Source organism: Heptranchias perlo, chromosome 14, assembly GCF_035084215.1.
Source record: "Heptranchias perlo isolate sHepPer1 chromosome 14, sHepPer1.hap1, whole genome shotgun sequence".
NCBI lineage: Eukaryota > Metazoa > Chordata > Chondrichthyes > Hexanchiformes > Hexanchidae > Heptranchias > Heptranchias perlo.
The window spans coordinates 60,809,601-60,881,689 of NC_090338.1; the positions used below are offsets into that span (position 1 = coordinate 60,809,601).

The 72,089-nt window shown below is 43.0% G+C and overlaps 2 protein-coding genes across 2 annotated transcripts; one reads left to right on the top strand and one right to left on the bottom strand.

Moving 5' to 3' along the window:
- Positions 1-3,855: 3,855 nt before the first annotated feature.
- LOC137332569 (M-phase inducer phosphatase 1-B-like) lies at positions 3,856-40,940 on the bottom strand. Its single transcript, XM_067996491.1, has 16 exons — positions 39,376-40,940; positions 36,910-37,121; positions 34,264-34,346; positions 32,911-32,959; positions 30,726-30,759; positions 28,731-28,832; positions 26,494-26,601; positions 24,485-24,607; positions 23,449-23,532; positions 21,578-21,745; positions 20,173-20,262; positions 18,520-18,582; positions 13,050-13,148; positions 12,382-12,515; positions 10,946-11,057; positions 3,856-7,716 (listed from the first exon to the last, which is right to left on the bottom strand). Exons 2-16 carry the CDS (start codon positions 37,098-37,100, stop codon positions 7,576-7,578), a joined length of 1,581 nt encoding a protein of 526 aa, XP_067852592.1. The 5' UTR covers positions 37,101-37,121; positions 39,376-40,940; the 3' UTR covers positions 3,856-7,575.
- An 8,915-nt stretch (positions 40,941-49,855) lies between these two features.
- Positions 49,856-61,296, top strand: LOC137332171 (oocyte-specific histone RNA stem-loop-binding protein 2-like). Its single transcript, XM_067995876.1, has 7 exons — positions 49,856-49,926; positions 51,463-51,576; positions 53,471-53,554; positions 54,805-54,972; positions 55,782-55,931; positions 57,333-57,450; positions 59,350-61,296. The coding sequence occupies exons 1-7, from the start codon at positions 49,886-49,888 to the stop codon at positions 59,473-59,475; spliced, it is 801 nt and encodes a 266-aa protein (XP_067851977.1). The 5' UTR covers positions 49,856-49,885; the 3' UTR covers positions 59,476-61,296.
- The last annotated feature ends 10,793 nt before the right edge of the window (positions 61,297-72,089 follow it).

Consider the following 72,089-nt stretch of genomic DNA (forward strand, 5'->3'; position numbering starts at 1 on the left):
ATAGAAAAAACCAAACTACTTTAATTAAATTATCTGTGATTAAATAGACATAAAATTCAGATAAAAGTTCTCAGGAACACATGTCAGGAGAGAAGCTTCAGTTGTATAAGGCCACAAAGTGGATCCTTTCTGTCATATATATGGAGTAGGGTGAAGTCACATCCCAAATTTTTTTTTTTAACACCAGGCATCAAGACAGGAGTGGTAACTGTGGCAATTTGGCTAAAGGGAATGCAGTGATGAACTGTGTGTACACTGGTTATTAGGAAGGGGATACACCGATGGAGAGAGTGTACTGGTTATTAGGGAGGGAATCCAAGATCCTATGTTGACCTCTGAAGATAATGTAGTTAAACTCCACATCAAACTAACATTAGCATCCACATTATTCAGTCTTGACAATTGTATTCCAGAGAAATTTCTATGGTTCCCCCTAGCACAGGATTCATCCCTCTCTCCTACAACACAGATGAGGTTGAGAATGCAGCTACGCATATCCCAGCCTTTCAAGGCACAGCATGTTAGACCTCAGCCATCAACCACACTCCAGACATCTACCTCTGTCTCTATGCAAACTACAAGCTGGTGGGACACTGCTATCCCCATCTTTTCAATTCTATTGTTCAGACAATTTCCTTAAGGTGAGGGCAAACAGGGCTAGAAGGATGATGGTTTCCCTTTGCACTCTAAAAACGTGGAACAGCACAAGGTCTCAAACTCAAACTCAGCCCATTTGCACTTCCAGCTCCAATAGTGGGTCTCTGTGAAGAAACGTTTTGAGCAGTAATGGAATCTTTCCCACAGGAGGCATTCAGCATTCTGTACAATTACACTGTTCGCCAAGCATAGTAGTGGCAAATCAATAATGCAACTCTATTATGGTAACAGACTATCTAATTTCAACAGTTAGGGTACCTTCTCTGGTGTTGAATTAGAATACCAATTGCCCATTAGGAGATCTAGGTCAAATACCATGAACTCACACTCCCCCTGGGTCAGGAGGTAGTGACTCTTATGCAAAGCAAGCAGACCTTAAAGTTGCAATGACATTGTGCCTGAACCTCTGCCAGAGGTTCATTCCTACAACATTACTCTGACATTCGTGCTCTTTCTGGTGAATTTTTGTGCTCACCAAAATAGTGGATGCTAGTGCTGGGAGATGGAATACTTTCAGCTATTGCCATCCAATGTCAGCACCATACACTCTTGGGTCAGGCACAGGTTAAAGAGCAAAGCTTTTATTCTGGCCAACAAATGTGACTTAGTTGCAACTTAAAACCTTTACCTCCTGCACCTGGTGATCCTTCCACTTCCCACACCAGGCACTTTGTGGCTTTAGTTCAGTTCCCAACTTAGTGCCAAATTTCAGGTGGTTTTGTAAAGTGTTTATGTGCTAACCAAAAAAAACTGGACAGTGTCTCATACTTGCATCTGGGGCAGAATGGAGACACATTCCACCCCGCCCCACCAGTCTTGAAGCATCGTGATTAGACATTTCCTACCCCTTCCCCGCAGCCATGTAATCTCCTGGGAGAGGCAAAAAAAACCCAGGGCCAATGAGGGAAAATAAAAACTTTGGAAATTTCCTCTCCAGCACCTTCAGACGATCGAAACCAGACCACCCTCTTCCCCTGTCATTACCCCTGCTCCATCACTGTCACCGTCCCCAATTAAGTGAACTCAACAGCAAGAATCAGGAAGAGTGGAGAAGTGGAAACAAATAGACACAGAGTTCTTGAAGTAATTTTCTATAATAACGCACATTAAAACTCACTATCAAAACGAAAACAGGCTCACTGTTGAACTCTCAGATTTTATTAAAACGTATTACTGTCCTAAGGCTGCAAGTTACATTGTTGAAATTACAATGGTTTGGACACAGATATTGAATTGAATTGCTGGCAGGCATCTGGTGGTTCGAATAGGCTCAGTATCACACCAAACAGAAACAATATTGGGGATTATTAGTTCCTTGTTATTTTAAAGGCAGTGAAAGTTAAAATGAGGGCAAAATTACTTTAAACACAAATAAAAATACACAGATCTGTAGAACAGTCTTAAAATTTAGAAGCTGGAGTACCAAAAATAAAAAAATAACTCTGCACTGGCAACAAACTCAAGAGTCAGCAACAGCGAGAAGTCAATTATAAAGGTTTAGTACGTTTGGAATATGTCCACTCCAATTTCAGATACAGGTGTCCTTTTTAAAAATGTTAAAGTGACATTGTCAGGACAGTAGAAATCACCCAAACACATAAATTAAAAGACTACAAGATAGAAGTCTCAATTTTCAGTAGGAAGAAGTTTGATCTTCACAGAGCCACATCTGGTGATGATTGTATTTTGAGAGGAGGGGGGGGGGGGTGTTATGAAGGAAAGGAGGACGAGTATCTCCGTTCAATAGTTTTTAATCTCTTGGTGGCCCACCAGCACAATCTGGAGACCCCAACCCCATTCATCAAGGGTGGCAGTGCAGACAGGCCCAATTTTTCCACAATTTCTGCTCTTGCTTTGAAATGGATACTCAAAAAACAAAACATACACACTCTGTATACTGACCAAATCGCACAGAATCAATCAGTGAGGAGGATGCAAGGGAAGGGAACCCAACACTATGTAATCTTAAAGCATCCACTTAATCTTGGGACTATCTGAGGTTACTCGAGACTGTACAGGGGAGTTCTGCAAATGGGAATTTTTAAGACTCATCCCAGAGGCTTCAGCCATATTATTACTACGTTCATGCACACATACAATGGTGCTCCTTGGCTGGATTATGTCCAGGAGCCACACGGAGCCTGGTAATCATCTTCAACCTAGAGTTCATTTGACGACAACCCATTAAAGTTAAAGCAATGCTGCAATCCTCACAGTGGCAGTAACTGCACCATTATTTGGCACATCACCTTGCTGGAGCAAGTTTATTCACTCTGGCAAGAGGCACACCTCAACTGGTTGAGTGGCTCAAAATGAGAGCTGGTGACTAAGCGATAGTTGGTTTCCAGTAAATCACTCTTAGCTGAGATTATTGGTGTTCATCTAGTGGAAGGGTAGGTAGGCATGGCATTGTTGTTTGGAGCACTGTCAGATCAACATTCATGGTCCCTTCAAAGTGGAGAAAATGGTAAACAAAGATCCCAAACTAGGTCGTGTCAGCTTCAGCCAGTATCGTTAGGGGCCCCAAGAGCAGCTTATCTTGATATGGTATGGGGTGGAAAGAGGGATAAAAATAGCTGGTAAGATTTAAACTGGAAGATTGTCCCAAATTCCTCTTATAATGGAGTCATTCCAGATAAATTGGATCTCGGTCAGGTGATCGAATACCCCCTCACATGGCAATGATTTGATTTCCATTGAAAAGGCCAAGATCTTCCTTGGCCCTGAAATCCAAGATGCACTGGATCAAGTCCCTGTTGTGTACCACCTGCTGGCACCGTGGGGCATTAATCACTCAATGATGCATTGCCCACTTTCCCGATTGCACGAAGGACACAACCAGAGTCCAGTGTTCTGATTTGCTCATACAACCAGTATCTAATTCCATGACGTCTTACTGCATCAAAACTTTATATGCTTCATAGTTATTGAGGAGGCAGTTAAACAAACTTGATTGCTAAAATACACACTAGAGTAAAAAAACCCAGTAAGGAGGGGAACTATACATTTTATATCTTCATGTAACAGGTTACAAGTAAATGAAAGATTTAGGGCTGTATCCTAAGTTGGTAAGGACTTAAAATATATACAGATAATGTGCATTACACATCACATTCGGTTTACAACAAAATCTTAGCCCAAACATGGGTATAAACCTCACCCTATGCTGCCCTCCACCCCCGCCCCCACCACCCCCAACACTGTTGCCGTACTGGTTAATACTACTCCAGGGCCTCATGACTTATTTTTTAAAAGCACCTTTCTATTAAAAGTGTTACTTTAGGCCCAGCTTTCTCTTCCCTCAGCCTGGCACGTCAACGTGCTTTGCCACAGAACTACAGAGCACAGATTAGGACAGTTCTACATCCAACACATTCTTATCTGCGACCACTATCGCAAGTGGGAGGGGTCAGAATGGCGGCTTTCCGGTTCCCTTTCCGACAGGTGGCGTGGGAGAGGGTCGAAAGGACTGTGGGAAATTTTTTTTTTAAAATGAAGGACCTTTATAGGAAGAGCCATTAAGACCATCAGCCTACAGAATGAGTTCCCAATAGAGAGGGTACAGAGGAGATTTACAAGGACATTGCCAGGACTGGAGAATTTTAGCTCTGAGGAAAGATGGGATAAGGCTGAGGTGTTTTCCTTGGAACAGAGGAGGCTGAGGGGAGATTTAATTGAGGTGTTTAAATTTACGAGGGGCCAAGATAGAGTGGATAGGAAGGACCTATTTCCCTTAGCAGAGAGGTCAATAACTAGGGGCATAGATTTAAAGTAATTGGTAGAAGGATTAGAGGGAAGTTGAGGAGAAATTTTTTCACCCAGATGGTGGTTGGGATCTGGAACTCATTGCCTGAAAGAGTGGTAGAGGCAGAAACCCTCACTGCATTTAAAAAGTACTTGTAGGTTACGGCACTTCAAGTGCACATCCAAGGCAACGGTCCAAGAGCTGGAAAGTGGGATTAGGCTGGATAGCTCTTTTACGGCCGGCACAGACACAATGGGGCGAATGGCCTCCTTCTGTGCCGCAAATTTCTATGATTCTAGTTCTGGTGCGCTGGCAGCTCACCTTATGTTTATTTGCAAACATCTAATTTGGTTTTCTTGGGAGTGAAAACCAATATAGAGAAAAGAAATTACAGCACCTAACCACAAATTTCAACATTTCACCACAGCCCGGGTGAAGACACCACACTGCAATCTAATCTACTCTAGATGTGCTTTTTCTGACTGGTTACTCATAAATAACATCCTCTTTCATCAACTTCCTTCTTGTCATTTGAACCCATTTTACAACAACATTCCTCTTATTCAGTGTCTTCTCTTCTCACTGTACTTCTGCAAATCTCCATTATGCAGTTATATATATCCGTTAAAAATGGAGATAACAAATAGCTTAATACATTTAAAAAGGTTTATATTAAGTCAACTTTTTTTCTTTAATTAAAAACCCTTTCAGGGCAACGTGTCCCTTTAATTCCTTATTTGCGCCCAGTTTCAGCAAAAAACAAAAACAAATTGCCAGTCACCAAACTGGAAGCAAAGGTCAAGTACAATATTTAAAGCCTGACCCTCCCAAAAGTCCTGAACGATGTAGCGAGAAGGGTTCCCGACATACCCAGCTCTTCCTGATTTAAAAAAAAATTACATTCTGTCTGCCCCCGTTAGCTGATCTCAGGTGGGGCAGCAGTTGGAGCTCTACGATCAGCTTGAACCCCAGAGCTTTGTTGGTGGGGGTGGCTTATAAAGCCAGCCAGGGGTTCTACCCGTCATCACCATCCAGTGACTCTGCTGGAAGATGCAAGTATGGACAACTGATAAAGGCAAGATCAGTCATAACGAGAGTTTTGACAATAATTGTAGTCAGGCTATTCAACGGTGGAGGACGCAATGCCATCCATAGTTCAATAGTTAACAGCACTTGCCCTCAAAAATCTCAAAGGGAGAACAGGTACTTGGGTTAGATGATGGGAGGAATAATGGCACCATAGAACCTTTTCCAAGCAAGAGAAGGGGCAGGAAGAAAATAAAACTTGTTTTAAAAATAATTTAAGCCTAGTTACTGATTTTTACTGTAATTAATCACATCTTTGAAGGTTGGCAATGGTTAGTACTCTGGACCTGAAAGCAAGCCCACTTCAGGAGTCTCTAGCAAAAATCCACAAGCATTACAGTTACACAGGTATTGGAATCAGGATTTCATTCATATTAAAACAGCTGAAGCACCATGTACCAGGTGTCACATTCACCCCTCATACAGATACTGATGCAGTATTTCAGACAGAGGATCTACAGTATGCTAATACGTGAAAATAGATCATCTTAAATGATCCAGTGAGTAAAGACATCACCTGGTGCAGCACCAGAAGGTCTCTGATTCCATTCCTGGCCTGTGTTACGTTAGCTGATCTCAGCCAAGGCAGCAGTACAGAGGGAGTGCTACATTTGGGAGGTGAATAAAAACAAACACTGCACAGAATTCACTGCTCATCACTATCCAGTAAGTCCTGCTGGAACGTGCACGTCTGTGGGTGTCAGGCAAGACCACAATCAGGCCAGGCAGTGGTGCCGTTCATGGTCAATCAGCTCGCTGATACTCGTTGCGTAAAGCCATCACAGCACATGCTGTTTGTCCATGAATGGCACCACAGCCTAGCCTGATCCTGGTCTTGCTTGGCATCCACAACATAGCAGAGGGAACTCTAGCTGTCTTCCTCAGAACGATCCTTTGCTGCAACAGGGGTCAAACACCGACATTTGGCAATGTTGTGCTACAGTGGGAGTGGAGCTGACCGAGGGACTGGGGAAAGCACTCTGATGCTGGTCGATGCTCACTGTATTGCAGTCACGTGTTCACACCTGCCTCGGATATCCACCTGCACATCTGTGCAGAGCAAAACTGTGCCCTCTGCTGTGGTGTGGATCCTAAAGGGGGACCTTATGGCTTTCGCTAGCTGCCCATCCTTCTGTCTGATGGCCCTGTCGCTATCCACTGACCAGCACCAGCTCTGATGAATAACCACAAGGTTCATAGGCTAAACCATCAGCTGGCAGTTGCCCCATCTTCAATGCTCCTTAGCCAGTGAGGTCTCTGCTTCATCCTTAACCTCAATCTAATTTATATTTTGCATCAACATTTCTAAATACCGCCCTGGTTAGGACAAAGGGCAGGTTGAGTCTGGGTTACTGCATGGAATTGGAAGTGACAAGACCACTTGATAGGCATAGTTTGCAATTCTAGGGGGCAACAAAAATAGATTATTTCACAGTATCTGTTCGTAATAGACTGTAGAGAAAGGAGTTTTCTTTGTTTTGTAAAGATTCTCAAGTTAATCCCCCCACCCGCTCAAGAAATGTGGGAGCGAAAGCACAAGAGGTGGATAAACAGACGACAGATATGCTCCCCGACTTCCAACAATTGACCACAAGTTTGGGAATTCACAGTATGGGGAAATTACAGGAGCAAAGTGCCAGTTATTATTCAGTAGGGCAGCAGATTGCAATTTGTACTGCCCATCTTGGCATTTGTTTGGGTGGGGTGGGGGTGAGGGAGGAAAGAGGATGTCAGGAGGTCAAATCACTTCTCAAAAAACAGACAAGGGAGCTTCTATTAAATTCAGACGGTTATCCTTAAAACAAATTCTTCAAAAAGCATAGCAGTTAAAAACCTCTTTACATTCTAAATCCATTTTGTTTCAGTTCTTCATGTGGCAGCTAGTCTTCATGCTTTCTGACATTGTAACATTCCAAGATTTGGATGGAAGGAGAAAGGACAATGCACTTTGCTATAATTATGGGTAATGGTGGAGTTGGAACATTCTGGAAAAGCTCATTACCATGGTGGAAGTAAGCAGTGAAAAGAGAATTCCTATTAAATCTTGAAAAGGAGAGAGTGTCCCATTGCCCTTTTCTCGCATCCAATCACATCTTCCCCAATCGTGAGATTAGGTCCCGCCTCCGACGCTCTCCCGCCCAGGATTTGCTCTTCTTTCGCAACTTCAACATCTCCTCCTGGAAGTCTTCATGATCCATGGGACAGTACTCGGGAGGGTCACAGTGATTCTGCAGTACAGCAAACAGGAGTAAAATCAGCCAGACAATAGTTTTATAACTTTGGAAGAGTCAGTTCATATTGAGGTCAGTCACAAAGACGTTATAGGTATTTCTCATCAAATCCCTGCCCCATCGCCTGGGAAACCCTAACATAAAAGCAATGGTCTCTCAACAGATGATACATACCATACCATCACCTTTAGCAATGAGCATCTCTGGAGAAGAGCACTAATCCAAACCATATTATTTCCAATTAGCAAACCTGTGATCAAGCACGAAAGCAACATTAGTTGCCTAGACTTTTAGTGTCTGTAAGCATGTTGAAAATGTCACAAGAGTAGCAAAGCTACTGTAAGAATGTAATTGCTTCTCTCATTCAGAAACATATGCAGTGTTTAGTTACTGATGGATATATATTTTTTTAAATCTCTCTCAAATTAAGTAGCCATTATTTAAGTGGATATTTCCTCCACATAACTGGTTGATGTCAAGAAACTTCAACATGGAATGTTTGTGCACCTGCCTTTAAAAGGTGCTCGACATCCATGCAACTTACCAAGTTCTGAGACAGGAGTCATGCTGGCCATGGGGTGGGAGTGGGGAAAGGATGAAGGCTGGACTACTGTACAGACTGGTTTCCTGGCAATTGTGTATGGAGAAGTCGAAAGATTAAAAAAAAATTTGGTTTGCTAGTGCAATCTCACCATTACACCTGTTCCTGATTCCATAGCTAAAGATTTCATCAGCAGGTTGGAGTGTGCCAAGAACCAAAGTCAACAAGGGCTCTTGGTGGTAGTCAAGATTAACCTGGCTCGTTTCATTTATACTTTGTGGCTAACTACTGGGGTGGGGGGTGGGGGGGGGAGGAAATCAGCATTGACCTCATACTGAATGGTGGTTGAATGAAATACGTTGGCCAAGATACTGGGAGAACTCCCTGCTCTTTTTCGAATAGTGCACAGGATCTTTTAGTTTCCACTTTAACCAGCAAAGACGGATCTTCGGAGTCACATTCAAAGGATGGTACTTCCACAGTGCAGCACTACCTCAGTATTGGATTGAAATTTCAGCATAGATTATGTGTTCATGTCTGAAATGGGGCTTGAATCCATAGTCTTCTAACTCACACAACAGGGCAAGCAACTGAGTCAGGCTGAAAGGGGAGAAGATGAAGCACTTAAATTCATATCCCCCACAAACATACGAACAATGACGGACAGGAAAAGAACCTCTGGTCCATCCAGCCTGTTCTACACAATTGTGATAACCTTGTGTATCACAATATACACACTCTCCATCCCACCCAAAACCTGCGAGAGGTGAAAAACCAGATGAAAACCCAGGCCAATTTGGGAGAGAAGTCTAAGAAATTCCTCTCTGACCCAACTAGGCAATCGAAACTAGGCCAGGAGATCACTCTGGCCCTGATAATTCAATGCATTACATGACCTACCTTTTGTAAGAGATGATCTCCACCCCATCCAGAAAGGTTCAGTGAATCGGTGTCCACCACACGAGCCGGCAGCCTGTTCCAGAGGTCCACTATTCTCTGGGAAAAGAACCACCTCCTGACATCTAACCTAGATCTGGCCTTGTACAACTTAACATTGTGACCCCTGGTCCTCCCTAACCTATTTAATTGGAACAAACTCTCAACTCGAACACAATCTATTCCCTTCATCATCTTATAAACCTCGATCAGATCACCCCCTAAGTCTACGCATCTCAAAAGTGTAGAGTTCCAGCTCTTTTAGCCTATCTTAATAACCAAGAAGCTTTAAACTTGGAATTAGTCTAGTGGTCCTCCACTGCACCCTTTCCAAAGCCTCAATATTCCCCACCATGTGATGAGACCAAAACCGGACACAGTATTCTAACTGAGGCCTGACCAAGACCTTGTACAAGGACGAAGTAGTATGCTTTGTCTTAGAGTCAATTGTCCTGTAAATGCACCCCAACACCCTATTTGCTCTCGCTATTGCTTCACGGCATTGCTCATGAACCTTTAGAGATCTGTGCATTAGAACGTCCCAATCCATTTCTTTCTCCACTTTAATAGTTTTCCCTGAAAGGTGCATGAATGTTAACCATTCACTCTGCCCACATGCATAACACTGCACTTTTCCAAATTAAACATCATTTGGCAGTCACGAGCCCAAACCCCAAAATATCAAGATCCGCTTGAAGCAATCAAACATAGTCTACAGTCCTGACACTCGCACAAATCTTATCATCTGCAAATTTGCAGATCGTGCCCCGAACGCCTGCATCGAGATCATTACTAAAAATAAAAAGCAACAGTCCCAACATTGATTCCTGCAGGAAACCACTGCTGACCGGTCTCCAAATAGATCCAAATCTATCTATAACTACTTTCTGCCTTCCAGCCAGTCCTCAGTTAGGCTCAATTAGATTACCACTAATACCAGAGAGGCTTCGATCGTGTAGAGAAGCCTCTTGTGCGGTACCTTGTCAAAAGCTTTTTGGAAGTCTAAGCAGACAATGTCAACTGGGCTTCCCTCATCCACCATCTTGGTGACTTTGTCAAAAACTATAATCAAATTTGTAAGACATGACATCCTTTTTTTGAAGCCATGTTGGGTGTCCCTGATACTTCCCTCTCTATCCAATTAGTCATGTATTACATCCCTAATGATTCCCTCAAGCATCTTTCCTATTACTGATGTCAAACTAATGGGCCTATAGTTACCTGGGTCCATCTTAACTCCTTTTTTAAAGATGGGGACTCCTTCCAGTCTATAGGAACCGTCCCAGAGGGGAGTGAGCTATTAAAAATATAGCCAAGGGGCTCGCACAGCAAGTGTCCCATCTCCCTGTGGACCCTCGGGTGGATATCATCTGGCCTGGCTGCTCTATCTATTTTCAGGTTCTTAATTGTATCTAAAACAATATGTTCATCTATGCTAATATTACTAGTTTTATCATTAAATTCTAACAGTCAAGTATCATCTTCAAGAGTGAAGACCGATGCAAATAAACACATTTAATGTGTCCGCCATACCCTGTGAGTCCTTCGTAACCAGTCCTTGAGCATCCTTCATTGGCCTAATACACTAACAGTTCTCTGACTCTTCACATCACTGACAAAGCTTTTCCCATTACTTTGAGTTAATTTACTGCATAATCAGCTGCCTGACAATCTGTTGAAACAGGTCAGCCATTGCATTACAGAAATGGTCCCTCCACCTTCTAAGGGAAATGACAAGCTATTTCTTACCAGGAACGGAGGAAAGAAAGCCTTGTACCCTCCTTTCAGGATGTAGAGCTCTGGATAGTACAGATTTGGGTACACATTCATACTTCGATCCTCCTCCCGCAGCAAGCGACACCTTTGAGGAAAAGGAGACCAGACAGATCTGTACAGTGCACATGCAAAGCCTCTCAACTTGTGAATGAAGTTCATTTACTATTCTGTGGTAATGTGCTTCTTCCCCATCCCTCCCTTCCCATACTCACACTATGGTACAGTTCTATGTCAGCCGTGGCTCAGTTGGTAGCACTGTCGCCTGGATCAGAAAGTTGTGGGTTCAAGTCCCAATCCAAGGACTCGAGCACAAAATCTAGACTGACACTCCAATGGAGTACTGAGGGAGTGCTGCACTGTCAGGGGTGCCGTCTTTCAGATGAGACATTAAACCGAGGCCTTGTCTGCCCTCTCAGGTGGACGTGGACGATCCCACGGCACTATTTCGAAGAGGAGCAGTGGAGTTCGCCCAAGTGCCCTGGCCAATATTTATACCTCAACCAACACCTAAGAACAGATTATCTGGTCATTATCTCATTGTTTGTGGGACCTTGCTGTGTGCAAATTGGCTGTTGTGTTTCCTACATTACAACTTTAAAAAAGTACTTCATTGGCTGTAAAGTTCTTTTGGGACGTCCTGAGGTTGTGAAAGACACTATATAAATGCAAATCTTTCTTTTCTTTTATAGGTGCTGGCAAACTTCCTGTATCTTCCTGGACAGCGAGTTTCATGTACATTTTGGCCTCTGGACCCACCATATCCAAGCCTGGTTCAATCCTCACCCCAAATTCACATACACCTACTTTCCCTTAGATGCCACTGAATAGCAATCAGGAGCAAAACCATGGCTAGTTTTCCCTCTCCTTGATCCACAGAATAAGAGGGTTGAACCTAGGTTGTTACTGGTCTGTGTGTCTAACTACCACATTAGGCAGTACATTTACCCACTAAGCAATCAGGGAATCCCTACAGTATTTTTTAAAGGTGATTCTGTAAAATTTTCTTCTGAATTGTTAAACACAAAATATTTACTTCACAACCCCTTGTTCTGAACTGTGCTCATTTAAATTTATTTGATCATTTATCTTGTCCTGTCCCTCTTACAATGCCTAGTAAAGCATGAGGAAAATCATACCTGGTTCTAGCCACATTAAACAAACCAATCTTTCTTGAGTGCTGGGACAGAGAACAAGGCTCAGCAGATTGTGCCAACCAGCCCCTCGTCAATGAGGATAGCTCACCTGGTTCTAGCCGTGCTACACGAGTCAGTTATCTGTTGAAGTTTCACTTCACCCCAAGGTCCCAGAAGGATGAGACTATTCGCCACGGTGTCAAGTCCCTTCCCAACCTTCAGTCTAAGATTAATACCAATTCAATGGAGATTAAGAAAACAATTCATACAACTCACATCTTTGGTCCTCGCTCTGATGAAAATTCACAGTGGAAGATTATAATCAATCTCTTGTCTTTGGATTTGGGAACAATGGGCTTCTTTAAGAAATGGTTGACGGCGTCATCTGCTTTGTGAAGGTTCAGCGCACCCTAAGAAAGCAGGAGAATCAGCAAAAATCTCAGCTCTGACAGATTGAGCAGAAATAGTTACGACGAGAAGAGTGACTCCTAAATTGGGACTTCCCCTCTACAACTTGCAAACACCCGAACACGCAACTTAAAAATACACAACTGCTGAAACACACCCAGGTTAATAACTACACATCTGCAATTGATTCTGATCCTCACACGATCGGGTATATCAATTCAAAGTCCTGCTCACATCAGGAGTTTAAAATCAAATACTTGGGGAAGTAGACTCACAAGCTGCCTTGTCAGAAGGAGGAACAAATCTCACATTCGATAATTTAACATTTGCTTCACGTAGCAGAGAGGGGCAAGTTTGGAATAAAAAAGAGGAAGCGTTGATTTACAATTGGTGGGAGAAGTGTTGGCAAAGACCTGGCAGCAGGTTACCCAAGTACCCTTTCTTCTCTAGAGAATGGTGCAAGTGCAAGTAGGGAGGAAGAAAGAAAGGAAAATACTACAAATACTTGCAGATGATTTAGTGTCCATCTAACTTACCTTGATATGTCCTCCTTCAAACTCGTATGGGTAGCGGCAGTCAACGATATAGGCTCCTTCTAGAAGGTGGTCATATTCTCCATGTAGTACCTTGGCCATCTGTGCAAAAGCAGTCAGCAGATTTACAGGGTGCACCTTTAATGGTCACTTTCTGCTCTTGCAACTAAATACCCGCATATCCTTGCATGGTTTGCCAGCTGGAAGATCCCAGGGCCAAGTGTGTAGCATTCAAAGATGATAAGGCTAGTCGTGCTCTATATCTGATGGATCATTTTTGCTTTGCCCAAAACACAGGCTCACATTCGCTGAAGGACGGGAAAGGCAAATCCTGACCTTCGGATGTGGGGTGGAAAAATGCAATGTTCTACTGTGTTGGCAATTCCATCTCTGTGCCCATAGTTAGTGCCAGTGAATCAGAGATTAAAATACAATGGTGCTGGACAAAAGGCACATGGCAAAAATAAACAGCAAAGGGGAATCAGCAACACAAATAAATTTGTGCATGATAGCACCAATAAATTCTTCTAAAATTCAGTACAGGGCCTTGCGTTGACCAAGAACTTGAGCAAACTGTTTTGATGGTGAAGCGGATTGATGGCCTATACTAAAGGAATAGAGCTATGCCAAAGTTTTATACTAAGCCATCACTTCTCCAGTAATAAAGGGATGCCAACATCATGGAACTTGGCCAGGACACCTGCCCTGCTAGGACCTGGTAAGCGCTAGCAGCACTCTAGGTCAGCGAGTAGGTCATTTATATGGACTTACCTCAAGGAGCAGGACCAGCAACCAAGAGCAGAGCGGGAATAAAAGGAGCGGGAGGGGAGGCCTGAGAGCAGAGCGGGGATAAAAAGGAGCAAGAGCGGGAGCGGGAGGCCCCCCCCCGCCGAGAGCGGAACCAATGACATAGGTAGAAGTAGGAATGAGGTTCGGCTGAGGGAGTTTGAGCAGCTCGGGTCCAAATTAAAAAGCGGAACATCAAAAAGGTAAGAATCTCTGGATTACTACCTGAGCTACGTGCAAATTGGCCTTGGGTCAAACAGATTAGATGGTTAAATGCGTGGCTGAAATAGTGATGTGGGAAACAGGGGTTTCAATTCATGGGGCACTGGCACCAGTACTGAGGGAAGAGGGAGCTGTTCCATTGGGACGGGCTCCACTTAAAGCGAGCTGGGACCAGTGTCCTGGCGAATCAAATAACTATGGCAGTAAATAGGGCTTTAAACTAATAAGAGGTGGTGGGGGGTGGGGGGGAAAAGAGTGGTGAGGGTTCAGGTAAGGGTAAATTTATAAGTCTAAAAGAGAAAAGTCAAGGCTATAGAGTAGCAATTTGAGTAAAAACAAGCAGAGTGTGACAGGAAGGGATACAGAGTTTAAACAAAGGTAATTTGTTACTAAGGGTACATCAGGGAAAAGTAGTAAAAAGTTAAAATTAAAGATGCTATATCTGAATGCACAAAGCATTCATAACAAGATAGATTAATTAATGGCACAGAGATAAATAGGTTTGATCTAGTAGCCTTTACTGAGACGTGGCTGTAGGGTGACCAAGGTTGGGAACTAAATATTCCAGGGTACTTGACTTTTAGAAAAGACAGACAAAATGGAAAAGGAGGGGGAGTAGACCTGATAATGAAGGATGGCATAAAGACAGTAGTGAGAAAAGATCTTAGCTCAGAAAATCAGGATGTAGAATCAGTATGAGTGGAACCAAGAAATAATAAGGGGCAGAAAACACTCGTGGGAGTAGTTTATAGGCCGCCTAACAGTAGTTATAGTATTGAACAGAGTATAAATCAGGAAATTAGAGGAGCATGTAACAAGGGTAATGCCATAAACACAGGGGGCTTTAATCCTCATATAGACTGGGCAAACCAAATTGGCAAAAGTAATTTGGAGGATGAGTTCATGCATTCAAGACTATTTTCTAGAACGATATGTAGAGGAATCAACTAGAGAACAGGCCATTTTAGGTCTAGTACTGTGTAATGACAGGGTTAATTAGTAATCTTATAATAAAGGATCCTCTGGGGCAAAGTAATCATAATATGATGAATTTCACATTAAGTTTGAGAGTGATGTAGTTAAGTCCAAAACTAGGGTCTTAAATTTAAACAAGGCCAATTATGTTGGTATGAGGGGCAAATTGGCTAAGGTCGATTGGGAAATTAGATTAAAAGATATGACTGTAGATAAGCAATGGTGAACATTTAAAGAAATAATTTATAATTCTCAACGAATATACATTCCCTTGAGGAATAAAAACTCCATGGGAAAAGTGATCCAACCGTAGCTAACTAGAGAAGTTAGGGATAGTATTAGATTAAAAGAAGAGGCTTACAATGTTGTCAAAAAGTGTAGCAAGCCTGAGGATTGGGAGGGTTTTTTCGAAATCAGCAAAGGATGACCAAGAAATTGATAAAGAGGGAGAAGATAGAATATGAGCGTAAACTAGCAAGAAATATAAAAACAGATTGTAAGAGCTTCTACAAGTATGTAAAAAGGAAGAGATTAGCTAAGTAAATGTGGGTCCCTTAAAGGCAGAGATAGGAGAAATTATAATGGGGAATAAGGAAATGGCAGAGACGTCAAACAAATATTTTGTATCTGTCTTCACAGTAGAAGACACAAAAAACATACCGGAAACAGCAGGGAACCAAGGGTCTAATGATAGTGAGGAACTTAAAGTAATTAAGATTAGTAAAGGAAAAGTTCTGGAGAAATTAATGGGACTAAAAGCTGACAAATCCCCTGGACCTGATGACCTACATCCTAGGGTTTTAAAAGAGGTGACTGTAGAGATAGTGGATGCATTGGTTTTGATCTTCCAGAATTCCTTAGATTCTAGAAAGGTCCCTGTGGATTGGAAGGTAGCAAATGTAACCCCACTATTCAAGAAGGAGGGAGAGAGAAAACAGGGAACTACAGGCCAGTTAGCTTGACATCAGTAGTAGGAAAAATACTAGAATCTATTATTAAGGAGTTAGTAACAGGTCACTCAGAAAATCATAATATGATTAGACAAAGTCAACATGGTTTTACGAAAGGGAAATTAAAAGTTTTTTTTGAGGGTGTAACTAGCAGGGTAGATAAGGGGGAACCAGTGGATGTAGTATATTTGGATTTTTGAAAGGTATTCGATAAGGTGCCACACAAGAGACTGCTACACAAGATTAGGGCTCATGGGATTGGGGGTAATATATTAGCATGAATTGAGGATTGGTTAACAGACAGAAAACAGAAAGTAAGAATAATTGGGTCATTTTCGGGTTGGCAGGTTGTAACTAGTGGGGTGCTGTAAGGAACAGTGCTTGGGCCTCAGCTGTTTACAACATATATCAATGACTTAGATGAGTGGACCGAGTGTAATGTATCCAAGTTTGCTGACGATACAAAGCTAGGCGGGAAAGTAAGCTACGCGGGGGACACAATCAGGCTGCAAAGGGATTAGACAGGTTAAGTGTGTGGGTGAGAATGTGGCAGATGGAGTATAATGTGGAGAAATGTGAAATTATCTTTGGTAGGAATAGAAAAGCAGAATATTTTTTTTTAAAAGGTGGGAGACTAAGAAATGGTATTCAGAGGGATCTGGGTGTCCTTGTACAAATCGCAAAGTTAACATGCAGGTACAGCAAGCAATTAGGAAGGCAAATGGTTGGTTAGCCTTTATTGCAAGGGGTTGGAATATAAGATTAAGGAGGTCTTGCTGCAATTATATAGGGTTCTGGTGAGACCACACCTGGAGTACTGTGTACAGTTTTGTTCTCCTTACCTAAGGAAGGATATACTTGTCTTAGAGGGGGTGCAACAATGGTTCACTAGATTGATTCCTGGGATGAGAGGGTTGTCCTATGAGGAGGGCTTAAGTAAATGGGCCTATTCTCTGGAGTTTAGAAGAATGAGAGGTGATCTCATTGAAATGTATAAAATTCTTAGAGGGCTCTCAGGGTAGATGCTGTGAGGCTGTTTCCCCTGGCTGGAGTCTAGAACTAGGGCATAGTCAGGATAAGGGACCATTTAGGACCGAGATGAGGAGAAATTTCTTCACTCAGAGGGTTGTGAATCTTTGGAATTCTCTACCTTAGGGGGCTGTGGATGCTCAGTCATTGAGTATATTCAAGAATGAGGTTGATAGGTTTTTGAACAAAGGGAATCCAGGGATATGGGGATAGGCGGGAAAGTAGAGTTGAGGTCAAAGATCAGCCATTATCTTATTGAATGGCAGAGCAGGCTCCAGGGGCCGTATGGCCTACTCCTGAACCTATTTCTTATGTTCTTAAAGATCCATGGCCCTAACCCCACCAAGGCATTTGAGCAATGTTATTCAGAGTCAGAGTCAATGCCATTGAAGAGTAAGTAAGGTATATTATCTGCTCCCAGACCTCCAACAACTCCATTCTATAGCTGGAGCTGAAAAAGAATCCTGGTATCAGCCAGGCTACGTAGGGGAGATCTCATTATTGTTCCTCCCCTCAGAGAGTACGAGCACCACAGGCAGCAGGAAACACTTATACAACAGTTTGAACATGATAAAATGTCCATGGACTTCACCAAAGGTTGTCAATAGACACTAATTAGGAATTGGGAGAAAGCTGGGGGGGGAGGTGACCAAAGGAATGGTCAAAAGTGTAGCATGGGGTGACTCCTTTCAATTTTCCTTCTCGTGGGTGGGAATGGAAGCCCTTGGCAACCACTCACAACAGCGTTACAGAGATTAGCAACTCACCATCTGTGAATCCTCCCAGCCTTTCCATTCTGTGCTGCAGCACTGTGGACTGCAACTAGTGACTTCAATAAATCTCATTAAAAGAAGCATGCTAGTCAGCTGTTGTCCTTTTTTTAAAAAAAAAAGGTGAATCCTTTAACATTGGACAAAAGTTGGACAGCCCAGTTTTCTGAGTATCAGACTCATGGGCAGAAGGTGCCAGGTTCAAATCTGGGCAAGGGTCACTTAGTCTTTCAACTCAGGATGTGGGGAGAAAGTAAGAGACTGTGCACAGCACATTACTGCAGTACTCGTGCACGGATATTCCTGGCTGTTCTAACTGGTAATGGGGATTAGTGCCACACCCAATAGGCAGACATGTTTATTAACAGGGAAGGACCTACCTGGAGGCAGTCCTCCAACCGAGGCCCCGTCTGCCTGTTCAGGTGGATACAAATGATCCCATGACACTAGTCAAAAAGCAAAGGAATTCTACCGATGACCTGGCCAATATCAATCATTTAACCAACACCAGCAAAACAGATCACAGCTGTTTGTGGGATCTTGCTGTGCCCAAATTGTCTGCCATGTTTGCCTACATAGCAACAGTGACTTCTCTTCCAAGTTAATTCTTTGGTTGTGAAGCGCTTTGGGATGTCCCGAGGATGTGGAAAGTGCTATATAAATACAGGTCCCTTTCTCTCTCTGTAAGCAGTTCATTTCCTTAATAAACATAAGCAGCACCAGGTAAACAGTGGAACTCACCGTTTCAGGGGTGATGTATTTCAGATCCTCATGCTTTCCTAGTACCGTGGGCAGTGCATACACCTGCCAATAAAACAGATAATTAGCATAGGAGCAAGCACCTCAAAGAAACAGGTCAGGCTTGTGATGTCACATTAGCCAACACCCTGATCTCAGCCAGGCTATCTCGGGGAAATCTCTCAGCACACCTCCCCTCAGATAGTACAAGAGCATCACAGGCAGCAGCGACAACACTTATACAACTGTTTTAATAGAGAGAAATGTCCCAAGAACTTCAGCAAAGGTTGGCAACAGACACTAATCAAGAATTGGGGGGCAAGCTAAGTGAGGTGACCAAAGGAATCTTCAGAAGTGTTCCATGGGGTGACTCCTTCCTTTTTTCCTTCCTGTGGGTGGGAATGGAAACCCTTGACATCCACCACATGACAGCACAACTGAGATCAGGAACTCACCAATGGGGAAAAGATCGAAAGAGATAGGCTTTGAGCGGCTTTTGAAGGTGAGGTGGAGCTTAGGGGGAGTTCCAGACCACTGGGCCACATTAGCTAAAGAGTGCGCCATTGGAGAGAGGTGAGGGGATGGGGGAGTGCACATAAAATCTGGTGTTTGGAATGATTTAGAATTCTTCTCCAATAAATGCGAAATGTTTAATAAGAAAGAAGGTGATCATGTTGGACATAGATGTTTAACTCACTAATCTGCCTGTCCATAATTGATCTAAATCTGATACAGCCCACTCACTAGATGTAGCATCTAGATCTGAGGCCCTATTCAAAAAGATGGGACATCTCCAGCCTAGTGGTTAAAGGTAGCGCCTAGAATAGCACTAAACCACACAGACCAGAAGGTTCCAGGGTCAAATCCTGATTTGCACCATCAGCTGCCAGGACACCATATGGGGTAACATAATTGGCACCTGGGTTACAGTGGGGAGCAGGGATGGAATAATCAGCTAGAATGCCCTTTCCTGATTGCTATTCAGTGACAGGGCTTAAAGGGTTAAATTATGAGGACAGGTTGCATGAACTTCGGTTGTAATCCCTTGAGTTTAGAAGGTTGATCTAATCAAGGTGTTTAAAATGATAAAAGGATTTGATAGGGTGGATACAGAGAAGCTATTTCCTCTGCTGGGGGAATCTAGAAAGAGGGGGCACAATCTTAAAATTAGAGTTAGGCCATTCAGGAGTGAAATCAGGAAGCACCTTTTCACACAAATATGGAATTCTCTCCCCCAAAAGGCTGTGGGATGCTGGGTCAATTGAATTTTTTAAGACTGAGATCTACAGATTATTATTAGGTAAGGGTATCAACGGATATGGATCAAAGGCGGGTTAAATAGACTTGCGGTATAGATCAGCCAAGATCTAGTTGAATGGTGGAACAGGTTCCAGTGGCTGAATGGCCTTCTCCTGTTCCCTGCTGAAAGTGGGAGGTGTGTATGTGTGTGTCGATGCCCCCCATAGCTCAGTAACCTGACAACACTCATGGTCTAGGCTCGCACATGATGGGTGTCCATTAGGGTGAGGTATGGAGGTCCATCTGGCACTCATTGAACCACATCCAGCAAAAGCCAATGGGCAGGAGGGAGGGGAAAAAAATAGATAATGTAAAGAGACGAATTTCAAAGAATATTTAAAGGTTGAAAAATCTCACTTTGGAAAAGTTCCCTATCAGCTCCATCGGGTTCCTCTCCTCGTCTAAAACGTTTGTCACATCGATATTGCAACTGGTCATGGCTCGTCTCTGCAGAGGAGGGAAAAAATATTTAGCAGTTGTTTGAGATTTTTCATGGACTTTTTTCAACCATGTAGAATTAGACATAAAAGTCACCCCTGAAGATCAAGAGCTAACTACCAAGAGATGTTCAGGATTTTACCCACTGCCCACTGCATGAAGAAGGTACTGGTAATAAAGACTAGAGTATTCTCCTGCTAAATAAGAAGATATATTGCTACTGATGCTGTATCTTAGTGGCATTATGAAAGGGCTGAAGGAACCAATGACAGCCATAATTTTCCCTCCCCCCTCCTCCTTTCTCATATTCCCCAGAATCAAGTATGAAAAACAAGGTCACTCACCAACTAGTCCCCAAGCTCAATACCTCAACATAAAACTAAAAAAAGAGTCACCAGATACCGAAGGAAAATAAAAGCAACACCCATCGTTTCAATTACACATAGCAAGCAGCAAACGTCGACCTTCAGGGCTGCTGAAAGGATGAAAAATTTGATGCATTTCCCTGATTAGGCCACGGTGAATTAACACCATTATATTTTTTTTCAATTTGGAGTGAACAAACAATTCTATGAATGGAATCTTGTTAATTTCAAGATGGTGCCTGGTCTAATCCAGACTGGAAACAAATGGCAGCTCCAGTGACAGTTAAAGCAGCCTCCATGCTCAAAACATTTCCTGAATCTCCAAATTGCCCCCTTCCCAATTAATAAGAGTTGCATCCTCTCCTCACCCACACCACACAAGAGGGCAAGTAGATGAACGGCTCCAGGCCCCCATGATTGGTCAGCGATACACAGTACTGAAAACAGTTTATTTTATTGGGAGAGGAGAGGAGAAGGAAAATTAGTAAACCATCTGATTTTTCTTGACTTGCTTTCTATAATCCCCTCACCACATTCCCTCCCTCCAATAGGCTGCAGACAGCATGGTGGAGATTGGCGACTTAGCATGTGGGGAATCATTGGAGTGAAGCATTTTAACTGAATGACTGTTTCCTCTGCTTAGGGAGTCAATGGCGAGTTGGCATTTATTTAAAATAATCCTTAGGAAAGGGGTCAGAATCAATTTCTTTACACAGTATTGCTGGAATGCTTTGCCACAGGGAGTAGTTGAGATAAAGAGCATTGCATCTAAAATGAAAATTGAATAAACATTTGAAGCAGAGGAAGATACATGGCTGTGGGGAGAGACCAGGGCAGTGGGATCAGTTCTGGATTTCTCGAGCAAAGATCCAGCACATACACGATGGGCCGAATGGCTTCCTTCTGTGCTGTAAACTTCTGTGGTTCTAACTGAGCAAGCAATCAGAAAGCTTCTTTACCATGAATCGACTCTCCTGCAAGGGGTTTCTGAAACTCCTCTGCCGCTTAGTCTTCACTGGAGTGTCCATTTCCCGAGATCTCTCCATTCTTTTCAGGAAAGGTCTGTGCAGCTTCTCCGGCATAGAGGGTGACCGAAACAGACCTGGCCGACTCCTGCGGACCGGCACCTGATAAAGAAACAAAGCAAACAATAATTAAAAGTAGGACCGATTTTGATGAATACTTACCCTATCCCCCTCTTCTGCAGAGTCTTCCCAACGAGGGAGATCTTGGTCATTCACCCCAACTCTCTCCTCATGCAGCTGCGGAGCTCAGGATTCCAGAGTCCTTCTGAATCACAAGATGGCTCTATCAACTCTCAGCACTGTTGGGAGTTAAACTCCTTGCCTCCTTTTAATTAGGGATTAATACAGTAAGTCATGCACACAGGAACAGAGCTTCCCAATGGTTGCCCACAAATTATGTTGGAATTACTGTAGTGTCATCAAGGAACAACCGTTAATTTGTATGTGAATGTCGTCACGCACCAGGGAGAGAGCACGGTCATCATCGGTGTAAACAAGCTGCTGTCGCTACAAAACACGGAACAATATCCCAATATCAAAATGACGTACATTTATTAGTAATCAACAGGGAATGATCCTGGGCATGATATCATCAGGAGATCCAGACACTGCTTGGGGTCTCCTACAATACTTGTGGTACTTGCCCAAAGGGTAGGCCATTTCTCTTCTTCCCTCATCTCCAGTGTGAAACCTGAGATAGCACTGCTCCCTTTGGCTTTAATTAAAGCATGCTTAGAGTACGGGAGCCCCTAATGGTTATGGCACTGCACTAGCAACCATGAGTTAAAATCCCACCAATGGTAAGTTGCGAAACAGAATTTAATAGATCTGAATTTGTCAGCTGGTACCAGATAAAATGAGCATGAAAGCTGTTGGATTATCATAAAAACCCAACTTGCTAACTGATGTCCTTCAAGGAAGGGATCTGCCACCCCTACCCGGTCTGGCTTACATGGGTCTCCAGTCCCACACTACATGGTTAACTTTTAATGCCCTCAGGGTAGGTCTCAGCCTTCTCTCAGTTGTACCACATCGAGTCATAAGGCTGTGGGTTCAAGTTCCTCTCCAGAGACTGGAGTACATAATCCAGGCTGACACTTCAGTACAATACTATGGGAGTGTTGCATTGTCAGAGGTGCTGTCTTTTGGATGAGATGTTGAACAGAGGCTCCATCTCCCCTTTAAGATGGGCATAAAAGATCCCATGGCAGTATTTGAAGAACAGCAGGGGAGTTCTTCAAGTGTCCTGGCCAACTTTTATTCCTCAACCAGAATCACTAAATGAGCTGCCACTTTTGCCTGCATAATAGTGAATACACTTCAAAGTAATTAATTGGCTGTGAAGTAGTTTAGGACATCCCAAGGATATGAAAAGGTGCTATATTCTCTTTCAGGGCAACTAGGGATGGGCAATAAATACAGATTTGTATCACCCACATCCCAAAAACAAATAAATAATCATTATCAGAAGCAAGTTCACAGCTTCACAAACTCCCCTGTGCTTTAATCCATTAAATAGCATCGTAGAGAGATCACAGAACCTCACAGCAACTTAGGTAGAAATTTTATGGCAGAGCATAGATGTGAGGTGACTTCATGTGCAAACTGCAGATAGTATTGGGATTATAATTTGGTAAGAATCAGCCCACTATCAGTGAAAACCCTAAACACCAATCACACATCTCAAACAAACTCATGGGCTGAAAGACTTCAGCATCCAGGAAACACAAGAGGACCTTTTACAGCACCCCCTGCCCTCCGCCCCACCCATGTACAGTAGAGTTTCCTCAACACTCAATTCTTACTGTGCTTATGTCCATCCTCTGGTTCATGAGATCGCTGGTGAGGAGAGCAGCCATGCTGGAGGACATAGTCATGTTCATATTTCCCTGTGGAATCAATATCAAAAGTGATCACTGTAATTGTTCATTTACAAACACAAAATATTTCACAGTACATTACACAGCAGGGAGCCTCCAGCTCAGTGACTGCAAATCGAGATCAGAGCAAACAACCTTGCAGCACAAAGCAGGAATTCACAGCATGTTTTATAGTTTGAATTGTAATGGAATATCTTCAAATATCATTACTGTCATTTGTTGTATGTTTTGAAACTGGTGTTGTGATTTGTACAGAAATTACAGATTTCAATTGCAATGATCACAAATCTGGGATCAAATTATTGACAATTAAAATTATTTAAATAGTGAAGACCAATTAAAAAAAGTTTCTATTTTCTCCTCTACCATCATAACATCACTGACTCTTGCCGAGTTGCAGTTTCCCAGTTGGCAGCAGTCCTGTGGTCCCTCACAGGGGCCATTCTTCATGTGCAAGCCCAGGCAATGAGTGTCAGCAGGGCATTCAACTGTGGCGGGCATCATAGCTGAGCCCCATCTGCTCTAAGTCTACATCCCACATTCACACTTTCCAGCAGGAGTCCCTGTATATCATTCTGATTTTTACCCTCTCCAGGAGGCCAACTGTAGAAAACCCAACGGCTCCCCGCCTGAGATTGGCCAACTCAACTGGGTGGAGATCAAACCCAACTTTCTGATCTGTATAGATCAATGCTACAGCAGGTAGTGTCTTTGTCCACTAGACCATCGTGGGGGGAGGGGGGGGGGGAAATCGGAAGAGTTAGGTTCAGCACTTTCCAATTAATATTTACTCTTGATATTCACTTGAGTGATAGTCAATTTTAACAAGTTCGGTTTTCTATTCAGAAATGCAATCAGCACGTGTCCTGGACAGTAGATAATTAGCAGCAGAAATGGACACAGAATGAATAAGGAGGTCTTCCACTAGGAGTAATGACTAAGATGAGGATTTCCGCATTACCTCTGTATCATTCTGCATCAGCCCCGAAAACACATCAAATGTGCTGTCCTCGTTCATGGGATCATCTAGGCACAGAGGCTCTGTTGACGTAGGACGACTGACTCCCTCCATCTCAAAGTCAAACTAAAATTTAAAAGTTACAAAAATAACTGAATATAACATTGCTCTCTGTGTGGAGAGATTCACAGGATTAATCCAAGGTTTAAAAACTTAATAGTATTCATCTCAGTCTGCAGCAAGATTGATCACCCCTCCTTAAATCTGCAATTCAGTAAAACATCTAATTTTTAAATCAAACCTTCCAGTTGACATGGGTACATCAGACAGCAAAGTGATGGAAGGAGTAGTCAACAGTGCTATCAAGGGGCACTGACTCAGCAATAACCTGCTCACTGATGCTCAGTTTGGGTTCCACCAGGACCACATGGCTTCAGACCTCATTACAGCCTTGGTCCAAACAGGCACAAGAGTTGAATTCCAGAGGTGATGTGAGAGTGACTGTCCTTGACATCAAGGAGACCTAGTAAAACTGAAGCCAGTGGGGATCAGAGGCAAAACTCTCTAGTAGTTGGTGTCATACCTGGCACAATGGAAGATGGTTGCGGTTGTTGGAGGCCAATCATCTCAGCCCCAGAACATCACTGCAGGAGTTCCTCAGAGCAGCATTCTAGTCCCAACTGCTTCATCTATGACCTTCCCTCCATCATAAAGTTAGAAGAGGGGCTGTTCCCTAATGATTGCACAGATTTCAGTTCCATTCACAACCCCTCAGATAATGAAGCAATCCATGCCCTATTGCTGCATGACCTGGACTGATAAATGACAAATAACTTTCACACCACACAAGTGCCAGGCAATGACCATCTCCAACAAGAGAGAGCCTAATCACCTCTCCTTGACATGCAATGGCATTGCCATCGCCAAATCCCCCACTATCAATATCCTGGGGGTCACCATTGACCAGAAACTCAACTGGACCAGCCACATAAATGCCTTGGCTACAAGAGCAGGTCAGAAGCTGGGTATTCTGCAGCGAGTGGCTCACCTCTGATCTCCCCAAAGCCTTTTCACCATCTACAAGGCACAAGTCAGGAGTGTGATGGAATACTCTCCACTTGCCTGGATGGGTACAGCTGCAACAACACTCAAGAAGTTCAACACCATCCAGGACAATTCAGCCCACTTGATTGGCACCCCATCCACCACCCTAAACATTCACTCCCTTCACCACCAGCGCACTGTGGCTGCAGTGTGTACTATCTACAGGATACACTGCAGCAACTCACCAAGGCTTCTTCGGCAGCACCTCCAACACCCGCGATCTCTACCACCTAGAAGGACAAGAGCAGCAGGCTCATGGGAACACCACCACCTGCACGCTCCCCTCCAAGTCACACACCATTCTGACTTGGAAATATATCGCCGTTCCTTCATCGTCGCTGGGTCATAATCCTAAAACTCCCTTCCTAACCACATTGTGGGAGCACCTTCACCACACGGACTGCAGCAATTCAAGAATAAGGCCCACCACCTTCTCAAGGGCAATTAGGGATGGGTAATAAATGCTGGCTTTGCCAGCGACACCCATATCCTGTGAAATGATTTTTTTTTTAAATTCAAAGCAGGCTTAAAATTCCACCCCAATGGCTCAGTCGTTAAATGCACTGTGAGGTGCAGCTGACCCACACACACCAGGAATGTCCCGGGATACTCACTGACCCATCCCAGGTTTCATCCTTGATGTGTGCTGAGTTAGTGTGTCTCAGTTGAGCAACTACATCTGGCCTCAGTGCCCTCAGGCCTCAAGGGGAGGAGGAGTGCAAAGTTAAGAGGAGCCAAGTAACCCATTGATACCCTCTGCCCTCATCAAAAGAATAGCAACAGGGATAGGTTGGGGTGGGGTGGGGTGGGGGGGGGGAAAGAGACAAAAAAATGCAAATACCAAAGAGAAAGATTTAAAACCACACTACTCAATTTCCCATAAACACACCTGTTTAAGTTGGACTCACCATAGGAGATATGGAGGAGGATGTTGTTCCACAGACTTCTGGGTCTTGTAAGGGGAGCAAAGCTATCTTGGGAGCTGGACAAACAGGTCTTTTAAACCAGTCTCCTTCCTAGTGGAAAGGGATCACAAGAATTCCATTAAACAATGTTGGAGAAATCTGCGCATCGCAGTCAATTCCAAGATTGATCTGCTACCTCAGCATTCCGATTCACCCAGTACACACAAGCCCAATCACCACACATGAACCAATTTCTCAAAGTGAGCTTTGTGATTAATATCCTTTGTTTTCTATCTGGATATTCAATGTTAAGTGTAATTACTGTGATTGGATTACCAAGGCCAACAAAGAAGATTATTGGTGAAAATGAAGGGGTATGGATTTAGGGGGAAGGGTAGCAAATTGGATTAAAAACTGGTTAGATGGGAGGAAAGAGAGAGAGTTGGAGTGAAGGTCTGTTTCTCAGAGTGGTTGGAAGTGGATAGCAGTGCCCTACAGGGTTCCGTTCTGGGACTGCTTCTGTTCACTGTGGATATAGGGCTAGAGGGAGATGATATTAAAATAGGAGGCACAGTAAATAATTTCGAGGACCAAAGGAAGCTGCTTCGAGATATTGATAATAGGCAAAAGAAGTTGCAGATGGAATTCAATCTCAGTAAATGTGATGTGGTACATTTTGTTTAAAAAAATAAAAGTAATAATTATACTTTGAACGGGAGAAAATGGGTGACGTGGAAGAACAGAGGGATATGGGGTTCAGGTCCACAAAACATTAAAAGCAGCACCTCAAGTGGATCAGGCCATAAAAAAAGCTAATAAGATTAGGAGTTTTATGGCAAGAGGTATAGAATGTAAAAAGAGATTTAATGGTGAAATTACATAAATCCTTAGCAAGACTACACTTGGAGTACTGTGGGCTCCACATTATAGGAAGGAAGGATGTTGAGGCAAGGGAAAGGGTACAGCACAGATTCATTACATTGTTACCTGGTATAAGGAAATATAAAATATGAAGAAACGCTTGAAAAATTGGGGCTATTTTCTTTAGAACAGAGGCAATTAACGAATGGTATGAGAGAGGTGTTTACAATTATAAAAGGATAGGACAGAGTAGACAGAAACAGACTGCTTCCAGTGATTGAGGGGGTCTAGATCAAGGGACATCGATATAGGGTTAAATTCAAGAGATTTAAGACAGAAAGCAGGAGAAACTATTTTTGATATATAAAACGGAGGGTTGAGGCTTGTGGAATGCACTGCCAGAGTTCGTGATTGACGCAGAGACCACGTCAACATTTAAGAACAGGTTAGATAGGTGGTTGAAGGAAAGGAGACTATGGGAACAAGGCAGGTGCTTGGGATTAGGACTATTGATCATGTGGAACATAAACACCAACACGGACTAATTGGGCTGAACGGCCTGTTTCCATGTTGTGATTTCTATGTAATTCATGTAACAGTGAGGGGGGTTGGAATTAACACTGGTGGAGACTGTAACATAGCTTCAGCATCAACTGCATGTGTCAACTTAGCTCAATTTTTCTAAACCACTATTCCCAGCATTTGCTATTTAAGCAAAAATATTCAAACAGATGCTAAATAGATGGGTTTTTTTTCTTTCCTCCACGAGATTTCTAAGAGAAACTCAAATGAAATTAGGCTGGGGAGGATGGGGGATTTTTACTGGGAATGAATTCACAGTATCAAACTGAGGCCATTTCAGAGGCTGTTAGGTTGGATGCAGTAGGAAATGGAAGCATCACTTTGGTGCAAATAGGTTGGAGCACAGCAGAAAGAAATTCGCTCTGTATCCAATCCATGTTATACTAGACCTTTGAGTGTTTGATGGGGAGGGGAATGCAAGGGCAGCTTTATCCTGCACCTGCTAGGACTAGGACTCAGTAGATGGTTCGTTCACAGTGCCAGCACAAGCATAGTGGACTCAATACCCTCCTTTTCTGTAAAAATTCAACATTTGTGTGGCCTGGAAGTGAAATGCAGATGGAGCTTTATCCTGCATCTAATCTTGGGAGCTCTTGACGCTCACACCAGCTACAGAAAAATGTTCCAAATCCACAGCTGTGATAACCCTCATCTTGACACAAAGAACAGCGGAACTGCAGCAATATTTTTAAAAATCAGTGCATGCACATGCAATCAGGCTGATTTAATAGGCTGTGCTCGAACACTTCCAATAAAAGCAAATTAGAATCTAAAACAAATAAAAACACACTCCTTACATTTTCTTTGTTGTGGCCCAGGCTTCTGAAATCCATGTGATCTTGAACCAGGTTCTGACAGCCAGACACTTTAAACATAGGACTGCTGCAGAGAATCTTCGGCTGCAAGGCAACCAATATATATATATTTTTAGGGTGGAATTTCTGTTAAACATACTTTTCCGCCTTATTTTCCTCAGTCAAACTCTTACTTTGTGTGTTGGGGGACAGGTTTGGGAAGGAAAGGCATGGAAGAAAGAGAGTTCCGAACTTTAACAGTTGGCAGCATTGACAGGATTCTTTAAAAGTTTGTTCTTGGGATGTGGTGTGGTGGTGGTGGTGGTGGTGGTGGTGGGGGAAGTCACATGTAGGATATTAGCGAGACCGCTGAGCTTTTATGACAATCTGGCCGCTTTCAGGAGCTATTTTTCTGGTACCAGCCCACAAATGACTAAATTCATTGAATTGAGTTTCTCAACTTGTCAGGGTGGGATTTGAACTCACAACTGCTGGGTTACTTGTCCAGTGCCCATAACCACTGCGCTACTGCATCAATTCCTATAGGGGCTCGCTTCACAGAATTTTGAACAATTCCAACGTATATACATTACTACAGCAATTGTTTAGAGTACGCAATAATTTTTTTAATGATTCAATTTCTTCTCTTTTCCATTCTACCCCACCCATCTCCCCCCCCGCCATTCTAATCCAGAGAACTCGAGTTCAAATCCCACGATGGCAGTTTGAGAATTTGAATTCAGTTTTTAAAAAAATAAAATCTGGAAATAAATCAATAAGTGACCATGAAGCTGTTGGATTGTTGTAAAAACTGAACTGGTTCACTAATGTCCTTTAGGGAAGGAAACTTATACATCACTCCAATCCCACACGAATATGGTTGACTCTTAACTGCCCTCTGAAGTGGCCCACTCAGTTGTATCAAATCTTATGAATGGGCAATGAATGCCAGCCTTGCCAGCAACACCCACCATCCCGAGAATGAATTAAAATCAGCACAGACTGGGAATTGAGCCCAGGGCCTTCCTGGTCTGTATGGCTCAGCTATTCACCCTCTAAACTAGTTGGAGCCATCGGGACAGCAATGAAGGCTGGCTGGCTGTCTGGCATGACTTTCAGTGGCAGAGGTTGGCACCATCTGGCTGGACAGCGTAACATCAGTTCTTGGTGTCACAGCCTCCAACAGATTGGAGTGGCGAAAACGTCACTTTGATTGAGAGATCGTCCACAGATAACCAGGGCTTTTGTTAAATTGAGTCTTTTTTGGAAGGAATGTTTAGGATAAGGCCATAAATGTAGCCCGATCTTCCGAGTATTCCTTTAAGAGGAAATATTTCAACGGTTCCCAAATCGATTTTTTGGGAAATTTGAAACCACCGGTTTACTTCAGTTAACCGCACATTCCATAATCATTGGTAAAATTAGATTTCTGGGAAATGCTTTTCACTGATCGAGACTATTCAACAAACAAAATAAGACGGGAAAATTTAAATACCAGATAGAAATGGTGTTTAAAAATCCTTATCTCCATCTCCACCCTCCCTCCTTCCCCCCAGCATCTCACTACCACAAGGAGTAGTTGACGCAACTAGCATAGATGCATTTAAGGGGAAGCTAGATAAACACATGAGGGAGAAAGGAATAGAAGGCTATGCTGAGAGGGTTAGATGAAGAGGGTTAGATGAAGAGGGTTGGGAGGAGGCTCGTGTGGAGCATAAACACCGGCACAGATCAGTTGGGCCGAATGGCCTGTTTCTGTGCTGAATATTCTACGTAACTGTAGCCCTCTCCTACCCAGATACCACAAACAGCCTCGCCACAACTAAGCACAGCTCCAGAGAGCTTCGTGTCCATCTCTCTAACAGTATGGTCTCCAAATTAGACAGCTCATGTGCCAGTTGCTTTTGTAGGGGGAAACCCCAGATCAGGTAGCTCTCTCCTTGCCCCTCCTCACTGCATACTCTGTATTTATTTCTCACTGGAAATGTAGGTTCTTACCAGGAGTGGTTGGGTTCCTCCTATGGGATGCATCCTGTAAAAACAGAGAAATCACAGGAGCCACAGTTACACTCTACAACCAGAGACAGCAACAGCCAGCAGTAGGGCCGCTTAAATACTGGGGAGACAAGAAGCAGGAACTGAAGCCACAAAAGCAAATTCAGAGAATCAAATTCTACAGTAAATCAAACTATCCAGGGTAAGGAGCTGTATCATAAAGATAAGAATCTACAAGTGCTCCATATTGAATTGTCAGGGCTTTTCTGATAAAAGTCAATGGAGCAGCTTCAACGCTCCAAGCCCTGCATTACAGGGTTGAAGACATGTGCTCCTGATCTCTCCTGTGCCAGCCAAGAAGTACTGAGGAAAGGTCAGCACTTCCCCACAGCAAGTGAGAATGAACTCGCCTCTGAGTCAGAAGATTGTGTGTTCAAGTCCCACTTCAGAGACATGAGCACAAAATCTAGGCTGACACTCCAGTGCAGTACTGAGATAGGGCTGCACTGTCGGAGGTGCCGTCTTTCAGATGAAACGTTAAACTGAGGCCCCGTCTGCCCTCTAAGGTAGACGTAAAAGATCCCGTGGCAATATTCAAAGAAAAGCAGGGGAGTTTTCCCCGGTATGCCAGCCAATATTTATCCCTCAACCAACAACACTAAAAACAGATTATATGGTCATTATCACATTGCTGTTTGTGGGATCTTGCAAATTGGCTGCTGCGTTTCCTACACTACAACAGTGACTACACTTCAAAAGTACAACATTGTCGGTAAAGCGCTTTGGGGTGACCGGAGGTCATGAAAGGTGCTGTATAAATGTAAGTTCTTTCTTGTTTTTTCTTTTAAAAGTGATGAAATTGTGGAACCATTTGGCAGGTGGTTTGAGCAGCAGCAACAGGCGAATCAAGTACTGTTTGTCTCCAACAATCTAGATAGACTGAGGTAACTACAGCTGATATTACATTGGGCCAGGCTGGCCCAGAGTGCCTCTGCCACTGAAGGAGAGGTTTGGGGTGGGGGGGGCGAAAAACGGTCCCAAAGTTCATTATGAAGCACAATGAATCCCAATAGGAATCTCCAAAGGGGTGTGGATCCCAAACCAGAGAGGATTTAAGTCCTCTCTGGTTTGGAGTCCACACCTCTTTGTTGAGGTCTATTAGGGTTGAGTGCGGTTAATTTAAAATGACACACTTCACTCATTTGTTTTCGTGTTCTCCAAATCAGGCGTGGTCTTCTATCAGAAAGGAAATTACATGGCAATATTCAATATTCAGAAATCCCTGAAAGTGCAGCTTCAATGGTTAGGGCTTCATGTAGTAATGGGTCAATATTCCAGGACAGCCAGCCTCTCCTGAACAGCTGCCACAGAGCAGATGATTAATGGTAGCCCCAGGCTCACCAAGTAACTGCACACATAATTCAGTTGTCTAAAAAGAGGACAGTTCTTCCCAGAACATGTCCCTAGGAGTTCTAGTCTTTCACTCCTTTTTCACTGTCTTTGCCATGTTTTGAGGAGGGATGCAGGCAGGTGGAAAGAGAGAACAATTTCTTCCAGATATTAAAGTAACGCAATAGCCAATTTTTTTTACACAAACAGCGTCACTGATGGCATTTGATTTCTTGGAAGAGATATTATCTGAATAATGTAGCTGCCAGCAAGCAGTATCGAGAGGGAGAGGGGGCGGTAACTGTTTACATCGCACCTGACCACTGATCAACAACGGGAGTGTGAGGATGCAGACGGTGCACCTCACTCTGGAAAGGGATGGGGGTGAGAGATCAACAGTCACATACCACCCATATCGCCTTTCCCAACACGTGGACTTGGTTCAATCATTCAGAAACCTGATGAACAGGTTCCTGATTCAACAGGGACCAGAGGGATGAGGGTTTGGTATGCATGCAGGAGTGCATAGTGAAAAAATTCAAGGCTTTATAAGCAAGGGATAAATTTAGAAACTTGGATGGGCTAAATCACTTTTCCATATCTTTAGCTTCTCATGTTATAAAGGGAAAGACATACAACTTAAAAAAAAAAACTTTTAATTTGGACAGCTCTCCAGTCTCAAATGCTGCATCCATGATCATGTACGTGTGGATCTCATTATCCAATATATGTGGATTTCTCTAGTGTATTCTGTTAATGATCTCAGAGTCAGTGGCAGAACAATTTGAACATTACTTACGATTCTCCTGATTGTACATCTGTCTGACCAGGTGAGTCAAGGCACAAACCTGAAACAAAAAGAGTGTCTTGTTTATTCCCTCATTGCCATTTTATTCAACCCCCACACCATTCTAACACTTGGAAATTTCCTCCACTGTGTCAGCAGATGCAATTCCGCTAGAATGAGCTGGTCTGAGTCACATTCTCCTACATCTCCCTCACATCCTCACCAAGGCACAGCCAGAACCACCACTCGACTGGCCTTGGAGGTTAGGGCCAGCAAAGGCCAAAACGGAGCATTCATATTTATGACTTTAGGTCAGAGGTAAACGTTAGTTCCAATTGAGTGCACAGCTCTGACCTATGGAACCATCAGTTCATCCCGTCAATTAAATCCCCAGCTTTATGCATTGTGCCCATTTCGCACTCTTCAAGAGCGTACTCTTCAATGAGCACAATATGCACGACAGCTTGACACACGATGGCAACAGCCAATCAAACAATTACACCTCTGATGAACTCCAGTAGTTTTAAAGCAAAATAAAGATATGCAAAGGAAACAGAGACTTAATTGTTGTAAAGTAAACAAAAGCTCAGATCAATCACAAGTTAGTTGTGTGGTCAGGGGACTCTGCAGATTTGAATGCGCTGGTCCGTTTCAGGCCGGAGGCTAGAAGCCTCTCAGCATTTTAAGATTGCTTTGCATCTGTAACAGAAAGTGAGATATCTGTGCAGGTTAGATGCACTATTTTAAATACACAACTGGTGGACCTCTAGGGTTTTGTTTGCAGCGAAGCACAAGCTCCTCTGACTCGGGGGGTGTGAATGTGGTGCACATCTCTGGAGAAAGAACTTAGAAAGACGTTCCTAAGGCTTATGCCCAAAAACAGCGAAGCCAGTATATTTTGATTTTCTTCTGAAAAACAAATAATTAGGGCCTTATTCACTGCAGCTGGATAAATAGGTAGCACGGCTGCAGAAATAAGTCTTTATGTAAATAACCCTTATTTTGCTTATATTGAGAATTCAGAAATAAGGCACAGGTGGTTTACTTATTCCCTGTCCTGCTTTCTGAGAACCAGCCTCAAGATTTTTTTTTTAAAAAAGCATTTAATTTTCCTAAAAAGTTTTAGCCTTCAATAGTTCTTTTCAAAACATCTGGAAAAAACAAGCTCAAATATATATTCTGATGAAAGGTCATCGACCTGTAACATTAACTCTGTTTCTCTCTCCACAGATGCTGCCTGACCTACTGAGTGCTTTCCAACATTTTCTGTTCTTATTTCAAATATATATAGTTATAGCCTAAGGAAAGACATGCTTTAGCTTTTGCATTGAGAATAATAAATTCGGAAAAAAAAGTGTTACTGACCTCTGCATAAAATCTCCGGAGATGCTGATGTCTCACCTCCATTACTCAGATTTGACATGTCCAGGCAACGTTTCGGAGTCTCACTGAAAGAGAACCAGAGCCACTCAGCTGCAATTCACACGATACCTTCACCTCTCAAATTTTGATCAATCATCGCCAAGACTTTTTTTATTCATTCGTGGGATGTGGGCGTCACTGGCAAGGCCGGCATTTATTGCCCATCCCTAATTGCGCTTGAGAAGGTGGTGGTGAGCCGCCGCCTTGAACCGCTGCAGTCCGTGTGGTGAAGGTTCTCCCACAGTGCTGTTAGGAAGGGAGTTCCAGGATTTTGACCCAGCGACGATGAAGGAGCGGCGATATATTTCCAAGTCGGGATGGTGTGCAACTTGGAGGGGAACGTGCAGGTGGTGTTGTTCCCATGTGCCTGTTGCCCTTGTCCTTCTAGGTGGTAGAGGTCGCGGGTTGGGGAGGTGCTGTGAAAGAAGCCTGGGCGAGTTGCTGCAGTGCATCCTGTGGATGGTACACACTGCGGCCACAGTGCGCCGGTGGTGAAGGGAGTGAATGTTTAGGGTGGTGGATGGGGTGCCAATCAAGCGGGCTGCTTTGTCCTGGATGGTGTCGAGCTTCTTGAGCGTTGTTGGAGCTGCACTCATCCAGGCAAGTGGAGAGTATTCCGTCATACTCCTGACTTGTGCCTTGTAGATGGTGGAAAGACTTTGGGGAGTCAGGAGATGAGTCACTCGCCGCAGAATACCCAGCCTCTGACCTGCTTTGTAGCCACAGTATTTATGTGGCTGGTCCAGTTAAGTTTCTGGTTAATGGTGACCCGCAGGATATTGATGGTGGGGGATTCAGCGATGGTGATGTCATTCAATGTCAAGGGGAGGTGGTTGGACTCTTGTTGGAGATGGTCATTGCCTTGCACTTTTGTGGCACGAATGTTACTTGCCACTTATCAGCCCAAGCCTGGATGTTGTCCAGGTCTTGCTGCATGCGGCCATGGACTGCTTCATTATCCGAGGGATTGCAAATGGAATGGAACACTGTGCAATCGTCAGCGAACATCCCGATTTCTGACCTTATGATGGAGGGAAGGTCATTGATGAAGCAGCTGAAGATGGTTGGGCCTAGGACACTGCCCTGAGGAACTCCTGCAGCAATGCCCAGGGGCTGAGATGATTGGCCTCCAACAACCACTACCATCTTCCTTTGTCCTAGGTAAGCCTCCAGCCACTGTAGAGTTTTCCCCGATTCCCATTGGCTTCCATTTTACTAGGGCTCCTTGGTGCCACACTCGGTCAAATGCTGCCTTGATGTCAAGGGCAGTCACACTCACCTCACTTCTGGAATTCAGCTCTTTGTCCATGTTTGGACCAAGGCTGTAATGAGGTCCGGAGCCGAGTGGTCCTGACGGAACCCAAACTGAGCATCGGTAAGCAGGTTATTGGTGAGTAAGTGCCGCTTGATCGCACTGTCAACGATACCTTCCATCACTTTGCTGATGAACGAGAGTAGATTGATGGGGCGGTAATTGGCCGGATTGGATTTGTCCTGCTTTTTGTGGACAGGACATACCTGGGCAATTTTCCACATTGTCGGGTGGATGCCGGGTCATAAGGTTACAGATTGTGCTGGAACACAATTCTGCTGCTGCTGATGGCTCACAGCGCCTCATGGGTGCCCAATTTTGAGCTACTAGATCTGTTCTGAATCTACCCCATTTAGCACTGTGGTAGTGCCACACAACACGTTGGATGGTGTCCTCAGTGTGAAGACGGGATTTCGTCTCCACAAGGACTGTGTGGTGGTCACTCCTACCAATGCTGTCATGGACAGATGCATCTGCGACAGGTAGATTGGTGAGCACGAACAGGAAGTAGGAGAGAAGTTAAGGGAGGTGAGCTGAAGCACAATTCATGGGGCAAATTTTGACTAACAGTGAGGATAAGGTTAGCAAGACCAAGCATTTAAGAAGAGAGTTCCAGAATACAGGATATGGTGGCAGACGGCACTGAAGGGGGCAGGGGCAGAGGAACACACAGTAGTTCAGAGTCAGAAGAGCAGAGGGTGCACAAGCTAGGACACGGGGCTAGAGAAGATTGAAGGGGGAGGTGTCATCTGGGCCACGGAGAGAATTGAAAATAAGAAATTTGAAGTTAAACAGCCTAATAGATATCATTACATCATACACAGTCCCTTCCCCATCTCAGCCTTGGCCTCCTATATCGTCTTTTCCCACCTGTTGCATCAACCGCCGAGGGGAAAGATCCTCAGCCACACAGCAGGAAGCCCACTCCAATCTTCCATTAAACATTTCTCTGACATTGATAGCTCTAATCCTGGAACTATGGCCCAGTGCTGGGAGGTTGTACAAAGCAGGCACAATCCTATACATCTTCTAGATGTGCCCAAAATTCCAATCCAACTGGCAGAGCGTGCTGCCGTTCGTAAGAGATATCATCCAGCTGCCCATTTCCCAAGACGTCTCATAATAACCCCACTGAATCTCAACATGAGATGATTTTTGGGCTCCCTTCTCACTGCAGCTTACCGATATAGGAGTGGAATCAGATAAAATCTTACCCCTCCACCCACCCAGTCATTATGGGTCAAAGTGCTAGAAGAGAAAGCACCCCATGTGCTTACCCATCACAGGAGCTAAGGTTACTCATGTTGAGTGCACGATTAGGCACAGGCGAGGTCATTGGCTCCGGGGAGAAGGACATAGAAGAGTTGGTGCCCTGGATGATAGACAGCAACTTCTTGCATCCCAGTCGGAAACTTGGACAGGAGTCAGGACTGAGAGCCATTGAAATATCTTCACACTCGTCTATCATTGCAATACAGGTCCCAAACACCTGGGAGAGGAAAAAAGCAAAGTGAAGGAAAGTTTCATTTAGCCCAGCGATACAAGTTGAGATTCACTCACATTAGATAGAAATGCTTTACTACTTTCTATAGGTTTCAATCATCAGAAAAACAAAATGGTGATTTGGGGGGAGGGGGAGAAATGCAAAACATTTAGGTTTTATATATTACTTCTCCAATCTCCCCCCCGACCCCGACCCCAACCACCTCCCCAACCCATCTGGGATGGATTCATCCAAAATTTCCCGGGATGTGAACTTTAACATAAACTGGATTTGTAGTTCCATAGCACCCTTTAAAAAAGTTGTTCTGTAAAATATTTAAGCAGTGTTCAATAATGCTCGCCACTTTGAAGCAAAGGCTAGTCAATGTGGCTAACTGAAATAAGAAATAATTGGCAGATGAAGTAAGCGATTTTTTTTTTTTTAGTTGTTCTTGCAATTCCCTCCCCACAACCCAAGAACGCTCCAAAACACTGCACCACAAAGAGGAGAGATGTACATCTGCACCCATGTTCATCCCATGTTATAAGCTAATTCAACTGAGTGTAGGACAAGCACTCGCCACAAGCAGAAAGAAAAAGATATGGCTGGTCACTCTGGACAAGTTGTTCAGCTCCCAGGACCTGGTCACAGGCTGGGATTGGCATAACCCAGAAAACAGTTCTCCACCCCATCTCCCAAGACACAGAAAAGTTGCACAACATAGGAGAGATATACATTCTCTGTTCACCCCCAAGAAGCCATCTGAACCCATTATATCACAGCTGCATCTCTCAGCTGGTAAGCATTATTCTCTCCAACAAACATTCCTCGACCTGGTTCCTGACACCAGTTTTTTTTTAACGTTATCCTGGTATCTACACGGAAAGCAGCCATTTACTGCTCTGGAGATGGATCACTGCTGGCTGTAATTACATGGTAGTCTAAGACTGCTGTTTTTAAAAGAGCTGTCACAAGTATAAATGCAGCATGAAAATCCCAAACATCCAAAACAGCTCTGACCATCCAGTTGTAGCAACAGCAGCGAGTGCAGCAGATTGTGGGATGCTGCATATCATAATGTGTAATGTATCCACCACTTGTACCCATTGACTGCCACAAGTCTTGACTCCTCAGACAATGCACTGGGTATTACATTAGGCATAGGGCTATTTTATTCTGTCCATTCCAGCTTCGGAAACTTGCAATACCATTGTGCACGCACATATGTGACAGACTGCACGAGTTTCAAAATTAGCAGAAGTGTGCGCTGCTGGCACAATGGAAGCAACTTCATTTGACGTGTTTCACTCACACTGGCAGACAAGGTGCCACAAGGGCATTGGACACAGCTAACTTTTTTAAAATCACAAGTTAAGACCACAGCTAAATCTAAAAATATAATTTTAAATAAATGCTAATGAGACACCAAAAAACACTTGCCTGATGATTCAGTGAGTAAATGAGGACCCAGTTTGGTACTGAGCCACAGGGACCAAATTGCTGAGGTGTGATCTCAGCTGGGGTGGCAGTCGGGGTGCGATGATTTGCCTCAGTGCCCCTGGGTTAGGAACATGAAAACCAGCCAGGGTTCCTGGACAGTAGCCAGTGACCTCCACTGGAAAACATAGCAGATGCGGATCTCAGTGAGGACAAGATTGGGCTCAGCTATGGTACTTTACACAATCAAATAGCCTGTCAACACTGAGCTAACTCATGAAGAATGGCTATTTGGGCAAAGTGCTGGACAATTGCTCGCGCATGTGGAATAGCATCTCAGCATGAGGCACGCTCGGCAGGAGAGGAGGGGGCAAGACTGGAAAATTTATTTTTTTTAAAAAGATCTGTAGTCTCCAATGGAACCTTTGCTGAATCTTCCAATCTAAAATGTTGGTCACCAAGTAAATAGCCCAGAGAAGCTGGTGTTATTGATTTATAAACACAGATACAGTCATGTTAACTGATTCGCAACAGTAGAAGCAGATGAGAACGGAGCTGAACCAGTCCAAATATTGGATAGTCCAGATAACCTTTAATAAAACCTTATTTGGAGAACAAAGATGGACAAATTTTACGATGGCTGCTGGACTCATACAACAGCTCCGACAGCCATGTGGGGCCTTTTGAACCTGCGATCCCCACAACCGTGGCACCCAGACACTGGTGTTCAAATGCACTGTGCAACATTACAGTCAGTCCATCCTCCTTCAAAGTGTTTAAAATAGAACATTAAACACGGGATTCTCACTGCATGATCACTTACCTCTTCAGATTCGTGAGGAAAGGAGCTGGCAAATCTCACAGCTGCATTTAGCTTATGGCACCATCAAATACAAGCCCCGTGTGCAGGCATGGATTTCTTCCTGGCTCCAACTAGTCAGACAGATGCCATGACCTATATGATCAACCCAAGCCAAGCTGGCAGAGCTTGGAATGGTCAAGGGCTATTGCCTATTCTCCTGAACAGTATCCACCCAGCACTTGGTAAAGAGGGGCTATTGCTCCCACTCGTCCACCACCTGATACAAGGAGGGAATTATTTTCCCTCTATCACACCCCCATTCCTATAACTAGAAAGGTTTCACGTCTCTCTCCTCCCAACTACCAGAACCGGGGGTCCAGTCACACTCTCCCACCCTAACTCCCAATATTATAATGTCTATTCTCTCTCTCTTACCCTAACTCCCAGTATAGACTCTAGTTTCTCTTTTTCTCACCCTAACTTCCAGCATCCAGGATCTAGTCTCTCTCTCTTTCTTACCCTAACTCCCAGTGCACAGGGTCCAGTCTCTCTCTTCCTTCCTTCTTTTTCTTTCTCTCTCTCTCTCTCTCTCTCTCTGAATCCCAGTACTCCAGGTCTAGTATCGCTCTCTCTCTCTCTCTTACCCTGAATCCCACTACTCCAGGTCTAGTATCTTTCTTACCCTGAATCCCAGTACTCCTGGTCTAGTATCTCTCTTACCCTGAATCCCAGTACTCCTGGTCTAGTATCTCTCTTACCCTGAATCCCAGTACTCCTGGTCTAGTATCTCTCTCTTACCCTGAATCCCAGTACTCCTGGTCTATCTCTCTCTTACCCTGAATCCCAGTACTCCTGGTCTAGTATCTCTCTCAGCCTGAATCCCAGTACTCCTGGTCTAGTATCTCTCTTACCCTGAATCCCAGTACTCCTGGTCTAGTATCTCTCTTACCCTGAATCCCAGTACTCCTGGTCTAGTATCTCTCTCTTACCCTGAATCCCAGTACTCCTGGTCTAGTATCTCTCTCAGCCTGAATCCCAGTACTCCAGGTCTATCTCTCTCTTACCCTGAATCCCAGTACTCCAGGTCTAGTATCTCTCTCTTACCCTGAATCCCAGTACTCCAGGTCTATCTCTCTCTTACCCTGAATCCCAGTACTCCTGGTCTAGTATCTCTCTCAGCCTGAATCCCAGTACTCCAGGTCTATCTCTCTCTTACCCTGAATCCCAGTACTCCTGGTCTAGTATCTCTCTTACCCTGAATCCCAGTACTCCTGGTCTAGTATCTCTCTCTTACCCTGAATCCCAGTACTCCAGGTCTATCTCTCTCTTACCCTGAATCCCAGTACTCCTGGTCTAGTATCTCTCTCACCCTGAATCCCAGTACTCCAGGTCTAGTATCTCTCTCACCCTGAATCCCAGTACTCCAGGTCTATCTCTCTCTTACCCTGAATCCCAGTACTCCAGGTCTAGTATCTCTCTCTTACCCTGAATCCCAGTACTCCAGGTCTATCTCTCTCTTACCCTGAATCCCAGTACTCCTGGTCTAGTATCTCTCTCAGCCTGAATCCCAGTACTCCAGGTCTATCTCTCTCTTACCCCAGCTGCTGATACATTAATTACCATCTTGCCTAACAACAACCTCTGCTTCCCCACTTCCGGCTTCAAATGGATTTTAAATCTGCCGCAATGACGCGGATACCCTAAGAGCCAATGTCGTCTCCGCTTTCGGAAGCCGCCAATCGCGGTCTGCTGCATGCATCGCGTCATAGAGGTTGTGGACCCGCCCCTCAGACGCGCTGATTGGCCAATAACCGGCTTCCCGTTGCTGAATGTCACAAGCTGTATAATTGGATTACGCGAGTGCCAATCAAGCCTCAGCTCCCTTAAAGGTGCACTGGTGTACAATCACTTTTAAATTACCATTTGAGTGTAGTTTGGTGATTTCCTGCTTTCTCCTCTCAAATAGTCTAAGAAAACAGTTCAGCAGATGTGAAAACAAAGGCACATGCAATGGTGTAGATGGCATAGGGGAGAAAAGGCACAATCATGTCACCAAAGATCTGGAACAAAGTGCTTAACTTTACATTAGAATGAACGAAGCAAGAATAATTGCAAAACATTACCCCAAAGCAGGTACAGCATTTGCTGGGGTGAAAACTTACACTAAGATGGTGGAGTCTGAGAGCAGGCTGTTGAGGGGCACAGCCTGTACCACACACAACTCACCCAGGTTTGCCACAGCCCTGTACAGGATTGGACCACACATGTTTTGAGTTGGCTGTTTAAAAATTTCTAAAATTTAGGTGGGACACCAAAAGTCAAGGTACTTCCTAAGTAGATGTAAGGAAAATGGTTGCCGAGCCAGGATTGGAGAGATTAGGGGGGGTGACTGAAAGTTTTAATGGAAGATTTTGAAAAGGTTTCTTGAACATGGAGAGGCAGAGAATTCCAAAGAGTAGGACTGAGACAGTTGAAAGCTCTGTCACAAACGTTGGGTTAAAAGGAGGGGGATGCACAGAAGGCTGAAGTCAGAGAAAAGGAGCACTTGGGAAGGAATATGGGCTGCTGGATATTATAGAGATCAGTAGGGGAAGACCATGAAGGCATTTATAGATGAGGACCAGGATTTTGAATTTAATGCATCAGGAAATGTCAGTGGAGATGGGGCTGTTGGCCAAGCAGGACTTAGCGTGGGAAAGCATACATATGACAGAGTTTTAGACAATTTGGAGTTCCTGTGCCTGTGGATGATGCCACTGAGGGGCAGTGTGTAGATAACGAAAAGGAGGGAGGCACAGATAGATCCTTAGACAGTGCAGGGGATGGAAGGGAAGCCCATACTGGAGATCCATTGGCTGTGTTTGGATAGATAGCAGTGCAACCATGCAAGTGCAGTCCCACAGAGCTGGGTGACCAAAGAGAGGTGTGGGAGAAGAATCAAAATGTTGCAGAAAGGTCCAGGGGGACAAGGATGAATGATGTTCCACAGTCACAGAGGATATCATTTGTCACTTTGGTTAAGGCCTTTTCAGTGCTGTGAGAAAGCCAGAAGGCAAACTGGAGAGAATCCAACAGGGAGTTTCAGGAAAGAGGGGCACTAATCTGCCAGGCAACATGTTTGACGACCTTAGAGAGGAAATGAAGGGTAGGGATTGGGAGATAACAGCAGATAATGGATAAATGAAGGGTGGGTTTTTTAAGGAGGGGGATAATGACTGTAGTTTTGAAGGAGAATAGAACAATACCTGAGGAAAGGAAGCCATAAACAATGTCAGCTAACATGGGGGCCAGGAAGGGATGTTGAGTAGTCAGTAATTAAAATGGGAGGGCATCAGGAGAGCTGTAATTGGATCTAATGGATGAGGTGATCTTGGATGGGGGGGTGTGGAGGGGTAGCTGGGAAAGAAACTGCACAGAGAAGAAGGTCCTGAGCTATAGTGGGTGGCAGATTGAGGGGCAATGGGGGCTGGAGTAGGAGGAAGAGGAGAAAGCATCAAAGTACATTTTTCACCACATATGTGTATGCTTTGTGAAATGGAAGCATTGGCTATAAAGGTTTCAAGAAAAACATCAGAACTCTCAAGCCATGATCTTATTCTTCCCCATTGTGGAGAGAGATTAGTGGGGGGGGGGGGGAGGGGAAAGGATAGCCAAAGAAAAGGGAGTGGAGGAGATTTATGAAAGCAGGGAGGGAGGTGGCAAGGGATCTAGATGAGGAGTTCCAGGGGATAGTGGCTAAAAGTGCAGCACCAGGAAACAAAGATAATTCATGGAGGAACGAGGAGCAGAGGATCTGTGCAAAGATGTATGGTGGGGATGTATGGTCGTCTGCCATGGCAAGAAACTTTTAGCAGTGAAAATATTGGTGGGTGGTCTATCTGGCACAAAAGCCTACTGGCCCTAAAGATATGCCATAAAATTGCTGCATTTTCTTACAGATATGATTACTGGGACGGTTGACTCCAAATGATGCTCAAACATTATCACCAGGGTAGCCTGTGCTACTGCAGATATTCTTATCTGTTGCTATACAAACTTTTAAAGTGCGATGTTCAGACTTTTTTTAACTATTGTTTATTCAGATTGTGCAGGCTCGCGAATGAAAAATTGACAACTTGGATGAAGTAACAAGGGGGCTGTTAGGTGCCTAAGGAATTCTCCTACCTAAGAAAGAGTCAATGCCTTTAGGAGAGAAGGAGAAAAAGAAACAAATTGGCAGGAACCCAAAATATTTAGGAATAGTTAGTTTGACACACAGGACAATTGGTTTGTAATAAGATAAGGAAGGTGGACCAAAGCTAATCAAGTGTGGAAACACATTTAACACTGTAATATGGTTAAATGATTAAATCGTTTCTTATATTGATCTTGTTTTCTGGTAATCAGTTATTATTCTCTAAACTTGCAGTGATTACATTACAATCTTTCAGACAGTGACTCATTTCTGTCACGCACCGACTCTCCTTGTAGTTAGAGAATAGCTACCGAGGTGAGGTATGGGTCCGTGCTTGTGGAACCGGTAGGAGTCAATACCTTCAACAGGGGTGGGGAGAAAATTGCTAAAACCATTGATAGTCATAATCTTAATTACATGACCACTCTTTTACTTCTAGTCCCCAATTTCTCACAACCTTCCTTGTCTATTTTATTGACACCACAATGGTCATTACTCCTCTGTATTTTCCCCTCTAAGCCGTAAATAGGTTGTTCTATACACCCTTACTCCTCTCAACATTCTCACTGTGTTTAAATCAAGACTTACCAAAAACTCTGCTACTCGTATCCTATCCCACACCCAATTCCCCCTCAACCATCTTCCCTGTCCTTTCTCCTCCTTGCGCTAAAATCCCTCCGTGGCTTTGCCCCTTCCCTTCGCTTCACATTTACAGCCATGACTTCCTAAATCCCTACTTTCTCTGCCTCCCACTTCTTCTTTAAGACCTTCCTTTTTCACCAAGCTTTTGATCATCCTTCCTAATCTCTCCCTTGGCTCTGGGTCCATTTTTTCCCCTCACACCTCTGTGAGGCACCTTGGGATGTTTTTCTCTGTTAAAGGTGCTATATAAAAGCAAGTTATTGTTATAACACTGTCTTCTCCTCTAATTTTTTTAAGAGGCACTCAGAACTGTGGGACTCCTTACCTGCCTCAGTCTTTTCCTTCCTTCTACAATCTTTAGGTTTTTAAAACCCAAGCTCGGCATCATCTAGTCACTATTTCCTGATTCATTCATATTTTTGTTCACTCTTCTTAGCATATAAATCCAGATTTGACTTAAAAGGCAACATCTGAGGAAAATGGAACTAGTGAGTCCAGTGGGTTAGACACAGGCCTTTCAACTCTGGGACCTGCGGTCAAATCCAATGGAGACTGATAGGATGAAAGTGTTTATTATGTTTTTGAGTTTTTATATTTTTCTTGTCCGAGATTTTTTGGTTTCTGTATTTTAGATCACTCTTGCAGGCTCTGGAGTCCTCCAATACTCTCCTATTTCTCAACTACATGCTGCCCCTCGTGACATCATCCAAAAACACGTCAGGTTCCACATGTGCGTTGACGACACCCAGCTCTACCTCACCACCACCTCCCACGATGCCTCCACTGTCTCTAATTTGTCACACTGCTTGTCTGACATGAGCAAAAATTTCCTCCAACTAAATATTGGGAAGACTGAAGCCATTGTCTTCAACTCCACCACCAACCAACCAGTCACCAACTCCATCCCTCTCCCTGGCCACTGTCTGAGGCTGAACCAGACCGTTCACAACCTTGGCATCCTATTTGACCCTGAGATGAACTTCCAACTAAATATCCTCTCCATCATCAAGACCGCCTACTTCCACCTCCGCAACATTGCCCGTCTCCGCCCCTGCCTCAGCTCATCTGCTGCTGAAGCCCTCATTCATGTCTTTGTTACCTCTAGACTTGACTATTCCAATGCTCTCCTGGCCAGCCTCCCATCTTCTATCTTCCATAAACTTGAGCTCATCCAAAACTCTGCTGCCTGTATCCTAACTCGCACCAAGTCCCGTTCACCCATCACCCCTGCGCTCGCTGACCTACATTGGCTCCCGGTCCGGGAACACCTCGATGTAAAAATTCTCATCCTTGTTTTCAAATCCCTGCATGGCCTCGCCCCTTTCTATCTCTGTAACCTCTTCCAGCCCTGCACCCCTCCAAGATTCCTGCATTCCTCCAATTCTTGCCTCTTGCGCATCCCCGATTTTAATCACTCCACCACTGGCAGTCGTGCCTTCAGCTGTCTAGGCCCTAAGCTCTGTAATTCTCTCCTTAAACCTCTCTGCCATTCTACCTCTATCTCCTCCTTTAAGACGACCTTTAAAACCTATCTCTTCGATCAAGCTTTTGGTCACCTGTCCTAATATCTCCTTATGTGGCTCAGTGTCAAATTATGTTTGGTAACGCTCCTATGAAGCACCCTGGGACGTTTTACGACATTAAAGGCACTATATAAATGCAAGTTGCTGTTGTTGAGAATTTTTGGTTTCTGTATTTTAGGTTGTTCTTGTACATGATTCCCAACTCCCTATGCCCTGGAGAGTATCTTCAATGACACTTTTGTAAGTTTTTGCTAATGGGCCCAGAGGAATAAACAATAAACCTTTCTATTAATTAGTTTAGCAACTGGAATTATCCTGTACCTCCACAAGATGTTTCGCTCATCTACAAAGAGCAGGCGAGCAACACAACTTCAGACCTCATTTCAAACTTCAACTATCAAGTGAATTTATTTAACAATAGGTAAACAAGGGAATAAATAACCGTAATGAGTAACATCTGTATACTATCAAATTTCTTGAAAAGGAAACAAATGTTCACAATTTCTATATTAAATTCTTTTGAATGAACCTTTTTATACACTGTCTACGCTCACAGATAAGGATTGACACTTGGGTGAAGTAACAGAGGGCTGCTGATGTCCAAGGGATATTCCTACCTGAGCAAGAGTCAGTGCCTTCATGAGAGAAGAAGTGAGAATTGGAAGGGAAGGAAAAATGGCAGGAAACCAAAATAGTTAGTTTGACATTGAGGACAATTGGTTTTGGGTAAGATTCTTTTGTTCTTATATCTCTCACCACTGTAGGAGCTACACTGGTCTGACCTAGCTCTTGAAAGTTCCAAACCAATCCTTTCTCATTCGAATAATTCAAATTACTTAAATATCCCTGAAACCATTGTCTTGGATTTTAAAAAAACTCACAACTCAATTCTCAAAGGATATAGTCCGTGTCAGTGATATGCTTAATTGAACCAATTGCATTGCACTGCTTAAGCTTGAATTGCATGGCTGGGTTCCACTCTCAAGCCTATAACCTTAGAGACAACTGGCCAAAACGTACAACATTTGTATCAACTTAGGCTGGTTGATATGGAATTTAACTGCAGCTGACTTTTAAACTCCTTGTGTGTTGTGACTGGATTCAAAGGGACTTCACTCGTGTCACCTCTGTCTACTTTGTCTGCTGTTTGTAAAGGTCACACTTGAAATGAGTTTGGGCAGTCTCAATCCATTTGCTAGTGGGCATGGGCCTCCAGCACAAAACTGTCCCTAATTTGGCACAAATTTGCAATTTCATTCAAACAGGCTACAGGATGTCTGGTGGATAGAAACAGAAAAATGTTGCATTGTCCAAGTGGCAAGGTGCTCTCCTGAGGTTGGGACTGAGGCTGAGGGACATTGTTGTGGCAGAGTAGAGGGAGCTTTACTCTGTATCTGGCTGTGCTATACCCGACCTGGGAGAAGGGTTACCAACTCTGGTTGGAGGTATTCCTGGAGGCTTGATCACGTGACATCTGATCATGTGACATCTGTAAACGTTATTGCCGTTACCTTATAAAGGTTAGCTCCCGTGTAGTTGAGTGTCTTTGCTCATGGTTTCACGCCAGCAGCTGTTGTGCAAGAAGTTCCGAGAACCAGGAGGCCACTCCCGAAAGCATAGCAGGGAAATTGAGGGCGGGGGAAGGATTCGCAGAGGGGAAACCAGAGGTGGGAGGAACTTTGATTCCACCAGTAGCCAATAGTCACTCACTGAAATTGCACTGATAACCAATAGTAATATTGGTAACACTCAGATTCTCCTCATAACCAACAGTAATACAATAACTCACTGATAATCTATATATAACTGGTAGTAATAGGTGTAACGCCCCAACATCCTACCTGTAACTAATTGTAATCCAATAACCTGTTGATATATTCAGCCTGTAACTACAGCCAGAATCCCCCTGCACTGCACAGGGTGCGGTCAGGCTCCCCAGTCGAGGCCCCATCTCGCTCCCTGTCTCCTTGGATTCTGGTTTGGACTCAGGTTCTGTGTGAAGGTGACAACCTACAAGCATCAGCCAGAGCTGATCTGTTTGGACTTCACATGTCAAAACAAGCTGGCACAAACCGAGCGATTGCATAAAGGACAGCAGGCTCAGTGTTTGGGGCACTTCTCACACGGCACATCGTCCTAAACTCAGCGCAGCACCAACATTTCCAAACCACTCCCTCAGTTTTCTTAGAATGATAGAAATTAGCTATTTGGCCCCCCCCGGTGCCTGTACCGCTGCTGGCGCTCTCCCCTGATCCTTTTATATTCCTGCTTTTCAAATACATATCACATTCCCTTTTAAATGATGTTCTAGTCTCTGCCTCAATAGCTACTTGCGGTGAAGCATTCCATGGTCTAATAGCCCTCAGTTCAACAACTTTCCTTCTCCCTTCCTCCTTGGTTCTTCCAGTAAGAATTTTCTGTCTCTATCCCCTTGCTTCCCATTCACCGAACAGTGGAAACAATTCTTCACTATTTACCCTCAATAGCGTCCCCAGGTTTCACTCACCCGTTTACTGGCTGCTCCTCTCTTGCTGCTGCTTCCTGCTCTGCAAGAAATACTGGGCCCCATGCCCATCCCATTCCCCTGTCTCTCTCTCTGCCCACTGCCTGAGCCCCAAACACCCGACCCCAGTCTCTCTCTATCTCCTCCAAGAGTCCTTTCCTCCCCTCCCTCAAGCCCCCATCTCTGACCCCGATTCCTCTGTCTCCCTCTCTCCCCTATCACCCCGAGCCTCAGCTCTCTCTCTCTCTTTCCCCCAAACCCCATCCCCAACCCATAATCCCACACTCCCCCGATCCCCATTCCCCACTCCTCCACTCCTTCCCATTCTCCAGTCTCCCTCTGAGCCCTAATCCCCTGACCTCATTCCCCAGTGTCCCTCCCTGCCCCGAACCCCCATTGCCCGACCCCCAGTGCCCTCTCTCTCACTCCCCCCGCCTTTTACACTGATGTGTAGAGGTGTCAGAGACCAGGCGCAACTTCAGAGAAATGAGTGAAAACTGGAGAGATAGTCGTCATCTGGTTAGTCTCTTTCATTGTACATCTCAGCTATTTGCCTATAAAGTTCCATGGGGAATGGCCAATAAGAAAAGAAAATGTTGGTATCATACCATCCTACAAGTACACATAGCTAGCTACCTCTTATAGCAAAGCTGGTCTTGAAACATCTTTCCCCATGGCGAGTTGTATTTGAAAAGTCTACATCTCCCATTATGCAGCATGGACTATAGTGTTTTGGCTTGAGAAAAAACTCTTAAAAGATCTACGCCATCACCATGTGATGATCCCAACAACTTGCATTTATATGGCACCTTTAAGTAGTGAAACACTCCAAGATGCTTCACAAGAGTGTAACCGGACAAAAGAATTTTCATCGAGCCAAAGAAGGAGACATTAGGACAGGTACTTGGTCACAGAGGTAGGTTTTAAGGAGCATCTTAAAGGAGGAGAGCGAGGCGGAGAGGTTTAGGGAAGGAATTCCAAAGGTTAGGGCCTAGGCGGCTGAAGGCACGGCCCCCAATGGTGGGGCGAAGAAAGTGGGGGAATGCACAAGATCCCAATTAAATAATGTGTATTCATTTTTTGTTGTTAACTTATAATAGTTTTTTAAAAGAGCTGAGTAATTGATCATAACTCTTCCTCAGATTCGATGCCATTTGGAAGTCAGGATTCCAGACATTTAGGATATGCCAGCATGCATAGTGTAGCACAGCAGTAACCTACATTTTTTTCATTTGAAACACACAAACAAGTCACAAATTTGCTTTTAAAACTGGAAAATGCAAAAAGCCAGTATTTCAGTGACATTTTTTGTTTTAAAATGTAATTAAAGCATCCAGCTTTTTTGCTTGTGTGTGTTGGGGGAGGGGTGAAGCATTTAACGATGTATAGTTGAATCTCTTAAACTGTTTGTACATTTTAAAAGATCAGTTTAAAAGATCAGTCACTGATGTAATATTATTTCAGTGGGTTGGCAATGTTTAACAGTTTAATGTCTCCTGAGGTCTTTATGCTAAAGTTTGGTGTAGAAAAAAAAATCTTATGACCCCTTGCCTTGTATTATGGAGCAGTCCAATAGGCTGGGTTGTGAGGCAAAGCCCACCCCTTGTAGGTGGTGAGGTATTTAAAGGCTGCAGCTGTCATTTAATAGGAATAGTAGAGTGAGAAAGGGGGGGATTTTAAAAAAAAATAATGCAGGCCAGCCTTCATGGTCACAATTCACATGCAAACAGGTTATAATGATATAGTGTTTACCAACTAGCTTTCTTGTTTTAAATTGGTTTGCAAAAGCCTTGTTTAATTGGCTTCTTAACATTTGTTGATAGCCTCTTTGAAATAGGACTTGATATCTTGTTGAGCCTGAGTTTGAAGGTTATACAGCTAAGTGCAGGCCAAGATGATGAAACAGTTTATAGACAAAATAAGTTCTATATTGCTGGGAATATCATGTGTATGGAATGTAACCAGTTAGATAATGTAGTAACAATGTTAACTTCTACAGTGTTGCTAACTACCTGTAGGGGTAGGGGGCTAACTTAATGAAACTTCATCCCCTTACATCTTTATCTGTGGTTAAATACCTCCTTGGGAGGTCAAATAGATTGGAAAGTGCATGATTGTGTATACTCTGTTGGAAAGAGTGGGCTGATTGCTCACTTCTCCTTTTGATATGTTATCCTGTACTAAGATCTTGTCTTGCATGTTTCATTCTTTAATGCTTTTATTTTTACTGATATAGTTTGAGAGTTTGACTTGGACCACTGAAGTTTTTCAATATTGTTTTGATGTGATAGGATAAATGCTGATCCAAAGCAATCTAATCAATTCTGGCCCTGCTGCCACCTAGTGGATAGGGTAGCAATGTAGTGGTTGTTATTAACTTAATTGTTACTGTGCTATCTGCTAGAATATGTTTATTGTTAAAAGAATTGATGGAAAGATTGTGGTCAGCTGAAATTCTTTGATTGCTTAACAGTATGCTAATTTATTTCAGCTTATTTAGTTTTGCTTTTATAACACCTGATTGGTGAGTATGCTACTGCATTCTCCTGGTGAAGTGACTTGCCTCCTTTTTATCAATGATGCCATTCAAGGTGTTTTAGAATGGGTTGGCCTTTTGCATGTGCACAGCCTTGAAAACCTACAAGTTAACCTTTTGCTCTGGCAACACCTCTCTAGGCACAACTTGCATGCAGATTTGCAGACTCAAGCTGGTGACTAAGCTCTCTGGCTCTGGTGCCTGTGTTCTGTGAAGCTTTTCTTCTAATTAAAAAAATAAGTTAGCATTCTGGCCTTTTCACCTCTTGGGCATGGATTCAAATCTAGTCCATAATGACTAGATGAAAGTCACCACTCCCTGCTGGCTGCAATATTTCCAGGTGGCATAAGTTTGAAGGAGTGTCGAACCAGCTCCTAGTGTGTATGAATCAACAGCAGAAAGCTGCTTGTTTTCAGCACACACTGGCAGTAAAATGTCTGGTTTGGGAAATGGAAATATTCAGTGGTTCTTGAAGCACCTTTTTTTGTATGGGAAGGTTTATCTTGTCAAGTTTACTGTACAAGAGGCCTCATTGTTTTATATTGAGATTCTTAGATGACAGGCCAAGGTCCATATCTGAATGTGTTTCAGAATTTACCTGACTTTTTACATTGTTATGCATTCACCTAGTATATCAAAAATCTATTGTATATCCCTTAATGTTTCTTTGATGCACTCTGGTTTACAATTTCACTGGATAAATTGATATTTTGTAACCTGTATTTCACAGCTTCCCTATTACAGATGCCCACTCTCCATGGTTAGACTTCGGAAACATTGGTGCAGCAGTGGTGCCAGATGTTGACCCTGCCAGTTGGGCGGTAAAGAGGTTGGCGGTGAAGAGGTTAGTGTATTATTGGAATGTTGTGATAGACAATAGTGTTATAATCCATCAATGTGCTTAAAACCTGTGTTTATCCTGATTGATTTTTCACTTTCTTAACCCAGAGGTGCTACAGCCAATGGTTCCCATACTACAGCCTTGATTTGAGATCTGTAAAACTGCACAGATTGGGAATTGAACTTGGGGGCCCTCTTGGTCTGTATCCAAGATGGTGACTTAGATTTCCCACCCCTTTTATCCCTCTGAAGATATAACTTGTGTTGAGGTGTGGTCTCATATGACTGTTACTTTCATGTAGCTGTTTATTCTTTGAGCCTAAATGGGTAAATGTTGACATTTGGGATGTGACCTTGCAGGGTGTCAACACTGTGCATTTGAGGCATTGCTGGACAATGCTCGGGACCAGTCTCCCTGGTATCTGTTATCCTGTCTGGTTCTGCTATGGTGAAGCCACAGCAATGCTTCTGTTTTATTGCCCAGGCTGAGATCAGCTAACTTGGCAGAGACCTTTTGATCTTCCTGGTCTGTAATTGCTTAATACCACACTGCATTGACCCACTGAGTTTTTGGGGGGTGGGGGGGAGGATTGAGAGGGAAGCCTGTTAATATTTAAACTTAATTTCTTTTTGGAAAGGGGGAGGGAAGAAAAAGGAACCATGTTATGACAAGAATGGAAGTGTTTTTGGTCCAGTTTTGGCTTGGTTTCCTTAAGTCCAGGCACCATACATTGCAAACAAAGCTTCACTTGAAATGTGATTCAAGTTTTGGTTGTTTGCAAAACTTGAGGGATGAGCCAAGATGCAAGACTGGCTGGTTGTGCATGACAGGCAATTATTTTCAAATGGTCCAGTTATCTGATCCAGACTTTCCAGTAACTTTAAAAAAAAAATAAGTTTGAATCTTTTTTTGAACTGTTGTGGCATTTGAGTAGTTTAAGCTGGCATCACCTTCTACAGTGGTAAAAGAAACATTGTGTATATGCAAGTATTCTACAAAAGAATGGCTTGGCACTAGATTGCAAACTTAAGTCAGGTTGGCTTAGTTAGTAGCACACTTGCCTCTTGTGGGTTCTGTCTCACTACAGACAAGCACATAATCTTGGCTGTCATTCCAGTACAGTACTGAGGGAGTGCTCAATTCAGAAGTGCTGTCCTTCAAGGTGAGATGTTAAACTGCACAGTGAGCTTGTTCAAGTTGACTTTTCAAATAGTAAAAAGGGATTGATAAGTGGGGAGTTCTCCTTCTGTCTTAGCAAATATTCCTCCCTCCAACAATACTACTATAAACAAATTATCTAATGCCTTGTTTCATTGTGGGACCTGGCCATGCACAAGTTGGCTGTTTCCCAAAAATGTGACTGTAATTCAAAAGTAAACCATTGTTTGCATAATATAAAACAAGTGTTTTTGGATATCATGAGGTGCCATGAATAAAAGTTCTTCTGGTTTAAGTAGGATTTCAACTGTAAAATTGATCACTTTTTTTATTTATCCTTTGTAATTTTTTTAATTGCTTAATTTAAACTTAATGAGCCCCCCTGCCACCCCACTCCTTTTTGAAAAAGGTGGGCCAGTCCTGTGGAGGTATAAGAAAGTTCCAGTAGTTAAAAGCTATTCATTTACCCTGGGTGCAATATCAAAAGCATACCTGGAAATTGATATCCAGGCTAGTGAAGATGGTCTCCGAGGCATAGGGAATTGGGACTTGACTATGTCAGTGATCTAAAATTTGGAAGCTGACCCTTCTAGAAGGGTTAAAAAAATCACATCTTGCCAGATGTGTTTTTGTGCTTTTTTTTGAACATTTGAGTTGCAATCATCCTTAATCTATTAAAGTCTGAATTTGTCATTACCATATGTCAGTATTAACCTGTCTGAATTGTCTTGTTCATTAGGCCTGACTCCTGTACACCAAGAACAGCCAGCATTGGAGTGGGTACAGAAACAGAACCCAACAGGGGATGGAGCTGGGAGAAAAGGTTAGCTTGCATGTTTCTTCTCTAAGAAAAATGTAAGGGCAGTAGGTGTTACCCTTGCAATTTTCCCATAGTGTTTCTGAACTTGATTGATCACAAGTTGAAGGCCATCATCATCAATCTTTACAGGGAAAGAAAATCTGTTGGAAAGTTGGTCTTGTGCAGCCCTCAGTGCTTTCCCACTGCCCCCCACCCCGAACTTGGCTGGAGCAGCCACCTCTGTCTGCACCACATTTGGCTAAAGATCTTTCTGCATGTGTGAATATTACGCATGGACACAATCAAGCATTTGTTGCTATCCATTGCTGTACTGCCTGTTTAACCTTGCATATGAAGGAGAAAAAAGTGACCAGCTGAGCAGGATACTGCTCGTTGGTGACTCTACCTAGAGAGAAAGGGCTTTCAGAAGAGGCTGGGGGAAAATGAAAAGAAAATGCCATATTTGTTTTTTTAAACTTTGCTCTTGCGCTGGATGATGTTTCATTTGGTCTCCCATGTTGAATAGGACATTGTTAAAATGGCCTTTGACTTAGTATTGGGGTGCTCTTGAAACAGACAAATTATCTTTAAGAGCTGGATTAAAGCTTCTGGCACACAATGAATCCTGGGAATGCTGTCATCTGTGTTTAGGTTACTTGGTTGAAGATGACTTTGTTGCACCAGGCCTATGCCAATGTGCTGACCTCAGTTATCAAGTGGTCGATGAGACTGACTGTTTCCTCTTAAGGGGAAGCATGTGACTTTCAATTGTGTACATTGGCATGGCTGATTACATTCCCCTTGAAGGCATAGTGGTTGTGAACCCAAGTCCACCCCTGTATGGTGCAGTATTAGTGCTCTAACTGGACAATGCCACTGATCAACTTCATTCAAGATACAAGCAATACATAATGCATCTGAATTTAGCAGCAACTCTGGAGTCCCTTTATTGGTAAGAACCATGGATCTAGGGCAGTATATCTCAGCTATATGAACTGAGTTGTTAGCAGAGTCTGCATGAGAGGAATAGTAATATTCATGGCATGATTTAGTTCACAGAAGTGTTCCACCATCCCTTTATACTTGGACAAAATGCCATCCTGCTCTTGAACTGTCCCTTGCTGCAGAACACACTATTAGTAGTTCAGATGCTGAAGTGTCTACTAACCAGATGATGCCAGGCTGTACTAATAACTGAAAAGTGTTGCTTAAAATCTGAGCCCAGGTTGAATGGTTTTTGGTTTGTTCTTCTCCTTCCCCAACCCCCACCCAAGAAACTACAGGTATTGGAGCTTCACTCCACATGCCTGTGACACTCCAACTGAATGCTATGAGCCTTCAGAAATTGAAACTGATGAAACGGTGCTGAAAAGGCGACAGAAGCAGATAGATTATGGAAAGAACACCCCTGCCTATCCAAGATACCAGCAGGAAGTTCCAAAGTAAGTTGTTTTTTATATAAAGGGCATGTACATATTTGTGGTGAGGGAGGTGTTGAGGTTGGGTGTATAACTATCCTAGATAGTCTGTTTTCACATTGCTTATTGTATTGTACTTCAGTTTTGTGGTGATTTGATGACTAGCCCTGATTCCTGGGGCTGATCTGTAAAGTGCTGGTCAGGATGGTAATGAACATTGTGCAGGGGATAGAGGTGCATGCTGCAAGTGAGGGAGTACTAACTCCTCAGTGAGTGCAGATTTGGATCATTTGTCTTTTTATCATTTTGTATCATGCCTCATCCTTAATTCATGTTCTGCAGCACAGATGAAGTACTAGATTCCTCAACATAATGCCAGCTTTTCTCTGATCTTGAGGTCAGCCCAGAGTTATATAGCATTCTGAAATTACAATAGCATTTATGTTCTAAGACATTGTCTGCACCAGAACAGGACAATATCAAGAACAATTCAGAAATCATAATGGGTAAATGTATTGGCTTTCCCTAAATTACCAAGCAAATTCTTCCTTTCTTCCCCACCCCTGCCATCAGAGTGCCTCAACTGCACAAATATTTCACTTCACTTGCACACTATGCTTATGATTACTTACAAACATTTCATGAATGTCCCTCTATCCTCTGAATTTATGCCCACCAGATATTGATTCCAAAACTTACTTGGGGGTGTGTGTGTTCTGGTCTTTATTGTCTGTCATCTTTATTGACAAATTTGTATTACTCTTAAAGGCTTTTAAAGCTGGCATTACACTTTCTGGTAAAATGGGTGAAGCTGACATGTCAATTTTTTTAAGGAGACTCAGAGTGCCAGGAATACACCCCCAGACTCCCAACAAGTACAAGAAGTACAGCAGACGCTCCTGGGATAAGCAGATCAGGCTATGGAGGAAGGCCCTTCACGCTTGGGACCCACCATTTGAGCAGAGAGATGGCCCAAAGCCAGTGTATGTAAAATACTAGAATTATACTAGATGGTTGTGTATAGGTAAATCTGCAGAGGCAATTAAAAACAAACTTGGACAGCCAGCTGCTGCATATGGAAGGAATAGGGTGTAGTGGCAGTGTCCAAGTTCTTCCTGCTATATGGTGGACCACAATGGAACTGAAGGACTGGAACAATTCTGGTCCTTCTATCTTGGGTTAGAGTGAGTACTAGAGCATATCTAATTCCCATGAAGATTATTGGTCTGATCACACAAGCTGAAATACTGCACATCTCAAAGCACAACAGTTCATGAGCTTTGGATTGGAGCATTTCTATATTACATTTGAACCATGATGATGGAGAGCACTACAAATCAAAATTCTTGGATTGAGCTGATCTCCACCAGGAGTGGGGTGAAGGTGCTCAATTTGGCCTACAGCATTTCTTGGGTAATGATCAGACAGGGATCCCACTCTTATTAACTGTAGTGACCCTTATTGTATAGCCTGCCTACTCAAGGCTTGTAAATAAATTGCCACTTGGATGTGCTACTGGAGGGTGACTCCCTCCATGGAACTGTATTCCAGTAAAGAGTCAACGCCTTCAGGAAGTGAGATAACTGGAGAGGAAGAAAACTGAACACAAAACTGAGATTATGTAACTGAAAAATTCCCCTGCACTATGAAGTTTCTTTGCTACCTGTTCAATCTGTGGCCCTTGCTGATTGTACTCTTCACTGAGGCAGGAACAGTGCTCTGACATCTGTGGACATAGTCTGTGACTCTAATCCACCTATGTTTGGGTGCTTAAATTTAACTTTTAAACTCTGGTGCTTTTGAAAATTCTTTCATATATTTCATGTGACCACAGTAGTAGATGTGGATTTATGCCATGGTTCCCCCAGCAAATTTCTAACTTGGTGTACCTGGTTAGAGCTGGATGTTTCTGCATGGGTCCCTAAAGCACATGTATGCCAACTAACTGCACAGTGTGCCTAATCTGTGACTTTTAAATAAATTACCATTTGGATGAGTTACTGAAGGGTGACTCCTCCCATGTGATCAGCTGAGGTTTGGCACCATCACTTAATGATGTAAGAAGACTCAGCAGAAATGAAGAGGTTATATAGAAAGTAAATATTCAGTAGGTAACTGAAATGGCTTTCATGCCAGATGGAGGAGGAGAAAGGGTTACCTGAAATTTGTTGTGATTTGGTCACTTGTGTTCCTGTTATGTATTCCAGTTTTCCTCTGTTTAGCCTCTTCTGTAAACTTAAGTTTATATAAACTTAATAATAGTAGAGAGTTTCTAAAAATAGACAATGCTGGGTGTGTTTTTACAAGTAGATTTGAGATTTTAAAATGTGCTTGTCTTATATCAGTGTTTTAATGTCTGGTATAATTCACACTTAATGTTTCAGAGCTGGGATAGGTATTTGGACTCCAGTGCATGGGACAGACATAGAAAAGAGACCCCTAGAGCAATGGTTTGGTCCCCTGGGCTATACAAGCATGACTATGAGCAACTCCTTGTCACCGGTAAGCTGCTATTCTGTAGTCTCTTCTTTGCCATTGAAAATGTGATCCAATGTCTTAAAATGAAATCGGGCTAACAGGCAACACAGAACTTGCATTTATATAGCCCCTTTAAAACAGAAAAACATCCCACGGTGCTTCAGAGGCATACTCAGTCAAAAATGGATGGTGAGCCAGAGGAGGAAGTATCAGGAAGGGTGACCAAAAGGTTGGTCAGAAGTGGGTTTTAAGGAGGGCCTTAAAAGAAAAGATGGAACTGGAAAGACAGGGGTTTAGGGAGGGAATCTCTGAGCAGAGGACCCAAGTAGCTGAAGATATGGCTGCCAGTGGTGGAGCAATGCATAATAGAAAATCATCTATCACTGCTTGTATTGGAATGTAATTCAGATTTACAATTTTTCTTCTATACTTGGTTCCATCTCTTCTCCCAGATGGGTGGAGCTTAGACCTTCTGGGCTAGGATAAGTTCAGTGGTTTGTTGGCTTTTAAAACTTTTCCCCTTATCCCTTCTCTCCACAGATTCTTTATTCTGCAAAATATAGTGCCAAAAAAGAATGACTGGGGGAGAGGAAATGTTAGTGGGTGAGGGAAAGAACAAGTGGCAGCTCTTGGCTGTCCATGGATCAGCCTGGAATGCCTTAAAGTTCATATACAAACAAACTGTTCATTCAAGATTGATTTGTCAGTTATCAATACTTTAGGGAGAGTTAGAAAGGAAACTATGCATATTGTTTAGTGTTTCTAAAAATGGACAATGCTGGTTGTGCTTTTTACAAGGTAAATTTGAGATTTTAAAATGTGCTTGTCTTGTATTAGTGTACAAGGTCACTTGGTATGCCCCAGGCCATACCTATAAAGACTATAATTCAGAAGTTAAAGGCTCCCAAGAGGAGTCTACAGCTGGAGAAAGTAACCTTAAGTTGCAGACTGAACTGTAGCGATTCCTTAAATTGGGTGTCAATGCTGCTAAAGTGTTTTTTCTTGTTTGCATCTTACAATGGAGACACGTGAGTTTTTTTATCTGCTGTAAAGCAAATCTAGGTCAAGCAATGATCCCAAGCCCTATTGTCTCATGCCACTGTCTGGTTTTTGACTTGGCAAAAAGCAGCAGCCCTAATTAATAAATAAAGGCTTTGCTGTTCCTGACCTGGTTGTCACTATTTAGTAACTGGTTTATCATGATCTGTTTCTTCTGTAACTTTGTATTCACACACATTGGGATCAGTACTTTTTTAATTTGCCATCTCCATTGACTTCCATCTTGGCAATGATACAACTGGGAGTATCCTGATTTTTAAATGCCCTCTAACTGTTGGTGCCCTTCCATGAATTCTGGTTTGTGGAAAATAGAATACATCTGATTTCCCTGAATGAGAACAGACCCCACCCATTAACTGAAGCAAGATTGTCTTGAGATTGGTAGTTTGAACTACAGATCTCCAATCTTGGTATCTAACTGTCCTTTAGTCTTTCTATACCATACACAACTATCCAGCAAAGAGACTAGTTATCTATCTCAATGTTTGTCACCAATCTGCTGGGAGATGTACAACAGCAGTGTAGGATAATTTCCCTCATTCTTGCTCTTGTCTCTATCTCTAATCTCCTTATCTTCTCCCCCCCCCCCCCCCCCCGATTTTAAAAAAGCCTAGGCTCTACTTTGGTCCCACCAACACTGATTAGGGTAATTGTGGGCATGAACTGTCATCTCATTTATCTAGACTATCTGGGTAAGTGGTTCCACCTAACACTTATTTGTAAATGTGGAAAAAATGAATCAGCAGCTAGGATCACCAGCAACTTACCTGGTTAATAGGATGATTAGTTCTTTATTAAACAGGACTGCATTCTATCTCTGAATGAAGGCTCACTGTACCACTCAACATGCATTGAATTTTACAGATGCCAGATTATCAAAGTCCCTACCCATCTCGTGCTTTTGACTTCTCCCCAAATGGAGATGAGGACCCCTTTGAACTGCTCAGGTATTTAAGGGAAGGTCATGGTAATAACTGGACACCATGGTAATGATGAGCATTCAACAAAACTTCCTGACGGAAGGAACGGACTTCAGTCCGGAGTACAGAGGAAGGATTTGCTATACGCTAAAACAGGATGGGATATGATTTAGTTTGTGGATTTTGTATCTGATTTATTAATGAATTTTTAAAAAAAATTCAGCAGTTTTTCTTCTGGGCTGGTTTAAAAAAAAAATCTACAGCTTGTATTTTCTTTTGGGTGGGTGGGAGGTAAGGAGGACCTCCATTTCCCCACACAATCCCATAATTGCTCTAAACCCAGGTGTTTGCTATAACTCCTCCTAGTGTGTAGCACCTTGGTTAAAGCTGAACCCCACCCCCTATCTATTGGTAATCAAGATACTGCCTTTTGGGTGTGAGCATGGCTGAGATAGACAATATTTAAGGTTTTTAAACTGCGAAATTGCTGAATTTTTCCTCAAGTTGACTTCTGCAGAATTCACATTTACAGATGTCATTGTGATATCAAAGCTTACTGTCTCTGATCCTCATTTATAGAATAGAAATTAAACACACAATGAATTTTTTAAGAAGTGAAGGAACAGAGACTAAAGCCAAGCTCCTGGCTACACCTCCTGTGCTGAAAACTAGTCACTTCATGGTGTGGCAGAAGGAAGAGAAACTGCCCCTTAACAGTTTACTTTGCTACTTGTATGTAACTTGCCATGCAAAAAAACTTGTCACTTTAGTATTTTAATACTCCAGTTTAAGGGGTACAAAAGTGTTTGGCAGAGCAGGAAGGCTAATTTTTCCCCAAACCCTCGTTCACTTAAAAACTTGCTTTCAAAATGTCTGTCCTCCACCTCTCTGTGCCAAGGGATTTTTTTCTTGGAGACAATTTTGTAGTACATCTCTATCAAATTGAGGAGGAAAACTCTGCAAATTAGCTTGAAGACTTGGGGCTGAGTTTGCTTTCTAGAGAATTTTAACACTGGTTTCACATTGTTAATTTATCCTTGTACTAGAGTCTTTCCCTCTTCAATTCTCCCTCCCCAACAAGAGGTTGTACATGCTGCATTCTCAGCATAGCCATCTGATCTCTAGCATCTTTCACAACTGTTCATGGTGCTTTGCAATGGTCTGGGATTTTGACCTCTTGTCACATGTTTGACTTTCCATGCTGGTCAGTAATAGAGTTGGTCCTCCTCATAACACTTGCATTCACTTTTTCCCACCCCCCAACACATACACACTCTCACATTTCACTTTTTGTCTACATAGTCTTTGGTCACTTGAATGAAGTTTAGTGAAACATTAGCAGAGTATCTTGTGCACTCAATGTTTTTCTAAACTATCTTGCATACCTTAATGGTACAAAGAAACTGCCACATCAAAACCTGTCAGACACCCATTCTCTTCAAACACCAGGCCATGTTTCCCACATTGATTTGCCTGTAAACTTTCCCCCACAGCAATTATCTAATTTGGTCACTAGTCAAAATGATCAAAGTCCTGCAAGATTAGCCATATAGTTGAGTCTGGGTGAGTAGTCTGAGCAAAATATATTCATGTTAATGTTGGCTCTTTGCTCTCAGTACAATGAATGTGGACATGAAATGGATTTTGCACATTTACTGCCTCTGGAATTCCTTGGTATTTGCTGGCATGAAGTTGTGTACCAAGTGTCCATGTCTTTTGTATCCTGTAGTCATACTTATAAAAGGGATTAGGATGTGCATGTCACTCCTTGTTTAACTTTTTTGGAGTCTGTAAATGTTCCGTTTTAAATGATGTATTTGATTTGCCGCTATGCTGTAAGGGTGAGTTTCTGTAACTTTGATAAACCAGTAAAAATGATCTGAAGGTGTAAGAGTCTTTGGATTTCTTTTTTAAAAAACTTGGTTCTAAAGTAAGTGTATTGGGGACAGAGTTCAAGTATGTCTCGTGAGTTTGAACAAGACTCCTGAACTTGAAAAGGAGAAGAGGGTGAAATGAGAACTTCCTGTGAGACTGCTCTGTTTTATGTCCAAAGAGCCTCAAATACCAAGCAGTTTGTTGAAATGTCCTCCAATTAGACATTGCATCACAGTTGCCAACTGAACTAAGTGACATTTTTAATTAAGGTGGGGGGAGGGAAGTTAACAGCAATCTCCTTTTTGGCTTGCTGATCTCTCTTGACCTTCAGGATCTGTGTTCCAGTCCAACCTAGACTGATAGCATGAATTTCAGCCTGAGAAAGCTTTCATACCAACACTGATCACTTCAGCAATTCTGGTCCAATGATTGATACTCCAGGCTGAGTTAGTTGACCTCTGCTAGGAAGGTGGCAGGCATACTAAAATTTTCCTTGATGCCAATGAGTTGGCAGGGGAGCCCATGTTCTTCATGTTCTCCTACAGGAGAAGTGAATGGATGCCAAAGGATGGTTTGGGCTCATTGGCAATGCTCAATTGCCATGGTCATTAACTGTCAAGGCTCACATGAACTGACACCTCTGTCCTGGCACCAAGAATAGATAGTGCTGCAGGTCAGTTTAATCTCAACTAATAAGATTAGGATGAACTACTTTTTATAGAGACAAGGTTATGGAAAAAGAACAGCAAGGGGGAGGAAGAGATATGAAGAAAGAACTTGCACCTAATCATGACCTCAGTCACTTCAAAGTGCTTTATAGCAGAGGTACTTCTGAAATGTCACTTGCAGGGAAATCTGGCAGCCAATGTGTATGCAGTAACAAGATAAATGACCAGTAATGTTGGTGGGGTTGGTTGAAGCAATACAGGAACTTGAAGATAAAGGTGTTGGACTAGAAATGAGCTAATCAGTGAGATGCAATGGGACCTGGGTCAGAGTAATAGGTCTAAAAAAAAAATTGCAGACCAGTGGGAGCTATGAGTTGAATAAGATGCAGGTTATATATATTTGTACTTGGGAGTAAAGGGGTTATATCAAAGGCTTGGGTTCCATGGATAAATATAGATTTCAAGAATCTGAAAGATATGGATATTGCAGAATAAAACAAGTGAACAGATTGACAGTGGAAGAATACAAATGATTGTCAATGGGGAAACAGTAAGGGATATTAGCACATGAATAAGAGTGGCACCGCTTGAATGAAGGAGGCCATTTTAGTGTTGAAAGTTACAGAAGCTTCCTCGATAATAGATTAAACACTTAAGGCAAAAATGTATCTGTAGGAGTACCTGGGTAAGAGCCACTACTGGAGATAAATGTTCAAAGGGAAATTATACCAGGATTGAAAAATAGAAAATCTGCCACCAGGCCCAGATGCTGTGCATGCTAGAATGTTGGGAGGGAGGTAGCAGATAATTTTCAAAAAAATCTCAAACCTAGGATTGTGCCAAAGGACTTAAGTGGCAAAAATTACACCATTAATCAAGAAAGAGAAAGCCAGGAAATTAAGGGCAATTAGTCTTTCCTTGATTGTGGATGAACTTTCAGACCATAATACAAGATCGAATTAGGTGAATGGGGAATAGTCAGCATAGATTTGTCAAAAGGAAAACAGGTCACACTTGATTGAACTTTTGAGGAAATTTGTGTATAGTTAACGAATTCAGTGGTTACTGAAAAGGTGCCACTTAAGAGACTTAATGCAAAAATTGGAGGTACATGGCATTAAAAGGGAATGTAATGAAATGACTAAGACAACTTTCATTTTTATATAGTGCCTTTAACATTGTAAAATGTCCTAGGACAAAATGGGGAGTAGGGTAAATGGCTGGATTTGGATTGGTGGGATGTGGATAGTCATGTCTCAGGAATCAATGCTGGACTTGTACTCATGTACATTTTTTATATTTACAAGAGAAATTGACTGACCAGTTAGCATGCAGGAAGATCTAAGACAGGTTACTGGAGTGTGTAGATATCATTTAATGCTGTGTAGTACTCTTTTTTTTTTGGGGGGGGGGGGAAAAGAGAGGGTGAAGTGAATTATAAGAGTGATGGGGATGAGAGGTTAAAGTTGAAGGCTCAAAGCATCAGTTTTTCAACTGCAACAGAAGGTTGAGGAGGAAATCCAAGATTTTTGAAGGAAATGTCACTTCTGGCTGGTAAATTTGATAAGGGGGCATAAACTCAATTATCAGAACAATAAAAAAGGAAATTGATGTTTTTTCAAACCATTATTAGCACATGGAAATGATTATTGAAGCCAAGATGATAACATTCAAAATGGATTAAAAATATAAAATACCGCAGATGCTGGGAACATGCAGATCAGTCAGCGTCAGTGAAGAGAACAGACGTTAATGTGTTAAGTCCAGACTCCTCTAAGGGCACACTCTGTTAAATCACTTTAAAACCAAATTGGGGAGGTATTTTGAAGAGGATATGGAGAAAGAACAGGGAAATTGCATTCAAGCTCCAGTTAGTACAGGTGCAATGAATGGGCCATATGGCCTCTGCTGTTAATTTCGATGAAGAATGGCTGTGAGGAAGAGGGTACTTGCCATTCCATTCTAAGTAATTCTATTTTCAGGACCATAGTCCTACTGTAGATTTAGCTGCACTGTTGCCGGTCAGCCTGCACTCACACCTTATCCTGACAACTCAGCTCTAGGAGTAGGTTCCAATGGTGCCTATAATCTTTCAATCAAATGGCACTTCACACCTGTTGCCCTTAATTGTGTTGTCCTCACTTGTAGCTTGGGGCTTAATTTTCACCTGGTGTCTACCTTGATGCTTCTCCTCTGTCCAGATCTCTTCCTATTACTGCTCAACCAATTACTTTACCTTAACACTGGGTTCTACCTTTTTTCCCCCCTCCAATCTTCACCCAATGCTCAGAACTTCTGGTCAACCTGTCTCAGGAACTGAGTTATCCAAAACAAAGTACTAGAATTGATCAGAGCACATAAAACCAAGGATTGAAAATAAAATATAGTGCAGTATGAACAAAATGGCCAATGTATTATCAGTTAAAACTTGTGACTGGCATTAATTTGGGAGAAAAAAGGCTGGGCCAGTGGAAAAACAGACTAACTGTTTGTCCAGTGGTGATTTCCAGTTAATTGGCTCTTGCAACTTGGAACCCACATTGGCTTGTTTCCCACCCCTAACAAAACATGGGCTTCAGTCACCAGAATTATTGTTTTTTTTAAGTAAACAGAGTATTTCTCCACTTTGTTAATGAGGTCTCCTGAGTTATGGGGCAGACCCTAGAGCTGAATTCCACTTTTTCTCTGCTGCTGTGGGTTAGTGCTCTTGTGCAATGCCCATGTCTCCATGACAGATTATTGCAGTACTCATCCTGGAGATGCTGCATATTCCCTGCAGAGGAGACTAGAAGGCATAAGCTGAACAGTTTCACAGTGTCCATCTGAGGCACTAGATCCTGAACAGACAGCTGAAGCCCTCTGAGAACAGAGCGAGATTGTGCTGGTGTGCCAAGGGAGATGCATTAGGCAAATGCCACCAGCCAGCTAATTTTTTTTTTAAATCCTAAAATAGACCAAGTGCCTAGAGTATTGCTCATACTGGGAAAGAGCAACTGCATGATGTCAGTACTGCTTTGTGGAGCAGTTATAGATGATACCTAGGCACACTGCCAGACGCCTGGTGAGTGACTGCCACTTAGACAGAAACAGTACGCCACTGAGATGGTGCTCCAGAGCACAAGGAGAGTTCCTCTCTGAATACAGCCATGTTCACACAGTTTTTACTTAAAGTAACTGTGCCAACTAATGCCTCATTCTACTCCACGAGTAGTTATTTTAAATGAAACAGCATTGTGGATTTGAGCCTCCTAAACACTTGTACTGCAAATCCCAGTGAATGCAAGGACTTGTCATTGTATATGTACTTGTATTCCACCCAATTGTCTTCTCTCCTACACTGAAGGAAGTGACTCATTGGTTCTAATGGCAATGCTAGTCATTATGCACAAGCTACACTGTCAGGAGAGGTTTATTTGATTTCAGGAAGCATCACAACCAATCCTGATTCCGTCCTTATGACTGCCACACTTTTCTAGGAATGGAAAGTGGCTAAGAAATGTGTACTTGGATTTTATTTCCTTTTTTCTCTTCTCCCCGACACCGCCCCCCGCCCCCCAGATTTTTTTTTCGCTAAAGCCAACTGAAGCATTATACCTGGTTCTTCGACTGGTGCTCCAGCTGATGTAGCTAATCTCAATCAAACTAAGAACCTATCTGCCCTAAAACACAGCATGAAGTGTATTTACCCACTAAGCCAGCAGGAGCAGCAGTGTATTTTAGAACTGCCCTTGATCAGACTGTATAGATAGTCCGGGGCCTCGACTAGGACATGAAGTATTTTTTACAAGGATGACTAGATAATACACAATGCAATTTTTTTCTGTCTTTGTTTAGCTGTGCCTCAACTATATTTTCAATTGAAAGAAAATATTTTCTATGTGTAAATTCTACCCTCAAGGTAAAGGATGTCACAGTTGGTGAATGGAATATTTTTCCATTTATGGGTACTTAGTTTCTGCATAGCAATCCCAGAGTAGGTGTAGTATACATAGATGCAGAGTAAACCTCTCTCTACTCTGTCCCTACATGCCTTAACTCTGTCATCAAAAGAGCACCATTTTGTTAATTTTGCTTTTAGCTGTGCTAGAAAATGAAATACTGTTGCATTATGGCTAGACTTATCACTCTGATTTGGTCAGAGTGGCATTTTCATGCCTCTACTACTTGGACAGCAAATCGGAGTGCATACATTTGTGGGGTGTTGTACTGTGGCGGACAACTCACTAATTATGGCTACCCAATGTCAACATTGATCCCTTCAGGGCAGGTATAGTGTGGAGGAGGTGCAGCTATGTTGTTGTTCTGATGTTTGAGGTGGTTTTGTTGCCTTGTTGCCCCCCCCCCCCCCCCCCAACTCCTATACCTTCGTCTCTCTATGCAGGGGAATAGTTCTGCACATACCAGCAGGCCATTCTTCATCTGTGTTCAAACGAGTGGGCATTTAATCATGGGTTTAGGTAGGGAATGGGAGGCTACCAGCTTTGGTCTCTGGGCATAGTTTTGAGGAGGAGGATGTTGGCCCAATGAGTCAGATAGACAAGGTGCACCACAAATGCTTGGCGGGATGGAGTGTCTGAACTAGCATCAGGGCTTTAATTAATATTGCTTGTGCAAGCCTCCCTGGACTTTGGTGGTTTATGGAGGATATAGCTAAAGAATGGCAAGATCCAGCTGTGTAATTGCTGGTTACTATTAGCAAAGTAATATTGAAATTGAATGAACTTGTGCTCATTAATGTCCAAGTGGCTGAATTACAACGAATCTGCTGTTGACCAGGTGTTGTAAGAGCTTTTTGTATAACTAGGGCCACAGGCAACCATCTTGTCCCTTATGGCCCTGGGTGTTGATATGGAGTGGGCTGCTTGTCTAAGTCAGCGAGTCACCTGTGAGCAGTGAGTGTGCTCGGGGTCCATTTTGATAAGCCAAAACCAACAGCTTGAGACTTGATAGTGAAAGAGGAAGCGAGCAGCGACATCCTTACTCCTAGTTCCTTTTCTAATGACCTGCACCATTATTAAGTGATGACCAGAACAAAAAAGAAATTACCAGAGCAGAAACTGAGATCAGTGAACCATCTGTGGTAACCTTGTCTTATATTAATAAGAACTAAAAATGAACCCCATTTCCTGGAGTGTGGATGGCCTATTCCCACGTCTTTGTGAGTGCTATTTTATTGCCAGGTCTCTGTCATTGCTGCAATTGAGTAGCCTGTTAATACGTTTGAGGGTTGTTGCATTGTTTTGTTTTCCTCTTTGGTAAATGATAGGCTTTTCTTAGTGACGTAGCTGAGATTGGGAACTCTGCAGCAAACCTGCATCCCAAAACTTTGTGATGCCACTTGCCTCATTTAACAAAAACAGCGACCTACTTGCCTTAAAAGGTCCACAGACTTGTGTTTGACATTACAGGAACGCTTTGCATAATTGCTGGATATAAAAGTAAATCTAGATTGAAAGCCAAAGGCGGCAGACTGAAAATAAAGGCCAAATATAATACTTGGCCATTAAGACACATCTCCTGCTTATCTGCACCTTCTGGTGCCTTGTTAATACTGGCTCCAAAAAATGGTTGTCAGAAATCCCATTTAATTGTTCATTTGGGTTTTATTTTAGCCCACTAATACAGCTGCCTAATTTCAATATTGCTCTGTCAATAGAAACTAATAATGGAGCAAACTTATAATCCAGCCACCTAGACATTAATGAGCACAAGACCTAGTTAACAGATTGATTGTCGGAGGAGGTTTCCTTTTTGTACAACTAAGGCCACAGTCAACCATCTTGATCCCCAAAGGGCTGTGGTATTGAGACTGAGTAGGCTGCTTATGAATTAACATTCTGCCTGCATTGACACATGATCAACCAGTCCAGCTATGCACTGTTGCCTAGTTGAGTGTGCGGATATGCAAGTAGACATCTTTCTCCCACACATCTGCCAATCCTGCACCGGAGGCAGATACTTTGAAGTACATGAGGGAGACTGCCTCTGATTTTTACTGAGTGCCATCAGTGAGGTAACTCTCTCCAATATGTCCTCTTAGCTGATGCATTACCTCATTAGATGCTTTGATCTTCTTGAATTTGGCTGAAAAACATGCCAAATGTTTGACCTGGGACTCTAATGATGCAATCAGATCAAACTTTAGTAATCCTCCTCCTGATTTGCTGATAAAGTAAACTTTGATTTTTTTTTCAGCCAATCAGAGATTTTCAGTCAGGTGGTCTTAGCTCCAAAACTTGGATTGTGGATGGTTGGAGGTTGGTGTGTTCTTAATTAATTTTTTAAAAGTATACAAGTAGAAGTTTAAAGATAAAATGGGAACAGGCAAAGAAAAGAGAATAAGGGAGGAATAGAAGATGCAAAGAATATAATTTCATAACTTATTTGTTTTCTCAATTTTTCTCCTAATTCTCCCCTGACTGTGTTGACTCTCTTCTGGGGTATGGTTGCATGGGCACAAACTGCCTCTCATACCTTGCCCAAGTAAACTATTATTTATGTCTGAGCCTTGACGGTTAGTACCTATTTGACTGCAGGGGGCATCAAAGTTAAATGTGAAGTCCATACTCCCACACTTCTAGTATGAGTCACTGGATAATGATCAGGAGCAGAAAACCTGTCTGTCTTCCCCCTTCCCTTCCCCCCCCCCCCCAACCCAAGGATACTGAAGCCAATTGTTGCAGCCCCATTGATACCCTGGCTGAGATCACCTCAGCACAGATCAGAGATCAAACCTTCCTTGTCTTTTCATTTTAAGATTATATGATGCAGTGGTAAAGCTGTTTCTAATGTTACTGCATTATTGCAGTAACTTTTAGAAGTGTGTGAGAGGAACTGGCCCAGCGATTTAAATTTCCCAACATGTCTTTTTTTTAAAAAAAAAAGAGCAACAAAAACCAGCCCTTCTCCTTTCTGTTGGAATGCTGCATGGTGTAGCTTTTCCCCGAAATTCCCAAACTTAGTCCCGGAGCTCAGCAATGTCGTAAAGGAATCTCAGGCAGGAGAATGGGTCCTTTCACTGACGAGGCCCTAGCTTCGATACTCAATTTTCAGGGTGTGCTCCCTTCTAGGTAGGGGGTGTACCCCCTTTCCCCTTGGTCCATGTGCCTCCTGCATTCGAGGCTACTCCTCTTGGTCAGGTAGCCCAGAGAGAATTCTGCCTCAAATTCTTTTTTTTTCCTCTCCGTGTGGGTAGGCACAACTTTTTAAAAAAAAAATTGTTCTTGAGATGTGGGCAACACTGACGAGGCAGTATTTGTTGTCTATTCCTGGTTGCCCTGAGGCATTAAATTAACCACATACTGTGGGAATGGAGTCACATATAGGCCAGACTGGATGGGGGTAGCAGGACTCCTTCTCTGAAGGACATTAGTGAACCGGATGGGTTTTTACAACAATCCAACATGGTCATTTTCTGAAGTCCTCAAATTATCAGATTTAATGAATTAAGTTTCACAATTTACCTTCATTTGAACTCACAACCAGAGGAATGGAGAATTTGGGGGGGGGTGCTTGAAGTTTAGAGATCGGGAGAAGCAAGGCCATGGAGAGATTTACATATGGATAAGAATTTTAAATTTGAGGCATGGGAACTGGGAACCAATGTAGGTCAGTGAGGGCAGGGGTGATGGGTGAGCAGGATGGTTTGAGATATAATACAGGCAGCTAAATTTTAGATGAATTGATGCTTATGGAGGGTAGAGGATGGGAAGACAGCCAGGAGAGCATTGGAGAAAGAGTCTGGAGATGACAAAGGCATGTATGAGAGTTTTGGTGGCAAATGGGCTGGGATGGGGCTGGAGGCAGGCGATGTTAGAGGTGGATGTAGGCAATCTTTGTGATGGGGAGGATATGGGGCAGGAAGCTTAGTTCAAAGGTTGCAAACAGCCGAGTTCACAGACAGTGGCTGAGAATGGGATGGAGTTAGTGGCAAGGGTACAGAGTTTGTAGTGGGAACTGAAATCTTCCCAATGTTTAGCTGGAGCAAGTTGAGGCTTATCTAAGACCGGATGTATTTCATGCAGTATGACTGCACAGAGGCAGTGCAGGGGTCAAGAAAGGTGATAGAGCTGGGTGACATCACTTGGAACTAAATCCAATATTTTTAGATCATGTTGCAAAGAGGAGCATGTAGATGAAGAGGAGGAGGGGTTGAGAGAGGGATCCTTGGGTTATCTTTGGAATCATAGAATTTTACAATACATTTGGCTATGCGCCTGCACTGGCACACAAAGCAACCCATCATGTCCCATGTAGCACACCTACAATTTGTGGGTGTTAGGTGAGGACAGGATTATGCTCAACAACCATGTTCTCCATCCTTGGAATAGCTTGCCGACACTCAGCGTCTCGGTTCGCCTGTAAACAATGATCAGTTGTGTGAGGTACCCGCCGGCTGGTGGAACTATACCGCAGCAAGAGTATGCCTTTTAGGAGAGAAGGGAAGAGAGAAAATTGAGGCAAATGATGTACAAAGGTTGTCCCTTAAACATCATGTTGCTAACTCTTCAACCCGAGTGGTAGCTCACTGCATGAGCCACACACCTCTTGAAACATTAACCATCTAAAGAACTTGATGTTTAAGAAGATTGACATTCCTGATTTAATCCCAGAGATCAGTGTCATTACAGGTATTGTTCCGCCTTTGTGTACCTGGGAGGATTTGGAAGTGGCCGTGGGCAGGAAGCTATTGTAAATGAGCTCTCAGGCTTAACGAGCTACACAGGAATAGAGGAAATCCTAACACTATGAAGGATACACCATTATGTACCGGACTTATGATTAGGATGAACTTTGCATTCCAAAATTAAATCACCACCTTTTTAATATAATCCTTTTAGAACTTGAGGCCTGACTCCTAGGGCCCCACACCCGCTTTTTTTTAATGAGGATAAGACACCGTCTTTCTTATGAGATTATATGTCCCCTTTATGTCATACAAGTTCTTCGAGGAGAAGCGGTTTTGTAACACTGGGGTTCCTGTGGAATTCATCTCATTTACATTCTGAGACTGATGATAATTGCGTGTATACAAGTACAAATTGTGATTTTTACTTTTGCCTAGTGACCTTCCCTGGTGGCAGGGGATGGTCCTGCAATGAGAAACAACATTGCTGGCCCAGTCGGATATGGTGCCTTGCACTGACGCTGCTTGTGGACACAAAAAAACTGCAGCTAGTACCATCAGTGACGACAAATATAACTGCCTTAGTGGCATGGTTTCCTTTAAAGGAGTTTGGGAATTTATTTGTGATACTCCACAGATGGCGCTGTAATGTACAGGGACATTATATATGAATCCAATGCCCTTATGTACAGTAGGAGACAGATATTGCTACTTCCCCCCACCCACCCCCCCATTACACTAATACCCAGTTCAGAGAAATTCCATCTGAGTTTGGTTATGCTATATAAACTGGGCTTTGTTCGGGCCCAGTAATCTTACACTGGCTGATACTTTATCCAGAAAATTTCAGAATTGAACATCAATTTAATATTTAAATTATTTTGATGTTTCCTTTCGCTGAAATTGAACAGTTGGGACTGGATTTTAATAGATTTCAGCCAGCACAAAACAATGGAAAGTACTGAAAGTTAAGAGTGGCAAAGGCCTGGTACCATGTGATCTGGCAGCTGTTCTGCTCTGTGATTTTAAGTTCCCTTTTGTGGCAATGGGACTGAAACTAACATTTATTTTTAAGAAAACACTTGTATAAAGTTTTTTTTCTATCCTTTCAAAAGTTTTTTTTTTAATTCCCCTGAATGGGAACAAAAGAATCACATGTGCTACATAATATATTCTGTTTAATCATAGAAACTAAAGATCGCCCAAAGGAACATGAGTTAACTAATTTATAAGTTAGAGAAATCCAACAAATTCATAAGGTGATCCAGTCGCAAATTAAAACAACTCTAAACATACATTTAGTTGGGTTAGAAGCACATAATTGTTTACTTTTCCTTGCACAATATTTTTAAGTATCTATCTGCGGGTTATGTATTGTCTTCCCTAGGTTTAGGTAAATTTAATATTCAACAAGAAATGCTAAGGAAAAAGTTAAAATAAATAAAACGTTCACCTCCTACAATGGAAGTTTGCCCTTTTGGAAAAAAAATCGTTTTGTTTTAATTTGCATCACTG

Excerpts from the sequence above, each read along its gene's own strand:
- LOC137332569 (XM_067996491.1), bottom strand. The coding sequence starts at position 37,100 with ATGATAGACGAGTGTGAAGATATTTCAATGGCTCTCAGTCCTGACTCC. Across the intron at positions 20,263-21,577 it reads TGCAGGAGAGTCGATTCATG|AGACGAGCCATGACCAGTTG; the intron begins GTAAAGAAGCTT and ends CCTCCTCTGCAG. Across the intron at positions 18,583-20,172 it reads TGATAGGGAACTTTTCCAAA|GTGTATGCACTGCCCACGGT; the intron begins GTGAGATTTTTC and ends TTTTATTGGCAG.
- LOC137332171 (XM_067995876.1), top strand. The coding sequence starts at position 49,886 with ATGCAGGCCAGCCTTCATGGTCACAATTCACATGCAAACAG. Across the intron at positions 49,927-51,462 it reads CACAATTCACATGCAAACAG|CTTCCCTATTACAGATGCCC; the intron begins GTTATAATGATA and ends TGTATTTCACAG. Across the intron at positions 57,451-59,349 it reads TGAGCAACTCCTTGTCACCG|ATGCCAGATTATCAAAGTCC; the intron begins GTAAGCTGCTAT and ends TGAATTTTACAG.